This window comes from Thamnophis sirtalis, unplaced genomic scaffold (genome assembly GCF_051295495.1).
Source record: "Thamnophis sirtalis isolate CommonGarterSnake01/CBP01778 unplaced genomic scaffold, rThaSir2_p1.2 scaffold_4, whole genome shotgun sequence".
Taxonomy (NCBI): domain Eukaryota; kingdom Metazoa; phylum Chordata; class Lepidosauria; order Squamata; family Natricidae; genus Thamnophis; species Thamnophis sirtalis.
In genome coordinates, this window is record NW_028261384.1 from 21261028 (window position 1) to 21333116 (window position 72089).

The 72089-nt window shown below is 41.9% G+C and overlaps 1 protein-coding gene and 1 long non-coding RNA gene across 2 annotated transcripts; one reads left to right on the forward strand and one right to left on the reverse strand.

Moving 5' to 3' along the window:
- The first annotated feature begins 5261 nt into the window (after positions 1 to 5261).
- Positions 5262 to 6681, forward strand: LOC148045781 (uncharacterized). The gene is made up of 4 exons (XR_015696230.1): positions 5262 to 5308; positions 5975 to 6109; positions 6399 to 6491; positions 6612 to 6681. It is a non-coding gene; the product is annotated as an uncharacterized LOC148045781 (long non-coding RNA).
- A 14193-nt stretch (positions 6682 to 20874) lies between these two features.
- Positions 20875 to 57672, reverse strand: JCAD (junctional cadherin 5 associated). Its single transcript, XM_014051738.2, has 4 exons — positions 57581 to 57672; positions 35317 to 35637; positions 24157 to 27623; positions 20875 to 22738 (listed from the first exon to the last, which is right to left on the reverse strand). Exons 2-4 carry the CDS (start codon positions 35595 to 35597, stop codon positions 22704 to 22706), a joined length of 3783 nt encoding a protein of 1260 aa, XP_013907213.2. The 5' UTR covers positions 35598 to 35637; positions 57581 to 57672; the 3' UTR covers positions 20875 to 22703.
- Positions 57673 to 72089: the final 14417 nt, after the last annotated feature.

Below are 72089 nucleotides of genomic sequence, written 5' to 3' on the forward strand. Positions count from 1 at the left end.
TATTTCTATGCCGCCCTTTTCCCCATCATAAATTTGATAGGCATACTTTTTCTCAACAGTTTCCAAATTTCAAACTATTTTATTTATTTACATTTATATGCTGCCTCATCTAACCATCAAACCACTCTGGGCAGTTTTTAATGCCATAAGTAATATAAAACAATTAAAAGCCTAAGAACGTTAAAATACGATCACTGAGAGTAAAGCATTACAATTAACAACAAAGTGGATTAAAGAACAAATGTGTAGAGACAATGGAGGTGGGGTGTTCATCTAATCTACTAGTCATTTCCAAATTGGGACGCCCATATCGGGATCCCAAGCCAGTTGGCAGAGTCAGGTTTTCAGACCCTTTCAGAAGACCAAGAAGTATGCATGCATAACTTTTAAAAGATGATAAGTTGAAAGGTCACTTGTTTTATATTCTGCAGATCTATCCTCCAACTTAGAAGGCTCACCTAGAACAATTTAACACTAATGCCCAAGCATGCTCCTGACTGTTTCCTACTAACTAGGAAGAATATCAAAGGAAATTCAGCTGGGCAAGATCAATATCCAACTTCGTGTGGAAACTACAGCTCAGATAAATTATTTGCAGTACAGAGTTTCATGGATAAACTATTAGTGAGAGATATACTTTAATGCAGAACTCTACTTTTTATGTCTGAGGATGTAGATTAGGGGTCACCAACCTTTTGGACTTCAGGGACCACTAAATTCATAATTTTAAATCCTGCGGATCACTAATATGATCTGCCTAATGACTAGCTGAGTGGGTGTGGCTAGGTGGTCATGTGACTGGGTAAGTGTGGGCAACTCAATGTCCCTCACGTCAAGGGGGAGACCTCGTCAGCCTCTACATGCCCCTCCCCTCCCAGCCACTAGGCTTCTTAGGGCCCAAGCAGGAAACAGTTGTTGGAGCTAAGCAGCCACCTTGAGAAAGAGTTGGCAAAACAGCTTAGTTCAAATTGGAATCGACTGAGAAAGAGCCTCACTGAGGACTATGAGCATAGGTTTTCCAAGCAGATGGAAGACCTGTGGGAGTGCAAGACAAGGCACTGGCACCTGGAGGCTCAGTGGGCTGAGATGAGCAGCCAGTTCCAGGCCATGATGCAGTCCCACTGGAACAAGGTCCTCCGGCTCTTTGCTACCAGCGATACTTCCCTCCAGCTTTCGCCCAAAGCCCCACAGCAAGGGGCCAAAGCAGACCCCAAGTCAGAATTTCTTTCCCCTACAATCCACACAAGAAGACCCCAAAGGGGAGACTCAGTAGCAACACAAATGTTTATTGCACGTATCCTTCCCAGGGGCCGTAGTTTGACAGCTCTTGATTTAGTGCAACATAAAAAAATGCAAATAATTTTTCTGCAGACCACCAAAATTTTCTTACGGACCACCAGTGGTCCATAGACCACCGGTTGGTGACCGCGGATGTAGATTGTCCAACCCATGTATAGAAAACTGCAGGAAAAAAGGCAGATTAAGATCTCCAAGAAAACACAGCACAGACCTGACCACAATTGGTTTGTGCTTCAACAGTGTTCTTCATTTTCCTGTATCAGATATTTCTTCTCCTCTGTGGTTGAATATACTCATACCATGAATATTTCCTTTGTCAAAGACTGAAACATAGCTATGTAGTGTAAACATGTCCCAGAATCTCCAGCTGATTGTATCTATGGCATACAATAGATCTTACAGTAAATTCTTTACATATTGGCAACCCGTAAATATTAGTGCTATTTATGGCTGGGCCTGGGAGTTCACTTTTTAACAAATGAGTGCATTTTTAAATGAAGTTGGAACATTTGAGGTATATCCAGCTGTTTTTAATTGTTATCCTGGCAGCACGTTAGAGGGCCCAATCATAGGGCAAGGAACAAAGAAGCATTTGTTTGCTCACCACAACATTTGTACAATATGGATTTGTTCCAGCTTGTTAGTCCATTGAGTTTATTGGTACAAGCATTATTTGAGAATAAGTAAAAGTTAACAGATAAATACAGATTGTTGAGAAGCTACATTTTAATTACATCATGTGGGGAAACAATTCACTCATGTCTTTTAGAAGAGACAAGGCTGAAGCTCATATAAAGAAGATAGTCATAGAAGGTAACAGATTTTGAGAAAAAGAATTTGGATTTCCCTTCCTGAATTTGGGATAATATTCTTGAGTATTTCTGTTAACCCCCCAGTAGGTGATGCTATTGGAAAACATTTAGTAAGTTGGAATACGAATTGTAAATAATACTTTCTATATTTGATAGGCAAAATAATAATTCTGCCAGGAACTAGAGAAATTAAGCATGTGTCCTATCTTTTGTCAAATACTGTATTGGTTCATGCATAATGCTAATCATGACGTTGTGTTTCATCATTGATAATGCAGATCCTTTGCTTCCATGGCTGTCCTGGTAAAGCTACAATAAGGTATTAGCAACTTTTATTTTTAATAAACTGCAGTTTTTAATAAACTGCAGTTAGCCTATTGGGTAAAGTGACCAGACGTCCCGATTTCAGCGGGACAATCACGCTTAATTACAATTTGTCCCGTGTCCCAGGCTGTTTTAAAAAACTCCCGATTTTCTGGCATCATGTTGAAAGCCCAGTGGATTTGCTTAAGAAATCCTAACCGGGGCAAGACAAAAGACAAAACATTAAAGCAACAAAATGCTTTAAAATGCCCCCGCCCCTTTTACCTCATTTTATAAGAAAAAATGACCAAGTACTATAGAGCTGCAGGAAACACATGGCTAGAGAGGCTGCAAGTGTTACTTCCTGGATTTTCCAGAGGGGAGGGGCACGAAGGTTGGAGGTCTGCTCGTGTAGAAAAAAATGGTGGCAAAGTTTCTTTGAAAAATATTTCCCTGACTAATTTCACCATTTCAATTTGCTCAGTTCTTTGTATTAACATCTACATCATTCTGGGTACACTTGGAGTGCAAGCCTGCTGGTAAGTGAGCTGGGTTTTTTTCTTTTATTTTTTAAATGTATTTTAAAATAATATTTTATTTATTGTGTATAGGATTTTTTAAAATTCTGTGTGGATTCTTTTTTTAAATTGTCTTAGACTATTTTAAAAAAGATTCTATCCAAAATAAATTGAAGTGAAACCATGTTTAAAAATTCTATGCACAATACTTTGAAATATATTGTGCATAGAAAGAATAGTTTGAAATGTTTTACTTCAATTTATTCTGTGTGGATTCTTTTTTTAAATTGTCTTAGGCTATTTAAAAAAAGATTCTATCCAAAATACAAAATGCCAGCTGCAGTTATTCACTTAAGAACTGTAGCAAAAAAGGTGGTATAATGGGCTTAGTGACCAAAGTTACAATGGCATTGAAAAAAGTGACTGATGACCATTTTTCACACTTAGCGACCATTTTCACACTTAGCGACCATTGCAGCATCCTCATGGTCACGTGATCAAAATTTTGATGTTTGGCAACAGTTACAATTTATATTTGTAAATTGTAGTTATGTTGAAATAAAAAAAAATATTACAATACTATTTTTGCGTTGTATGAAAATTTTTGTTGCTCCGTATAAAATTTTTAATCAACCCCCCCCTCCCCCGGTCAAAGGTGTCCCTCTTATACCAATCTGAAAATCTGGTCACCTTTGTATAGATATGGCCATTGTTTACTTGGTTGCTGGGGGAACTAGATTGTCAGTTTCCCTGAAAAGCCACTAGCCAATGCCCAGCTGCCCATTCTCCCTTCGTGCAGTGGACGGACGTGCAACTAGTTGGTCATGGCTCTCAGAAGGCTCTTCAGAGTAAGTGTGGCCATCTCAGCTGTCAAGAAACTGGCAGCAGGGGAGAAAGTCATGCTTCTCAACTCTTCTGACTGATTCACAGCTATTTCTCTTCTCTTCACAGAACATCCGGAAAAGGTGTTCGCACCTTTTCTGTTGTCTGAAGAGCAACATTGAAGACCTTCCTGTGCCTCCTGACAGGTACCACCCCCTTTTCCTTAAACTCTGGGCATGGTGGGGCACCATTGATGGACTGCAGAGTCTGTAAGAGCCTCTCCACAAATGACTTTCTGTCCAGAAGGGGCTTCAGGGCAAAAAGATGGGCTGGATGACTGGTTGGGCTGAGAAAGGAGATGTTAGATGGATGTTTTTTGACATGTTAACTTTTTCTTTTGGCCAGGACGGCACAGGAACTGAAAGACCAGCGGGGAGAATGGGAGACACATCATGTGTCTGATGGCGGCACATCTTCCTCTCCTGGGGTAAGGACGCTTCTGCAAGAACGCCAGTTCATGCTTCAAAACCGGGTGGGGGAAGGGAGGAATTCCTACTTGGGGGGAACCTGGCCAGCCCACATTATCAGCCACATTTCCCATGGTCTGCTGTCTTTTTGCCCTCTATAATGCAGCCCTTCTTCCCGGGGAAGATAAACATGCAGAGGAGTTTTAATTTATGCCTTTAATAATTGTTTCTTGCAGGTTGTGATGGGTGGTCCTGCCACCACCCGGAGTCCCAGGAAGGAAGATGTCAGGCCAGCTCTCATTTCACTGAGGTAAGTTCTCAGCTGAGGAATTCTGAAGCCCGCAAGAGAAGGGCTAGAAGAAAGGTTGGCAGAGGGCAGGCATCTCTACCCTCTGCCGCTACCTCTGCTAACAAAAGAATGACTTTGGTCTCTCCCCAGAAATGAGAGCTGTTTGAAGTGGACGCCGCGGCTACCTACAATTTGGGAGACCTGCACTGAGTCGGTAAGGCCAGACCAGCTCCTCCCCATGGTAGTGGCAGAAGCCCTGACTCTGTGGATTGGTTAAAATGCCAAGAGACAGAATATTTGCATTCTTATTGCAGGACCCATCGGAAGAATTCCATCCGATGGGGACGGCTCGCAGCCCAGTGCAGGAGGGAAGCGGTGACTGCCTTTCAGGGTAGGTATCACTTTGGAGGGTGAAACACTTGCAGAGGGGAGGCATCTCAGGGGAATCCCACTGGAAGGCCAAGTCCTTTGGCAGGCCAGCTGGAAGGGTTCCTAGAGCTTCCACATGACCACTCTTACAAAAGGTCCCAGGGCTTCTTTTGATCTTTGGCCCTTTTGTTTTCTCCCCCCAGAGAGGAAAGGCAGGAGCACCGCAGGCCGTGGCTGTCCACCGTTTTGGAGACCTCCGCTGAGTTGGTAAGAACTGGACAATTCCTCCCCATGTAAAAGGAAGAAGCCCTGCCTCTGTGGATTTCTTAATATGCTAACAGACAAAATCTTGATATTTTGATCCAGGAACCACAGGACCAACCAGTGGAGGAGGAGCTCTCTCCTGGGCAGGACACCTCTTCTCCAGAGGTAAGAAAGTTTTGGCAATGGGGCCGATGGTTAGGGTTAGGGTTATGCCACGACTCCTGATGGGAGTGAGAGAAATTTCTAAGCTTAAAACTTGCAAAGGCTCTCTTGCTGTTGGCCCCTAGGGCCTGAATGCACCCTATCTTCAAGGTGCTACTTACCACCCATAAAGCCCTCCATGGTAGTGGATCTGAGTACTTGAGAGACCGCCTCCTGCCAATTACCTCCCTACGACCTATTAGATCACACAGATTAGGCCTCCTCCGAGTTCCATCTGCCAGTCAGTGTCGACTGGCAACTACGCGGAGGAGAGCCTTTTCAGTAGTAGCTCCGACCCTTTGGAACGATCTCCCCGTGGAGATTCGTACCCTCACCACCGTCCAGACCTTCCGCACAGCCCTCAAGGCCTGGCTATCCCGTCAGGCCTGGGGATGAAGATTCTAATCCGTCCCCACCTGAATGATGAATGAATGTTGTGTTTTTATTTTTACTTATGTACTGTCTCATGTCTTGTCTTGTATCCCCCTCCCATAAATTGTAAGTCACCCTGAGTCCCCCAGGGAAAAGGGCGGCCTATAAATAATAATAAACATAAACATAAAACATCTTCTAGCAATATTATTAGGATGCAGAAAGCTTAGGATTTAGCCTCCATATTGTTATTTGCAGGATTCGCTGACCGTCCTGTTGGGCTCCAGGACCAGCAGCCTCTGTGAGGTGGACTCCCTTGCTGACCTCCTGGAGGAGGAATCTGAGGATAGCTGGGACCAGGATGCAGAGGCCAGCTCCTCTTCCAGTCCATGGGTAAGAAAGACAACGTGTTTTCAGTTGGGCAGGGATAGAGTCCTCTAGTCAGTTCTCTTAACCTGAGGGAACTGTGCTGGAGCAAGGGGATACCCGGCCCTTGGGACAAGGTACTTAGTCTAACTACAGTATATGCACCCAAGCTCTGGTATGACTGGTTCCTTTGCTGCAAAGCATCAGGGACCGGTGTTCTAAATGGGAAATGTGATCCCCATTCAATAGTCCCTTTTTTAAGGAATTCTGAGTTTCGTTTCTCTGATTGCTTAAGAGGAATCGTTGTTGTTCACAGGATTCTCCAGAGGAAGAAGACACTCTGGAGGATCTCAGCAGCCTGGAAGAGGACATCCTGGACTCCCTGGACCGCCTTCTTAAATAAGAAGAGGTATGAGCCCCACAGATAGGAAGGTGTCCAATATGCTACCTGGGAAGAGCGGAGGGCAAGTACAAGTAGCTCTACAAATAGCAACATGGTTCTAATAATAGTCTTTGATTTCTCCCCCAGATGCTTCCTCAGATTCCCCTCCAGAGGTCAGCTTGGAGGAGGAGGAACCAGCCCCAGGCACCTCGGGAGGTGAGTTGGTCAATGGTCCCAAGCAGCCTGTCAAGAGTGATTTGGCCGAAACAACAGCTGCGACATGGCAGCCCTGAGGCTTCAGGTGGGGAAAGCAGGCAGCTGCCAGCTTGCTAGTGAGGAGGAGGAGGAATTGCCTTCTAGTTCCCTTCTAATTCTGTTATTCTCTGCCTACAGGACGCCTTCAGTAATGGAGGTTATGCAGCTGGAGGACAGAATCTCCCGACCTACAAAGCCCTGCATAGCTATTTCCCATCGAATGTTGTTGTTATTGTTATTATTGTTATTGTTGTTCTTAGTTTCTTCAATTTGTTAATTTATTTATATTGTTATATTGTTATTTATATTTATTTTATTTATATTGTTAAATTTTGTTTATATTGTTAAAAATAAAAGCAATGGTTAAAAAAAGTTTAAAGGACTCATGTCTATACACCAGATTTGTATTTATGATGGTTTCAGTGTCCTGGGGTCATGTAATTGCCTTTTGTGACCTTTTGACAAAGTCAAATGGGGAAACCAGATTCACTTATGCTACTAACTTGTCAGCTGCAGTTATTCACTTAAGAACTGTGGCAAGAAAGGTGGTATAATGGGCCTAGTAACCAAAGTTACAATGGCATTGAAAAAAGTGACTGATGACCATTTTTCACACTTAGCGACCATTTTCACACTTAGCGACCATTTTCACACTTAGTGACCATTTTCACACTTAGCTACCATTGCAGCATCCTCATGGTCACGTGATCAAAATTTTGATGTTTGGCCACAGTTACAATTTATATTTGTAAATTGTAGTTATGTTGAAATAAAAAAAAATATTACAATACTATTTTTGCGTTGTATGAAAATTTTTGTTGCTCTGTATAAAATTTTTATCAAGACCCCCCACCCACCCACCCACCCGGTCAAAGGTGTCCCTCTTTACCAATCTGAAAATCTGGTCACCTTACTATTGGGTTAACTATGGATTGAACCAAGAACAGTTATTAACTATGGATTAAAAAACAAATAAAGGCTATTGGCTATGATTTCAATATGGCTTACTAATTATAGTAAATACTTAGCACCATTTTACGGTTCAGATACAAGAAGTCAAGCAGTTGGCTGAACACAGGGGGAAAAAATCAACATTGTGCAGCAAATATAATCAATATATATGTAGAAATATTTGAATTGCAAAACAGGCATATGAAGGAATGAGTTATTCTTGTCTGGATGGAGTTGATGAGACCCTTAAAAGGAGGAGTGGGGGGGAAAGCAGTGAAGGCAAATATGGTATGGAGAGATATAGCAAATAATACAGTTGTGAATAAACTTTCCTATTTGCTCTGCATTTCTCTGCATGATCAAAGATGCTAACACGTTTCTTTCATAGCAGTCACACATTTTTGCATCCAACCTCTATTTTCATTCAGTTTTTAACCTTATTGCTGTTTTTGTTATTAAACATATTTCTTAAATCTGTGATTAGCTTTATCTTTGTTTCATTTCTTATTCCTTTTCTGCCTAACGCAACTTAGTCCCAAAGGAAATAGCATAAGTATGCATTTGTGCATAAAAACAGGGAGTTGCATTATATGGTAACTGTGGGTTTTCTTTTCTAATTAACCTGGATTAATCAAGGAATTATTTTAAAGGCTTACATTGGTATAAATGGTTAAAGGATAATTGGTATAAGTGATCATATAACAGAAATGAAGTTAATATAGCCAAGAAGCAATAGAGAAATGTATAGAACTGTAAATGAATGTATATAAATATAGAAGTGATATAAGATCGATATATACATGTATGAAGACACAACAATGTTAATATGATAATTGTAAGTTGTTATAGATGGAAAAAACAATAAAAATCTAATAACTAAAGTGTTATCAGTCATACCAGGATATGTGGGGTGAAATTACTACTGCTCTATTTACAAATAGTCCTGGGGAACTGGTCTCCCTTATGCAAATCTGTTGTTAGCTAACAAATATTAGTTATCAGGCAGCTAGGATTTGTTCCTGTAAGATTAGACTAATAGACTAACTTTACTTAATTAATTAAAATTGCATTTATTTTTATGCTACACTTGGTTGTGGAAGTAATCCAGTTAAACTTCCACCATTTTAACGACTTATGTCCTCTACTCTTTTAACTTTTAAAAATCTTTTATTGGATATGCTAATTCATGTTATGGACTGCGATTGTAATAAACTAAATTTAATAATAAAACGGCTACATTAAATGAACCCAAATCCAGTTCTGCTGTGTTGGAGTATAATTAAAGAGGAAAAATCCAATAAAGCCATCATATATAGAAGCTGTAGGCCGGGCCTTTACCGTGTGCTAAGCTAACATGTGGTTTATTTGCCTTTGGCTGAACATGCTGCAGAGTGAATTTGAACTGGGGTTTGTGGAATTAAAAAGAATGAAATGAAAGCCAAACCAAAATGACTTGCATTATCTCTCTTCTACCTACCGTGTGTTGTTACCAATAACAACTATTTTATTTCTGGTTTTAAAAAGTTACCGCTGAAATGTCAACCCAGTTGTTTGTTCGCTTGTCTTATCTGTGACAGAGCCATGTGTTTTTTAAAACTCACTGTGAACAACCTTCTTGCTACAATCGATCTTATCTGGTCAGTGAGCGAAACCTGGCACCAGGTTGCAGTGTTTATATTCACTTTAATCTTCTTTAGGCAGAGTTTATCCACATAGGACTTAAATCAAATTATCTGTGTTGAAGAGCCACACCTGTTTAGGATGAATTCTTCCAAAAACATGACTGTGTTTGATCTGGGCAAATATGAAAGTTCACAGTTGCACAGGAAAGAAAATAAAGATTGCTTTGCGTAAGAAACATTTTGTCTGATTATGGTAGGGCTGACTACCTGTGGGACAGGCTTTGAAGAGGATTCCCTTTTTGAGTGTTTCTCAACCTTAGCAGTTTTCCAATGGGTAGACTCCAGGGGTGGGTTACTACCGGTTTTACTACCAGTTCACAACCCACTGTTCAATGTAAATTGTTCTTCGTGCGTGCACAGAACAATTTACAGTGTACTGCACACATGCAGTCACTAAAAACCAAAATGGTGGCAGCACAGCATGGCGAGGGAACCGGTTCGGGGGCATGTCAGGCCTGGATCATTGTCAGGATTGCAACCCAGGTCTGAATTCCACTACTGGTTTGGCCAAACCAGGAGCAACCCACCTCTAGTAGACTCTAGTAGAATTTCCCAGCCTGATGGATCTTCAATCTCAGTTACATTTGCTACATTGTGGCTGCTATGGCATTTCTGTGGTTAGCTGTGGCAACATGACATATCCAATGTTTCCAATGTGCAGTTTCCCATAAGTGAAGTTAAAGGGGAAGCCGTCGGGAAGTTGAAAGTCATTCCCACACTGACTGTTTTTTGTTTGTTTCACCCCTGGGTATTCTGTTTCTCTGTTTAGGTAAAGAAAACTCTATAAAATGATAACCTAATTCAAGTTATTATGACTCCTTGTGCAGTTGGCCAGATATTCAAAATAGATTCGGCATTTTTATCTATCTATCAAGTCTTTCTAAAGGACCCAGGATAAGCAGATGTTGATGTTTGATGGTATTAAAGATACCATCTTTACCAACAGGATGGAAACTGTTCCAAGGAAAGCTGAGTCTTCCAATTAACTGATGGTGATTTTGTCAATGCCCTGGTTCTCCATTTGTTTTGGGATTGAACCCAAGGCATCTATTGCTATTGGTACTAGCTTTACTTTGTTTTGCCACAGTCTTCTATTTTTATTTCAGGTTTTTGTATTTAGTTATCTTCTCCAGTTTTCTCTTTTATTCTTCCGTCTTTAAGTAATACCACATACACTATCCACTTTTTATTGTCTTTTTTATCAACAATTGTTAAGTTTGAGGTGTCTGTTTGAATTATAAAATTCAGAGCCCTTAAAGTTCTTCATTTTCTATGACTGTCTCTATTTTAAGCTCCCACTAGTGTTATTATTCTTTTTGTGCTTTCAAATCAGTCTCGATTGAAGCAGTTTTCTCGGCAAGATTTTTAGAAGTGGTTTTCCTTTGTTGTCTTCTTAGGATTGCGAAAGAATGATTGGCTCAGAGTCACCCAGATGTCTTAAGGTGGAAGTAGAATTCATGGTCTTCTAAATCTTTATAAAACTTTTTTTTAAGTTTTAAAAGATACCCAGCTTCCTGAATCACAATAGAATGCAAGGAAGGCATTTGCTTGTTATTTAGAACAACAAGATCTATCTAGCTGCTCTCAACTTTTATAAAAAGTTAACTAGGATCAGAATTGGGATGGGAGGCCACCAGGGTTGAATGAAGTTGAAAACGTATGCAGAAAGATGATAGCATCATTTGGAAATAGCATCCCCTTTAGACTACAACTGAGATAAAGCCTTGAGTTCTAGAAAAGATCATTTGTTGTATTTTAGAAGAAAGTGATCGATACAATGAGTCAATGGGAAATATTAACTACCGTTTTCCCCAAAATAAGACCTCCCCGGATAATAATTGGGCTTTTGAGCGTATGTGCTAAAATAATCCCTCCCCTGAAAATATTGCAACACAGCAGCAGCCATGAGGTGACTACACTCACCACCTCATACACCTCAAAAATAATAAGACCTCCCCAAAAATAAGACCAAGCGCTTATTTCAGGAATCAAAAGAAACACGGTACCAGGAAGGAATGAGAATGTAGATCCTGGTCTCAGTATAGTTTTAAAAATCTTAATCTGTGTAGCTTTAATGTTTAATATTTCAATTATTTTTCAAGGCCTTTTAAAACTAATTTTTAACAGGGTATAATCACCTTTGCTTCCTTTTTAAATTTTCTATTTTTTTCATGTTTCAAAAGTTTTATTTTCTTTTAAAACAAACATTTTATCATTCCTCAATCAGTGAGACATCGGAGTACATTTTTTGTGTGCGTCAAAATAGTTCTAGTTTACCACCAAATTCTTATCTAGCCCAATGTATACTCCTCCCTCCCTCCACTCTCCCCCCCAACCCCCCTCCTCCATCCCCCCCCCGACTTCCCAGAACCCGTTCATGGTATGGATTTTTAACAAACACAGTCTAAAATTTATTGAGAAAAAAGAAATAAAGAAATTAATGACATCTCTACATTGATCTTAGCTTCTTCTTGCTGAGCTAACTTTAAACAATTTAAATCATTTCTGATCTTAAGCATAGGCTAACTGGAATTTCTTGGTCCTGTATTTATTTTGTATATAGTCAATCAATTTTTTCCAGTCTCGTTTATATCTCTCATTTGTGTGATCTTTAAGATATGCTGATATTTTAGCCATCTCGGCTAAGTTTGTAACTTTCAATGTCCATTTTTGGATTGTAGGCAAGTCTTCCTTCTTCCAGTATTGCGCCACCAACGGTCTTGCTGCCGTTATTAGGTGCAGAATCAAGTTAGTCTCTACCACTGTAAAGTCAATACTTATACCTAGTAAAAATATGGAACGCTTCACAAATTTGCATGTCATTTTCTATTTAAAAATTTTCTATTTTTATATGCTGCTTTTAGAGATTAACATGGAGGAGCAGCAACAGTAGGAATATTTTCCTTCTGTGGTTTTTATCAATGAATCAGGACTGATAACATTGTTTGGACCTTTTACTATTTCAGTGTAAGTTTTTTTTAAATAGACCCATGATAGTCAGGCAACAAATTGTAACAGGCCTTGGCTTCTAGGATAAAAACATATTGCATGCAATGAGAAATTGCATTGAAATAATTGAAATAATGTTTATTGTAGTTTAACCATTAAACCATTTCCAAATATTCAGCCACATGGATTCTTATCCTGGCTTCTTGGCAATAAATCTGAAGCCTCTTTTTAGCCTTCTTTACTACGGTGTCTAATTTTTAGTCCGCTTGTCTGGGAGTCTTGAACTCTATTCTGAGGGGAGGAGTTGTATACCACCAAAAGACAGAAAGGTGTGTTTTGAAGGCTTTGGCAGACATAAAAGTTGGTCGTTTGGAAGGACGACTTAATTTGGAATACTGCGACTTGCTTGCTGCAACTCTCCTTCCAGACACAGATATTATTCCTGACACAGATAATATATCCTTTATGATCAGTAGGAGGCAGACTGTATCCATGACTGCATTTGGGACTTAAAGGGGGGATTTCCCTGCAATATCTCATCTTACCATTGTAGAGCTTGCAGTAATAATAATTTAAAAAAAAACCATTCTTGACAAACAGCCCATTATCAGTCACTCGGTTGAATTAAAAAAAAAATGGGTCCGATTATTACTTGGATGGGAGGTACCATGACATCTCAGAGCTAGAAATCTCCATAACCTCCAGAAGCATTGGTGAAATATTTTGCATATTGTTCCAAGAAACCACCATGGAGGGTTCCGTGAATCTTGGCTTAAAGGGGACATTGTCTTTTCTGGCTACAACTTTCCACTTTCATGCAATTTTGATTTCCAAGGTTTGAGGGGGAGATTTTGGCCTCACTCTTACACCCAAAATACCATCAACAGCAGCCTTTCTATGAGGGTTTTCCAAATAAATTTCTGTGCTTTTCTACTTGTTCTTATAAGCCTGTGGGTCATAATGCATCTGAACCAGTGGTGGGAATCAGATTTTTTTTACTACCAGTTCTGTGGGCACGGCTTGGTGGGCGTGATGTGGCGTGACGTGGCTTCGTGGGTGTGATGTGGTGTGACGTGGCTTGGTGGGCGTGGCAGGGGAAGAATATTGTAAAATCTCCATTCCCTGCCCACTCCAGGGGAAGGTTATCGCAAAATTCCCCATTTCCTCCCGATCAGCTGGGACTCGGGAGGCAGAGAATAGATTGTGCGGGGGGCCAGTCACAGGTGGTATTTATCGGTTCTCCAAACTACTCAAAATTTATGCTACCGGTTCTCCAGAACTGGTCTGAACCTGCTGAATACCACCTCTGATCTGAACATGGACTCTCAGGCCGAAAAATGCCTTCCTGTAGTTTGATATATTTTTCATAGCCTGATCTGTTAAGAGTAACAGGGAGACACCAGGCCAGGAAACTAGATAGAAAGGCTGACACTCCTCTTTTTTGAAACTGGCTGTTTGCAAGTTTGATTATACTATGTCTCTAATGGAAGAGAATACTGTACTGTTAACTGAATGTTAAGCTGTGGAGTTGAATGGGAGTCACAGTTTCTAAACAACCAGAGTCAAAAATTATATACCGTAGTGCAAATATTGTGGTGTAGATTTATTGAACTTGGTGGAGGGTTGAACTGGGTGCTTTCTGAGCTTGAGTGTTCGCTTGAAGATATTTCATTATCTGGCTAGGTAATGAATCAATGATGTTTTCTTTTATTGGTTAACACTATCAATGCCCTGAGCAGTGCACTGATCATATTACCTAGTCAGGTAATGAAACATCTGCGAGCAAACAACCAGGCTCAGAGAGCAATAAATACTCCATTGCACCTATTCCCACTTCTTATATTATATTGAATTAGGAAGGCATCCTCTGCTTGATATCTTGATCTGTCTTTAAACAAGACTTAAAGCCCTTTTGCAAAGGCAACAGAGGCTGCGCATTTCATTTTCCTTACTCTCTACACAAGCTGAAGAAGGTTGAAATGTGGAGGAGAGGATAGTAAGAAAATGCACCTGTGTAACGACATGCACACATATTTTCTGCTTGCCCATGTAGACTTATTTATTTATTTAAAATACTCACAATAATCTAAAATAAAGAGACATCTGATATTTTGGAAACCAAAGGCACATCTTCCAGAATTATCTTGATTTCCAGAATGCAACTAGATGTTTCCTTAATTCTATAGCCATTTTTAAAACTTAAATGGGGTATTTTCGGGGGGGGGGAAGGAAAATGAAAGATCAATTCAGTGGTTGGCTGCTGCCGGTTCGACCGATTCGGGTGAACTGGTAGTTGCAACCTGCAGGTGGGTCCAGTGCTATGCTGTCCTATTTAGCCTTGTTTTTGATGCTGCATACATGTGCGAAGGCACACGTGTGAGCAAAGCGCATGTATGGAAGGCCGGGCGCAAATGGGGACACGCACTTGCATTTTCAATGCCGGATGAACCGGTTGTTAATTCATGTGCCTCCCACATCTGGATCAATGGCAATAATGGCAGAGCTTTCAGGGAGGGTGGGAAAGCAAGAGTGATACAGCCATAGTGGAAGACTGCAAGAGCATTCATGAAATTACAAACAAGTTCCTTGCTTCTCTCGGTTTACAATTCCTGAGTTTTGTATGAGCATTGGAAGGAGGCTAGGTCCAACACAAGGACTCTGGAAAGAGGTAAGAATAGCAATAGTCATAGCATATATACTTATATACCACTCCCTAGTGCTTTACAGGCCTCTCTAAGAAGTTTACAGAGTCAGCCCCAACAATCTGGGTCCTCATTTTACCCATTTCAGAAGGAAGTCTGAATCTACCTTGAGCCCCTTCAGGATAGCAATAGCAGTAGACTTATATACCGCTTCATAGGGCTTTCAGCCCTCTCTAAGCGGTTTACAGAGAGTCAGCATATTGCCCCCAACAATCTGAGTCCTCATTTTACCCACCTCGGAAGGATGGAAGGCTGAGTCAACCCTGAGCCGGTGAGATTTGAACCGCTGAACTGCTGATCTAGCAGTAGCCTGCAGTGCTGCATTTAACCACTGCGCCACCTCGGCCCATAGCCAGGAGTTTCGGATGAAACTCCTGGCTATGGGCAGAGTTAGCATGCAACACTGCATTCTAACAACTGCACCACCAGGGCTCTTTGATGTGTCTTTCCATGTTTCTGAGATTGCTTGAAGATAAAGGAATTTATTTCCACCTGGGAAAAGGAAGTCTCTCTCTCACTGTGCATGGAAGGAAGTGTGTATGAGGGCAAGCAGAGCTGGTACCACTGAGCTTCATCCTGTCATAAAGTGGCCCTTTCGTTGTTCTGTTTCCCCTTGGCCACTTGGGGCAAAGATATGGTATAGATATTACAGAAAGAAGAGAGATCTTCTGGTTACTGGAAGAAGAGAGAGAAGGAATGACAAACACATGTGTGTCTTCTCTCCTATTCAACACCCCTTGGCCTGCCTCTTCACTAGTTTCTGCTCCCGAATGCCTCTATTGGGGTGAAATGCTACTGGTTCAGACCTGTTTCCCCCAAACTGGTAGTAAAAAAAGCTACCGGTTCACCTGAACAGTAGTAAAAAAAAATGCTACAGGTTCAGGCGAACCTGACTATCAGTTGTGACTCGCAATTTATATTACTGCTTTTCTAGCTATTCTAAATTGTGTACCGCAGCGGATTCTCCCTCCCTCCCACTGTTCTATCTACCTTCGCAGGTATGCTTGGTAGCAGGCTGCACCTACCCACCTGGATGTCATCACGTCCGATTTTGACGCTTTGCGCCTGTGCGGAAGTCCCTGCGCATGCACGGAGGTGATTTGTGAACCGGTAGCGAAGGTAAGTAGATTTCACCCCAGGCTTCTATGCTTTCCTCTTCATTGTGTTTGAAAGTACAAGTCCCCAACTTACCACCAATTTCATAATTGGAAAGTGCTGCCGCCTGAAAAGGTCAAACTTACAACCTGATTCTAAAGTTTTGACAGTCACCCCTGCCCCCCAATCACATGTCCATATTTTAAGCACTTGGCAACATGGCCACATTCATGGCCCTTTGTAGTATCCCATGGTTATGACACCACATTTTACAATGTCTTTTCCCATACCCTGGACATCAAATTGTTGGCAAAACCATGCCATAGCAATGGGTGTGTTAACGACTGTCACGTTAATGATCACATTCATTTTATGACTACCACACTTAATGACTATTGCAAAAAGGGTAGTAAAATCTAGTCAGTCACGTGACCAACCTGATTTGCCACATGTGCAAGTTTTATTATGGCCGTATGTCAAGGAATACCTGTATCTCTCATACCTGGCAGTTGTGCTTCATAATTCATAGCAGACCTTTTCTTCCCTCAGATCCCTCTTCAAAACATATTATTTCCCTCAGAAACATTATTTCTCATACACCATTATTTCCCAGATCAGTGATGGTGAACCTATGACATGTGTCAAAGGAGACGCACCACGGCATTTTGGATGATGTGCCAGCATTTTAACCAACACCCAACAACTATTCTCAAAAGCTTGTCTCGTTCTTTTTGACTGAGCTTCTAAAAATTGTGAGAGAATTGGGCTTGCTGTTGCGTGGCTTTTGGAGGCCACGAAGGTCATAGAGAGCGTTCTCCAAAGCTGGAAAGATCTTTCTGCTTGGTCTCCTTTGATGAGGGGGTTGGACTAGATGACCTACAAGGTCCTTTCCAACTCTGTTAGTCTGTATATCTTGTGGGACCTACAACAGCCTTGGCTAGGCTATGGGGACCTATGAAACAGAAAGAAAAGGCCTCCCAAAGGGTGTGATCTTGGGAGCTCTGGCCTGAGAGAAAATTATGTCATTCCCCAAGGCTCACATGGTGGCACTAGGATCAAAGTGCAGGGCTGGATTTATGCTTAGTCCCAGTCAGATGCTGCAAATGATCACTTCTGCTCACTATGGCCTAGATGTGAGGAGATAAGAGAATGGTTTCTCTTTTGCCAGTAGAGACAATTGAGGTAGTTTCTGGATTTTTTAACACATCGAGCTCAAAAGTTTTGCCATCATTGCCTTAGACCAGTGATGGCGGTCATGCGGAAACATCACACATGTGCGTGCACGTTCGCTGGGACCGCGCTCCGGAAAAGCTGAACTTCCGGGTTCTAGCGCGCATGTGCACCTGATGATCAGCTGGCCGGCAGGCATGCGCATGCCAGTTTTCGGCACTGCCACACACATGTACAGCTGATCATCGCACAGGCATGCACTCCAGAAACCCAGAAGACAAACAGGCAAGGCCATGTGTGCCAGGTGACATGGCTTCGCGTGCCACGTTGGGCACACGTGCCTTTGGTTCGCCATCACGGCCTTAGATCTTTCTGCAGGGGACAGAGGCGGGCATCCATGGCTCCTGCATTTCCTTCACCTCAATCTTTAAAACTTTGGTACCCAGTGTTCTCCCTTCCCTTCTTTTTTGCATTTTTAGAAAAAGATAGGAAACAGGCACACTGAAAAGCAATGGCCGAATCATATTTATTTGTAATTGCGCGCGCACACTCACACACCCACAGACACACCTCCTGTTTAGTTGCCTTCTTCCCTTTTCTTGCTGCACTCATTTGTCAAATGCCAGGCTAGAAAACTCTCAGGGCAGATCACTTTTTATAGGTGTTAACAACATATTCTGGTAATTATAAGTTTGTTTTTGCTGTCTCGTCACTCATGATCTAGACTGGGGACAAGAGTCTCTCTCTCTTGACTTTTGCTTGTACTAGGAGCTTCTTTGACAACTGCCTGTAAACAGGTGAGCAAAAAATGCCCTTCATCTTTTCATGGGTAATCCTAGTTGGCTGTGTTTAGATTTCAGAAGAAAACAGAGGGGCGTGTAATAATTATTTTTACATTGTTATTCCAATGTTTGTGTAATTGTGTGGCTTCTTTTTTCCTCCCCTCTAACCTTACAAAACCCTCCAGCCCTGGCACTGGTAACTCCAGCCATTGTTTTTGACAACTAAAAACAGTGCCACCTATGTAAAAATTCTCCCTTGTGGCCGAAAAATAACTTGTTTTGCTTCAAGATACAAGTACAGAGGCTGCCATCCATATTTCTTAAATCTAGTTATTGTCACCAATTTGTCTTGGGGCTTGTTGTTTCTTGTTTGGGTTTCTTTGCTGCCCAGGATGGAAAATTCCTAACTGGTTTCATAAGTATAATCTTATTCTGATTTTCTTGGCTGATGGATGCCATGTTTATTCCTAATGTCTGTCATATAATTTCCCTTTTAAAATATGGTGTTTGCTTAATTGTCCCCCAGCCCTTTTTACTCTGACTGTTCTAACAATGTTGCCAACAAGTTGCACACAATGGGTGGGAGGCTGTTTCACAGAACAGGACTTTCCTTATGATCTGAAAAACCAAAGATAATGGGATTTAGCATTTGTTCCACTCCCTTATAGAGAGGACTAACAGATAATTGAACACGTAATGGCAATTAGCAATAAGCTGCATCTGGTTTTCTTTAGTGGCTGTAGACATTTAACCAGTATTTATGGATACGTCCACTTAGATACCAGAAGTTTGAGTTCAGTTCCTTTATCTTTGAAGACTAAGCATAACTGCCAATCTTTCTATTCCCAATATGTAATTGCTTTGCTAAATATGAACCAGAATATTTTCTTTGCAAGAACACAAGAGGGAAGAATTATTCTCAATAGGATTATTGTGTCACCCTTCCCCCTTTCTCTGAGTAGTAGAAATTAAGGGGGAGATGCTGAAAGGCTGGGTTTTTTTCCCTAGAAAAATGGATGTTAAAATATTTTATCTTGTGTTAGGAATACTACCTGCTCTATGTGCATAAAGTCTTGATGAATTAACAGTCATGACTTTGTCTCTCAACAAAAAATGTAAAATTCTTTCAAGAAAACATTAAACTTTATGGCGTGATTTTCAGCACATTTTGCAAATTCTAAGAGCTGAAATTATGAGATTAAGCAGCGAGTTGTATGGATCAAGAAATGTGATCTTATGCCAATATCTGGGCAAAATCCTGAGATCTAATTAAACATCTCAAATCCTTTCCAGAATTTGCTTTTATTTCCTTGTGCAAGCACTAAGGAAAATTCAAGCTGGCCTGTTGACATGATGGGACTACTTTATCAGTTCTAGTGACATAATACCAAGCCTATTAGATGCAAGAAAGCTGCTTTTCATGGGGGATAAATACCAGAAAAAGGAAGTGTATGTTTTTTCTTTCACCTACATGGTATGGATTGCAAATTATCCTCCCTTTCTGGGAGCCAATAGGGAGTTAATATGAACATAAATAAATCCTATGATGATGTTTTAAATGCATAAACAGTATCAATTGAAGTGAAGGGCAAAGAGTATTTTCTTCCTCAAATTATGTCTGATGGATGCGTCCTTTAATTAATCTGCACCACAGTAGGTCATAAAAGCAAGTATTTTTAGTGGTTTTAGGAAGTGGGCCTTAACATTAAAATGCAGTTAAGAATTGTTGCTCCGTGATTACAATTGGTTGCTTCTCTGATCAACTGATTGTTCAAAAAGTTCATTTTGTAACTTATTTTCAGTAACTTGATTTACTTGGTTTTGGGCTACTTAAAACGAACAAGGAAACGTGCCTACTATTGTCCTTGTATAAATAATTCTCAACTTATGATTTTAATTGAGCCCAGAAGTAATCATAATTTGTTGCAGTCATAAATCAAAATACACTTTTGATGGGAAGTAATTTTTCAGATTTTTCACAGTGATGATTAAGTAAATGCGAGTCACTAAGTGAACCCATTTGTTTGAGGGAGTATCTTTTTGCAGGAAACTAGTCAATGACTTAAGTCGCAATCACGCGATTGCAGAATGCCACAACCAGTTGCTACCCCAGCTGACATGCATTCTTATGACTGGAGGTGCGGAACAACTCTTTTCAATAGCCAGAGGTGTCATTATGTGAGGACTACCAATAATAACTCCCTTGTGAATGCCCTGTCCCCAGTAAATCATTAGATCAGTGTTTCCCAACATCAAACACTTTAAGTGTGTGGGCTTCTGCTCCCAGAACTCTCTAGCCAGCATGCTGAAAAACAATGCATTGGATCCAAGCTGAATGATGTTTGTGAATATACCTTATGTACACACCTAATACTTAGCACCTGAATGACAATGAATACTGTATCCATGTCAATTGTTTCCAAAGGATCAAAAACCAAAAATATCTAGGATCCTTTACTGAACTATCTTTTTTTTTTAACCAGATAAAATCTGGTTAGAAGCAAACAACTGGCATTTTTTACTGTTGAAAGTACAAAATAGAATTGGGAAGAAACCTAAGTAAGAAACTATACATTATTTTGCTTAATGTATAATAAATTTTAAATATTAGATAAGTTTCTAAGAGCAGAGGTTTTAAATAAGGGGTTATATAGCTGCTGGAAAAAAAAAGCAAGCTATTTTGCCAAATAACAAAAAGTTCTTTGTGAGTAAATGTGTGTATATGTGCATATCTATCTCTGTGTGTACCTATTAATCTGAAATATTTAATAGGTAACATGGTTTTGATAGAACAACAAAAAGACACAAAACAAGCAGGCATGAATGCTATTTCCAGAAGTATATTAGCAAATAAAAAGAATAACAAACAAATTAGATACATAAACATTGAGTAAATTAAACTGCTATTACTCCTGGAGAAATGAATAAGGTTTGCCCTACATCTAACTTAAAGTATCTTTTTAAGTGACAAAAATAATTCTTTGTGTGCTTACAAGTATCCGTATAAACCTATACGGATTGCCATTAAACAAAATAGATATAAATACAACATTCAAACATAAAGGCAGGGCAATTCTTTGAGTTTCTGTACCAATATGGGTGCTTACAGATCAGGCTCAAGAGTTTCAAATAGAGGCACAAATCATAACATCAAAAAAAGTGGCACTGAGCATCAATGACTGAAATTACATATTCTTTTGTTGCTTATTGCTAGAGTTGCCATAAAGGCAAGTGAAAACAGGCGTTATTCCCTTGTTATTACATCGGAATAGTCTCAGATTTTCTCCAAGAATTAAATAGTGGCAAAGGACTCCTATTTCTATTGATGGGTACATTTGTAGTAGAAGGCTTCAGTATTTGCAAATTTACAAACAAAATTTACATACTTAAGGATGCAAACATATTAAACTGATCTTTTTAATTTTTGGCAATTAACTTGGTGGAAAGTAATCAATTGAACCAACACCAGCAACATCCTCATCTAAAAGGACCAATCCAAGCAATAAGAAAATTAAGCCTGTCTAGGTTTAAGGTACCTTATTCATAAGACTATTTATATACACATAAACAAATATTATAATACACAGCCTCGCAGCTGCAGAGAAGGGCTAATGTGGAATGTGTAGAAGATGAACAAATAAATTCTTCTTAAGTAGTTTCTTTGAGAAACTCACCTAAGAAGAGCGGAGGGGGGGAGGGGGGAGACTTTACCAATGAAAGAATTAGTAAACTGCCTACATTATAGAAAAATTACATCACATTTTGCAAAAAGGTTGCCTGGATTAGAAAAGGATGTGTGGTGTAACAAACAAGCAAGTTGGTTGGTGCATAGACTGTTGAGCCCAAACTACACAGAGGAAAATATTCTACACAGAATGAACTACACACGATTGAGGGGGCAGAACAGCAGCCCAAGTGGAGTTGATCCTGGTTTAAGTTGATCAGAGGGCGGCAAAGTGATCTGCCATATTTTGGGTTCACCTTCTCCAAAGGGTGCATTTGCCTGCATTGTCTTGGCATGCAAGGAGGAAGAAATTCCACTCAAAGCCGCTTCAGACCAAGTCCCAATTGATTTCACAGTTGGTCAGTCGGCATTCAGTCCTGCTGTCAGGCATCTCCTTGAACCGAAAAGGCAACAGTGGTTCTCTTTGCAACCCGTTTTTATGGCCAATGTTCAACAAGGCTAAGAGTGCAGAAGTTTGGATATTTAACTTAGAAATTCACATTCTTTCTTCAAAAATAATTTTCTTAATCTCTCCTGTTTACATTTTTTTTTACAGAGGAATAAGCAACCCTTTCCCTGAGCCCCTCCCAAATTTTATTTACCATTCTGACTGAACACTATTTAACTCAGTTTAAAAATGGCCAATTCATGCCAAGTAGAGGCATTAAATCTTAATGCTTTGAAAAACAGATGGTTCCAGATTAAGAAATCCTTGTGTGTGTGCATGCACACACACACACACACACTCTTTTTTATGCAAGTTCCAGAAAGCATACATTCTCTATAAAGACTTATTTTCCTCCTCTAGCAGATAAAGTGTTTTACCAACACACTCTAAACATTGAGGCTTAAGGATATTTCCACATGGTGCCACTTAGCAAAATGCCTCACAAAGATTTGAAATCTCTTGAAATCCAGCTCTTTTTGTATCACACCCTTTCAACCCGGCTCGGATCATAGACCTCTGTAAAATAGGAAGCGAGCATGATTATTAGTACTAACAATTCATAACAATTATATCTATATACGATCTTTATTATTTCTTATGCGTCTATATAAACATATGTTTTTATTTTACCACTAAGGAATGTCAACAAAGGAATATTAATTAAAGTTTGCCTGCTGATAAGGATAGCAGAATGGAAAACCACTTAAAGGATCCAGAAAATTCTTAAAACACAACAGAGTGTATAAATAGACACAATATCTGCATTGTGACTATTCTGGAAGTCAACTGTCTTCATTCTAAAATTATAGCTACTTTTTATAGTTACCTTAGAAGTCATTCCTTAAAAATATAAATGTCTTTGTAACAGGATCATCATTGGGGGAAGAGAGAAAAACTAACCGCATATTTTAGATCACATATGATTATTCTTTACCTAACAGATTGTAAAAATTAATTAAAGCACATGTCATTAAAGCATTCTATTTGGAGCACATCTTTGAATCTTGCTCTCAATCTCGCCTCCTTCGTGTTACTGGAATCTCTCACCTTTGTTCAAACCCCAAATTCAATATCTAGCTAATACACAACAAAGTTTCTAAGGCATCCTCCCCAATTTGTTGTCTGCCAGGAATGTTAGGATTCCACCTCCCATCTTCTCTGTGATGTTTAGTCATCTTGCTAGGAATGATGGAAGATCAGATTAAAGCAATTCTTATACACTAAATAAATAAAAGAACTAAGCAAAATTAGCTGATTCCCCTGGCTCAAAAGTAATATGGAACCACTGTTGGAATAAATAGTATGAAATAAGCAATAATAATAATAATAATAATAATAATAATAATAATAATAACAAAATTATATGGAACCATTTGGTTTTAAAAGGACCTTCAGCTTTTAGACATTTACAGAGAGTCTGAAGGCAACTAACAACTTTACAAAAAACATGAAAATGGAGAATCTAGTTTTTATGAGATCTCACATTCAGCATGTGGGGCAACTGTTTTTACTTTAAATGAAGCCCCAGATGATCCAAACATTTCCTCCTCTCTATTTATTTCTGGAAAGCATGAACATTGCAGGCAAAACTGGAAGTTACTTGAGTTTAAAAACATAAGACTGAGCATGTGAAAAGGAAGATAGCAAATTCCTTCAGGATTACAGCATCTTCCACTCTAGGGTATTTATAATGGTGTATACCTGTAAAAAATAATAATCCCAAACCCAAAACAGCTGGTTTATCTGGTAGGGTACCTATCTAACTATTGACTATCTTCTATTTGCTTGCCAAAAATGAAATTGCAACTGCAGAATTCAGACCTGAGATTCAAACAGGAAACTACATTTTCTTTTTAAGACCCTTCTGGGAAAACATGTATGTATCTCCCAATAATGTGCTCACCATACAAATCCTGGAGAAACTTGTATCTTACCTGAGCTAGGTAAATCCTTTCCACTTTTCTTTGTATTCCTATTGCCTACACGTTCATTTTCATTCAGCGAGATTATACGCTTGGAAACGCAACTGCCTTGGGACAGTTTGCGGGGGAATTCAGTGCGGGCAGCGGCTGCATCATTTCCTTTCCCTTCTGCTTCTTTGTCTTCGTCTCTATCCTCACCAGAGTCGGCATTCTTTATACTGAGACGTCTCATACGGGAAACTGAATCAACTTCTTTCATCCGCGCTATGCGATCCATGGCCGCTCGGCTTACAGCAGAGGCCACTTTGCCTTGTTTGGTCAGAGTTACCTTTGAAGTACTTTTAGTTTTCTTTTCTACATTCGAAGGAAGCGATTTTCTTTCAGCAAGAAGAGGCACAGCAGATCCAAGAGAGTGAGCACTGCCTTCTTGGTGTTTGCTAAGGTCAGGAGCCTGCTGAGAACACTTGTTTTCATGTGTCAACTTTTCTTCATCACTGCGCTGGTTTTTCATGGATTCCGAGATGTCTTCTCCAATGAAAGTGCTTTTTGGGCAGCCACTCTTTGGCTTTCCTTTGGAAGCAGCCACATTTGTTTTCATTTCAGCCCTCGGTGTCTTTTTGTTTGACAATTTATTGCTCTGTGCCATGTTATCAGAATCAGAGTCTTCATTGGGAAGATTTTTGTTATTGGCCGTTAGGGATTCCACAGGTACCTCTATGCCCAGGATCCTAGATGCTCTTGCGTGAAGAGATTCATTTGATGGAATCTTCTTTGCAGAAGAACCAGAAATGCTCGTTCCTTCATTGACATCCAAGCCAACAGATCTCAAATTCGGCTCAGAGCGCCCTTGGTTCCTTCTTTTAAAAGATAAGGGCGCTATAGTTGCTATTTCTGAAGGAGGGTTATTCCTGCCTGATGCCTTTTTCAGCTTATCGGAATCCTTATTCTTATGGTTTTCGGCACTTGTTCCCCTAGAATTAATGCTGTTGAATGTTTTAGAATTGTCACTGACCGAGTGACCTGAAACGTTTGATTTCATGAGAGGCAGACCAATAGCCTGTTTAATGACCTTTCTTGCGTTATTCTGTCTTTGATTTAGACCAACGTTTCCCTTTTTTTCCTTAACCGATTTATCCATTTCTCTTGCCTCTGATCTAACATTCTTATGGTCACTAAACGCAGCTCTAGCATCTGAAATCTTTGAAGCATTTTCACTTGCAGGGGTGCTTTTATTGGTTCCCTTTTTAAACACAGGAGTGGCTGGTTTTACGTTTCTCGCCTCTGCACTGCATCCATGGTCTTGGCTTATTTCTTCCGCTTTATATGCTTTCTCGTCTGCCTTTTTCATTTTCTTCTCCTCTTCTATCTCTTGCTTTTGCTCATTCTCTTTACTGTTCTCATTCTTTTCTTCTTGCTTTTGTAGTTCTTTGTTAAAACTTTCCAGTTCACTTATTGCATCCCAAGGGCGGCGGCTAACAGGCTTTAAGAGAAACTGCCCAAAGGCTTCTTTGATACTACAAGGCGATTTCGTTTCTTCTTTTTGGGCAAAACTGGGTTCGTTTTTCCGCATAGGAAGCCCTGCGGATATAGTACGCGACTCATTCTGGCCTGTTTTGGGCTTGACTACCATCTTAGGACACTCAGGCTTGCCCGGTTTGTTAAACTGAGTTTTCCTAGGAGGAGGAATTGGTCTATCTTTCCTGTAACTAGTAGGTATTTTACTTGGTGCCAATTCTGTAGTAGGTGAACCGTACTTTAAGAAGTGGCCATTGGTCAACGTATTTGACTTCTTGATTTGAGAAGCATGGGGGGGCTGCTGTGAGCCATGGAGAGGCTGACCTTTGCGGGGTTCTTCTCTGAAACTAGTTTGTGTTTCCTGGTCCTTATACCTATTGCATGGCAATGAACCAGCATACCCAATCTCTTTGTGCTTTGGAGGCTGCTTGCAGCTGAGATCATGCATTTTTTTGCAAATTTGAAAATCTTGTCTCTCTGACAGACTTTTATTGATCATGTTTCCTGTAAGGGCTTGGAGCTCCAAATCAGAAGAAGATGTACTTAGGAAACTCTGTTCTTTTAGATCTCTATAGCTATGAGTTTCATCCTTCTCACTGACACCCTGGGCTGCACTCTTATTCCTATTACAATTTGGCATTTTCTGTTCATGTTGAAGTGGGACAGATACCAAGCAAAACATGGTTTCATTTGTTTTTTTCTTTAAATGGTTTCTGCCTTGAATCTCAGTTCCAGGTTCAAAGGTTTTCACTTTCGTAAAAATCTCAGAGGAGTATTCTGTTGCACCTGGGCTTTGAGCAGATGGCCATGATTTGGGGTATTCAAAGTTGAGATCATTGCCTGCGTCATAAGAGCCTCTTTGGGTGGACAAGGCACAACTATCCTGATCGATATTGTATTCCCCCAACCATCTGCTGCTACCAGGGACCTGGCTGCCTTTTACAATAATGTTTTTCGGGTATGGTACATCGGCATCTGAATTATTGAACTCCTGATCCACAGCATTTCTATAGAAGACAAGAGTTTTATTTGCATCTTCCGTTTGATCCTCCAACTGATAGTCAGCTGGATGTATTACCTTAATGTGCCGTATTCGAGGGTCATCAAAAGGAATATATTGAATAGAAGACTTGTATTTGTCCTGACAACTCAGCTGTTTTTTACCATACAAAATAGGCTCTTCACCTTCCATTTGTAGCTGATTAAATGAAGACTCGGAACGAATGCAAATATTTTGCCCCACAACTTGCATTTCCTTAATAAAGCACTCATCATAGTCAGCCACTTCTTTGGGTACATGTTGATTGTTATTTTGCTGACCAGGAGATTTGTAAGATGGAGGAGGTATATACAGCGGGGGTTCCAAGGTAGCATCTTGATTCGTTTCGTCAACTTTGGTCACATAGAAAATGGTTTTACGTTGTTGCTGTTCATCTTGTGGCAGATTGGTTTCCACAACTCCCCTACTCTGTTGATGAAATTCATATGAAGGAGGCTTCAGAGGTCTGCCATATTTGGGCCTAGTTGCTGGGTCAGAGTGTTTCAAAGATTCCAACTCAGGCTTTACTTTATGCTGTTTACCGCTGGCTACAGCAGGAATTTCAGCATAGTTAGAATAATCTGGTGAAAGAAATCTTGGTAAAGACTGGGATTTATGGGAAGCTGCAATGTTTTGTCTTCCTGAATACACATCTTGAAGCGGCCTTTCTTTATTATCTGTATCAGGCTCACGTTGCCTTCTGTTGTCACCAGCAGGTTTCACGGTTTCCCGTTTGTTACTTGTCATAGTCTCTAATCTTTCTTCAGCCTCCCACTGACTTTGATTTTCGGCTGCAGCCGTTCCTCTTGTTTCATAGTCTGCTCTGTCAGGATAATCAAGAGCACCGAAATCTTGGCACTGTCTTCTCCGGTAGTCAATATTCTTGGAGTGCGAAGACCTACTTAGCTGTGATTGGTCATAAAGCCTGCAAATGAAAGGAAGTACCAGTGAAGAGATTTTTGTAAATGTTTTCTTTTCTCCGGATCTAAGTTAGTAAAGAATCTGAACCAGCCACAACCATGAGACACAGAACTTATTTTCCTTCATATTTCTTAAAAAACAGGACTTTTCACAACAAACCACGAAAGAGTTCAGAATGTAATTATATTTTGTAATCAACATGCATTAACAGATTAAGAGAGTTGGGATTTTGCAGGTCATCTAGTCCATCCCTCCGCCCAAGCAGAAGGCCCTAAATCTGTCTCTACTTAGGATCAAACCAACAACCTCCTGATTGTGAGGCAAGAGCTCCATCTCTCTTTCTTCATGTATAAATAGCATCATGTATAAATGAAAGGAAACTGCTGTGTTACACTCTACCACCTAGACTGCCTCCCCCCCCCCCAATATAGCTTGTTAAAATTAACAAGAGTTACAGTTGTGAACCTGGAACAGATTTTAAAACATAGATTTTTTAACTATACATATTCTTCTTTTCAGGGCAGCCTACATCCAGTAAAACTTTATGCTATTTTGCAATCCTAAAATATTAATTGGGGACATGCATCCATGCCCAATTTTTAAGTTGCACAATAAAAAAAGAAGTCAGAATACTTTAGCAAAAATGGGGATGCATGAGAAGGTATACATCTGTGGTATGTCAAAATGGGGCTAGAACCTGTGCAGTTATATTCTGTGAATTATGACAGAATTCAGCATTTTCAGTGTATGCAGTTAAATACTTTAGTCTTTGTTCATTAACTTGACCTTCCAATGACCCCTGGAAAAAAAGTTTTTCCTCAAGTTTATTGATATCTGTAACAAGAGTTTAAGGCAATGCAAGAAATCAACAGAACTAAAATCTCAGATACCATGGAATAAATTTTGTATAAACTAGAAGAGAATTTTTCCTCTCACTTTGGAGTATATGCTGGCAGGCATATTTATCTAGAAGGAAGATGTTAATTTAAAATCTTAAATTTAAGACAATTTCACCTCTAAAAACAAAAACAAGCAAAGAAACCAACCAACAAACCCAAACCCACCCCTTCTCTTCCACATGTTATCTTCCTAGCGTTGCCAATAAAATCAGTGTTGAAGATATTGTGTGTGAATGTATACGGCTATCACAAGCCATACTTTGCAAAAATAAAATAAAATGTGAAACAGCCAGGAAACTGTGTGTGTACCTCAGTATATAATACAAATACCAGTCCCCCATTGTCCATGTATCAAGCTCCCTTTTTTACATACAACATAATTATCCTTCAAGCAGAAACAAAGGATTAAATTTACCAACTAAACATCTACATTTTTTAAAATTAGCCAAACATTTCAGCATGGTGTCTGTGGTCATTTATATTTCCATCCATTTTCAAAAACTGCCCTCCCAATCTACTGCTTTTTTCAATCACTCGTGTGATTGAATCACTCATTCAATAATTATCCCTCAGACAAAATATACATTACACATCAAGCAAGTTCTCTGCAAATGTCTTGTAACAATTTAAAATGAGCTTTTTCTTAAAAACTGTGTGTAGCTACCATTTCTAAATTGGGTCAATTTTGCATGAAATATTTTTCACATTTAACTCCTCCTCCCCACCCCACAAAAATTGCAGTGAAAGCAAGCAGAGAAGAGATCAGGGCTAATATTTTTGGCTCTGACTATCTGTATTTTCTGCTTTAGTCTTTTAAAACAAGTTTATAAGTTTAAGTTTAATAACATTTATATGCCTCCCAATCCCGTAAAACAAATATGAGCCACAACTTTGTTATTAGTTAAGTAGCTACAACAGAACAATCACATATTTCTCCAAATGGGCAATCTTTCGTGTGTAGGTTGTTACAATTGAAAAGTGCACTTATATCTAGCTGCAGGCAAGCACGGAGTTACAGCAACACATTGTATAAAGTGATGAAAAGGCCACTGGCTTAAATAGGACCTCCAAAAGTGGCTGATATTTGCATTAGTGAAATTCAGTTTGTGACTTCCTGCTTTTAATAACAACATGTAGATTTCTATATTAATATGTTTGATTTGATTTGATTTGTTTATTTATAGGCCGCCCTTTTCCCTGAGGGGACTCAGGGCGGCTTACAATCAAAAAAGGAAGGGGAGTGTAGGACAATACGAAAAAAGAAATGTGCACAAAGTAAATTAGACAATAAAACTCAACATTCACTCAGCATTCGGGAGGGGTGAAGTAAGATTATCCCCAGGCCTGACGGGTTAGCCAGTTCTTGAGGGCTGTGCGGAAGGCCTGGACGGTGGTGAGGGTACGAATCTCCACGGGGAGATTGTTCCATAGTGTCGGAGCCGCAACAGAGAAGGCTCTCCTCCGAGTAGTCGCCAGTCGGCACTGACTGGCGGATGGAATACGGAGGAGGCCAACTCTATGCGATCTGATGGGACGCAGGGAGGTAATTGGCAGAAGGCGGTCTCTCAAATAGCCAGATCCACTACCATGGAGCGCTTTATAGGTGGTGAGTAGGACCTTGAAGTGCACCCGGAGACCAACAGGTAGCCAGTGCAGCTCACGGAGGATCGGTGTTATGTGGGCGAACCGTGGTGCGCCCACGATCACTCGCGCGGCCGCATTCTGGACTAGCTGTAGTCTTCGGATGCTCTTCAAGGGCAGCCCCATGTAGAGCACATTACAGTATTCCAGCCTAGAGATCACAAGGGCTCGAGTGACTGTTGTGAGGGCCTCCCGATTCAGGTAGGGCCGCAACTGGCGCACCAGGCGAACCTGGGCAAATGCCCCCCTGGTCACAGCTGAGAGATGGTGGTCAAAAGTTAGCTGTGAATCCAGGAGGACTCCCAAGTTGCGGGCCCTTTCTGAGGGGTTTAAATTTTGTCTCCCCAGCCTGAGTGATGGTATGGTGGTCAAATTTTTGGGAGGGAAACACAACAGCCACTCGGTCTTGTCTGGGTTGAGTATCAGCTTGTTTGCTCTCATCCAGTCTTTAACGGCTTCCAGTCCCTGGTTCATCACGTCCACCACTTCATTGAGTTGGCACGGGGCGGACAGATACAACTGTGTATCGTCCGCATATTGGTGATATTTTATCCCGTGCCTTCGGATGATCTCGCCCAGCGGTTTCATGTAAATGTTAAATAGTAGGGGGGATAGGACCGACCCCTGCGGCACCCCATAAGTTAGGGGCCTCAGGGACGATCTCTGCCCCCCCACTAACACCGACTGCGACCTGTCCGAGAGATAGGAGGAGAACCACTGCAAGACAGTGCCGCCCACCCCTATCTCCCGCAGTCGTCGCAGAAGGATACCATGGTCGATGGTATCGAAAGCCGCTGAGAGGTCCAGGAGAACTAGGATGGAATCATGGCCTCCATCCCTAGCTCTCCAGAGATCATCAGTCAATGCGACCAAAGCGGTTTCTGTGCTGTAACCGGGTCTGAAGCCAGACTGGAAGGGGTCAAGATAGTTAGCTTCCTCCAAGGTACGCTGAAGCTGGAGAGCCACCACCTTCTCAACAACCTTCCCTACAAAGGGGAGGTTGGAGACTGGACGATAGTTATTAAGAACAGCTGGATCCAGAGATGGCTTCTTCAGGAGGGGTCTTACCACCGCTGTCTTAAGCGCGGTGGGAAAGTACCCCTCCCGAAGAGATGCGGTAACAACTGCCTGGATCCAGCCTCGTGTCACCTCACTGCTGTTGGCAACCAGCCAGGAGGGACACGGGTCCAGTATGCAGGTGGAGGCACTCACAGCTCGCATAGCCTTGTCCACATCCCCAGAGGCAACTTCCTGAAACTCAACCCAGAGATGGTTTGCCAAGTTTTCTCCTTGTGTCTCGGCTGGATCTACTGGGGTGGAGTCCAGGTCCGCTCGAAACCGGGCAACTTTGTCCGCCAAGAACTGGACATACTCCTCAGCCTTACCCTGTAAGGAGTCCCCCGTCTCCCTCCTATTTAGGAGGGAGCGGGTTATCCTAAACAGGGCGGCTGGGCGGGACTCGGCGGACGCTACCAAGGAGGCAATGTATGTTCTTTTTGTTGTTCTTAAGGTCCGAATATACTCCTTGGTGCATGCTGTCAAAAGTGCCCGTTTCGACTCGGACCTATCGGACCTCCACGAGTGCTCTAGGCGTCTCCTCCGTCGCTTTACCTCCCGGAGCTCCTCAGTAAACCAAGGAGGCCTCCGGGGGCCGCTGACCCGGAGGGGCCGTAGCGGCGCAATCCGGTCTAGAGACTCCGAAGCTGCCGAGTGCCAGGCAGCGACGAGGGTCTCCGCCGAACTGTGGGCGAGGGTATCAGGAATAACCCCAAGCTCCGTCTGGAACCTAACAGGATCCATCAGTCACTTGGGGCGGAACCAGCTGGTCGGTTCCTCCTCCCTACGGTGGGGGTTTGGCCTCCGGAAGTCTAGCCTCAGTAGGTAGTGGTCTGACCACGACAGGGATATGATCTCATTACCCCTCAGACCAAGATCGTAACTCCACTGCTCCGAGAGGAATACGAGGTCAAGCGTGTGACCCCCTGAGTGAGTTGGGCCTCGAATTACTTGAGTCAAGCCCATGGCTGTCATGGAAGCCATGAACTCCTGCGCTCCATCAGAGTGTTCACCGAGCGAAGGCAAGTTAAAGTCCCCCAGAACTATAAGTCTAGGGAACTCAACCGCTAGCTCGGCTACTGACTCGAGGAGCGAGGGGAGGGCTGCTGCAACGTAGTTGGGAGGCAGGTACGTAAGCAGCAAACCCACTTGACCCTTGAGGTCCAGCTTCACTAGCAGGGACTCACACCCGACAAGCTCCGGAGCAGGGATCCTACGAGGTACTAAAGACTCCCGGACTACAATAGCCACACCGCCACCCCTTCCCTGGGCTCTCGGCTGGTGTAGCACCTGAAATCCGGCTGGGCACATCTCGACGAGGGGGACTCCTCCCTCAGGGCCCAGCCATGTTTCAGTAATACATGCCAGGTCTGCGCCCTCATCAGTTATCAAGTCCCGGATGAGGGGGGCCTTATGAACAACAGACCTGGCATTTAGCGACAGCAGCCTGAGACCAGGGTCCTGAACACCCGCGCCATCTGACCTTGGAGTGGGACTCCTAGGGCCAGAAGGAGGGATCTCTATGACACAGCGAGCCCTCCTTCCCCGATGATGGCCTGCCCTAAAGTCCCCGCCATATCTGCCTCTCCCTGTCATGACCGCAATGCTCCGACCCTCACCCGTGGTTGTGGTCCCCCCAACCACCCCAATGACCCCCGCATACCCCGGCAGGTCCTCCGAATCAGTCATACCCAAACTCTCACTCAAACAATCCTCACGAAATAATTAAAACACAAAGTTACAACAGTAATAGTAATAAAAGTGAGATCATTCATATCATCCCAAGCAGTCCCATGCACTCAACATACCGTATTAAAATAAAATTTAAAATTTAAAAATTTAAAAATTGCACGGGCTCATAGACACAATGGAGCATTTTTCTCCTAAGTCAACTTTACTTTTTACATTTCCAAAACACCCCCCTCCCCACAATAAACCTACTAAATTTAACTGATAGGTCACACACAGATTGCAAATATTATAAATTGACAAATTAAATGATTTGGAAATTAGCTGCAATGTTGGCTCCCAATTCTTGTTTATTTCATTACTAATTATCTTGCTTTCTGGTAATACAAATCTCCCAGTCATTTGATCCATCTAGGAAAAGATTTGGCCAGAGTTGTCAAGATATAATAAAACTGCTGAGGTTTAACTGGTGTATGTTTTTTTAATATAATTATATTTAACCTCTCTTTCTGAAGTTACAATTCTCTGTTTTCTATAATGTATCCTGTCTAATCATCAAAAGCATAAATTATGAATCCATTACACCATTTTTTACATAAAAGTCATGACAGGTTTTTAGTTACAATAAAAAAAGATCAGAGTTCAGTTTCTGATATCATAGGAAGCCTTTTTTTTTCTATAAAAGGATTTTGGCATCAAATATGGTATATTTATCCTGGTATCTTTTATTGATTCATGCTCAAGATAGATGATTAAAAAATAGAAATAGTCTAAAATTTAGATGTAAAAGCATATAACAAGATTAGGAGTCAGTTACAACTTGGTTTTGTATTATTTATTTTACATGTTAACAAACATTTTTTGCTTCTTCTTGGAAATTTAAGACCATCCTAATTCACAAGAAAAAAAAAACCTAATTCACAAAGAAAGGATTTGTTCCTTGACTTCATGGAGGACTTATGGGCCTGTAAATTCTGAAGCTAAAATAAAATGGTACTGAGATAATTATATGGAAGCCTTTATAATTGAGGTAGTCCTTGTTTAGCAATCACAATTGAGACCAGTCGCTAAGTTAGGAATGACCATGAATTTCCTTTCCTATATCCTTTGAAATGCTCATTCCAGTTCTGCAATAACTAACAAGGAATTAATGTTTCACAGTACTACACAAACAGCCTGGCATATTCCTCATTGTGTGCCTGCTTACTCTCTCGTAATCCCTTTCTCTTTAACTGCTCCATTCTGGAGTGAGGCAGAGAAAACAGTCAGGCATAGGAGAAATTGTTTAAAGAGATCACCTGTTTCGATAATCTCTAAATAGGGAAGAAAAATATGAGTTAGGCATAGGACTATAATGGCAAATGTGTGACTCAGAGACAGATGCAGTGAAAGTCTATAACTGCATGCCTTGGGTTGCAAAGTTATTTTTTCAGCACCATCATAACTTTGAATGCACATGGCAGTTTGTGATTCCGTAATCAGAAGAAACCTCACTTACTAATTGCTTTCTGCAGAGACCATTCAAAAAATTTCACAGTCCTGAAAAAAAAAATTGCAACTGAGGCAAGAACACTCACCAATTCCGAGAAGCTATTTAGGAAATTCTTGAGGCTTTTTTAATATTTGTTTTTCTTTTTCATATTTTAATTAAATATTTTGGCTACACACAGAGCAAAACGGAGAGAACATGCTGCATTTTTGTAAAGGCTGCAAGGTAAAGATTCCCCTTGCACGTATGTACTACTCATTCCCGACTCTAGGGGGCGGGGCTCATCTCCATTTCAAAGCCGAAGACAGCCAGCGCTGTCTGAAGACATCTCCGTAGTCATGTGGCTAAACACCGAAGGTGCACGGAACACTGTTACCTTCCCACCAAAGATGGTCCCTATTTTTCTACTTGCATTTTTACATGCTTTCGAACTGCTAGGTTGGCAGAAGTTGGGACAAGTAACGGGAGCTCATTCCGCTATCCAGCGCTGGGGATTCGAACCGCCGAACTGCCGACTTTTCTGATCGACAAGTTTAGTGTCTTAGCCACTGAGCTACCACATCCCGCCAAAGGCTGCAAACTGTGGCCCAAATAGAATTACAAACATAACAAATTAAAATACTGCAAAGCTGGTTGTGTTTTTCTTCGGAGTTTCTTGAAGATATCTGGAGAACCGTCCAAGTCCAAATACATGCAAAAACATAACAGTACTTTATTAACTGTTCCTAAATTATTAATATTAAAGAGGTAGGGACCCAGATCACCTGGCCACACTTTTTCTCACTGTAATAAATGTGGTGCGTTCAACTGCTGAAGTACACGTGATTTCCTCTTAGGATGCCTTCAACACAACTGGGTCTCCTGGTGTCTGCTCTTTAACAATGTTTGACAAACAGCTGAGCAAATTAAAAAAAAATACTCACCCTCCTTGCGCATTGCCTGGACCTGGGAAATTTTCGTAGATCGTATTCCCTGTCCGTCCTCGGACGACGAGATTACTCTTGTCGTCATTTTGGTATCCTCTTGCTTTATTGGTCTTGGGTATGGCTCCAGGATGGCTTGGTAAACCATTCCGGGGTGCCTGACCAGACTGCCTACCGGTATCTTCATGCTGATCTCCATTACCTGGATTATCAGATGAATTGGTAGGACTTTTAGATTGCTTGTATCCATGAGAAATCAGGAGATCTTTTACGCTGAACATACTGCCGTAGTTTTATTCACCACAATATCTCAGTTCGTCACTGAAAAAGAAGGCAAAGAATTTTTTCATGAGTAAGTAGTAGAGTATCCTTGAGATACGACCTGTCACTTAACAACTGTTTGAAGCTATGACCTCCCCACCCCCCCAAAAAACCTTCATACAACCCTGTTTCAAGTTTATGGCAGCTGCAGTGCCCTTGCAATCATTTGCCCTTACAGCCATAGGGCCATTGCAGCATCCTCCCCCATCCGAGCTGTGCAGTGGTTAGAGTGCAGTATTGCCGGCTACTTCTGCTGATCACTGGTTGCTAGCAGTCTGGCAGATCGAATCCCACCAGGCTCAGCCTTGCATCCTTCTGAGGTGCTTAAAATGAGGACCCAGGTTGTTGGGGGAAAATATTCTGACTCTGTAAACCACTTAAAGAGGACTGTAAAGCACTGTGAAGTGATATATAAATCTAAGTGCTATTGCTATCTTTCTATTTCCCCCCTCTCCATCCTGCCCTTATGAGACCCCCCCCCCCAGGGCTCCCCATTGCCTCCAGGATGCAGCCACCATTTCTAGGGCACTGATGGTTTCTTGCAGAAATGGCTGGTGTTTTCAGAGTTTTCTGCCCCGATCACATGGCTATTGAGGGATTCCAAACCTTTCCAAGATTTTTTCTGCTTGCCTACTGCCTTTAGGCCTTCCTTCCTTCCTTCCTTCCTTCCTTCCTTCCTTCCTTCCTTCCTTCCTTCCTTCCTTCCTTCCTTCCATCCATCCATCCATCCATCCATCCATCCATCCATCCATCCATCCATCCATGGCAGAGGTGGGTTTCTGCTGGCATTACTGCCGGTTTGGTGCATGCACAAATTTGCCTATGAGCGCGCCCGCGCACACACTCATATAGAGAGATATAATTCTCTTCTACATGGTCACTTGGAGCATGTTTGCAATGCTTTTCTTCTTTAGAGCTGAGTTTTTTAATCAGCTGCTCAAGGCAAGCAACCTACAGAAAGGTTTTCTTCGCTTCCTTCCTTCCTTCCTTTGCTCTGTCTTCAGCTTAGCAGTCACTCATCAAGGTAAGCAACTTACAGATTTTGTCACCTCTTTCTGGGCATGCAGTAAATGTCCGGTTGAGAAAGAATCAGGACTGGAAGCAGAGATGGAGAGTTTAGGGGTTTTTTTGGAGGGGGCAGGGGGAGTCCTTTTGTTGTTATTGCTATTTAATTGAAGAAATTGAGGTTTCTGGGGAGGGGTGGGTTTCTGCTGGCATTACTGCCGGCTTGGTGCGTGCACGATTTTGCATGTGCACATGTTTGCATCGCTTGCACCTGCACCATTCCCTATAAATAGGTGGGCACATGCACAGAGCATTTTAAATGGTCAAAAAAAGAGACAGGGCAACTAGTTTGGGGGTGTGGTGAGCATGCCATCCCTACCAGTTCAGAGACCCAGTCACCATTTCCACTACTGCTTCCACCGAACTAGTGCGAACCGGTAGGAACCCACCTCTGTTTCTGGGGGAAGGGGAAGGTCAAGCAAGGGACAAGTTTTGGAAAGCTGCTGCCTTTACAAGCAGCTGGCTGACTTTCCCAAAGCCTAGCAAGAGCCAGACGTTTGCAGTCTACTGACAGCCAGATGTGGGTCGCCAATTTTTCTACTACCGTTCACTTGTGGACATGTGTAGAAGCATCTGGGCGGGTGGGTGGAGCCTCCCACCACAGCAATTACTGGTTCGCCCGATCCGGGCTGAAGCGGGAGCAACCCACCTCTGCATCCAGGTGATTGGGGCAGAGGCCCAGCCTAAAAGCATGGCTTCATCATCGGCTAAGCACAGAAATTGTTTGGAAGTCTCTCTGGCATGAGAACATAGCTCTAGGCCAGTGATGGCAAACCTTTTAGACACCAAGTGCCCAAACTGTGTGCGTGCGCATGCCCAAACTAAAAGGTGCATGCACACATGCATGGACATGCATGCATGGACATGTGTGCAGATGTGTAGCAGAGATTCGAAGACCAGCTGGCTGGCAGGAGGCTGGGCATCCCTTGCAGTGCAGCAAGAGGCAAAATATTTTTCTTTCATGAGCTTCTGTTTTGTCGTTTGCAGGGAAACGGAAGCTCACGAAAGAAACGGCATGGAGATCTGATCTGTGGCAACGGCCAGCAGAGGGCTCTGTGTGCCATGTCTGGTACATGTGCCATAGGTTCACCATCACGTATGTAGGCCCTGAGCTAGCAGGGCTCTTCCTCCCTGCTGGGCTGCTTTTGGCTTTGCAAAGCTTTTTGCTGCTTGTCTGCCTCCTTTAAGGTCCCAGCTGGGTGACAGGCATCCCAGGAACTCCCCCACCTGATACTCCTCTTACACTATATGCTCATTTTAATAGGCGCACCTGGGAGAACAGAGGGGGGAGGGGTACGTACAAGCATGTGGTCTTCAGGAAGACACAGTTTTCCATTCTTTGAAAATAATTTGCATCCACTTAGGAATCCCAATACTCAAACTCTGCTTTTCTAGTGAAGGTGTTTTGAAAATTGTGCAGTGTCTGCTCTGTCTTTTATCCACACAGGGAAGAGATTTGGAAGCATGCACGTGCACGGGGGGGGGGATGTTCTGGAAACAGGAAAAGTAGCTCCCTGGTCCGCATGGGCACCCCGGGAAGTGGAGCTTCTGGTTTTTGGCAGGCAGGCATGCACGAAGACAACCCGAATGGTGCACATGCATGCACAGAAATTGGAAGCTCAGCTTCCCGGTGCGTGCATGCATGCTGGGAGCTGCTCTTCCGGTTTCCAGCACTCCTGCAGGGACGTGCAGTCAGAGGAGGCATGTAATTTGTAAGTAATTGTATTATTGTAAGTAATAAGTTTGTTTGTTTGTGTGTGTGTGTGTGTGTGTTTTACCTGCCTCTGCTGGCTCGTGGGCTGGCATTTTTTTTAATGTTTCGGCAACCCAAAACTGTTAAAGCGAGGAGGCTGACCATTCAGCAGGCATGTTTATAATCATTTTCCATTTCCTGTCTAAGGAGAACCACTTTAAGTGTGGGGTGTCTTCATTAATATAATGTGCCCCTTTCTCCTTCTGATGCTGTTTTGTAGGAGAGGGGAGAAAGATGGGTTCTCCCTTGGTGTGGTAGAGCCCTTCCAAAAGTCCTGCCGCTGTGTCGCGGGATGCCTCTATGTCGGATACAGCGGCGGGGCTTTGGCGGGGCTTTCGGAAAGGGATGCCTCTATGTCAGACACAGCGGCGGGGCTTTCCGAAAGCCCCGCCAAAGCCCCGCCGCCATGTCCGACATAGGGCGACTTTTGCCTGCTTGCCTCACCAGCCATAAACCTCACCGCACGTCACTGCACTTCTGCATGTGCGACCAGCTTGGCCAGCACACGCAGGAATCCGGAAGAACAATGGGCAATGGCTGGCGTGCCCGGAAAGATCCCTCTGTGTGCCATAGGTTTGCCATTACAGAGCTAGGCTTAAGTTCCCAAACAGAGCCAGAACTAGCACAGGACACAGTCAATTTCAAATAATGGTATTGGGGGAGCGGGGTGGTCACATTTTAAACTACCTTAAAACAGATGTGAAAATCCAGGATGGAGATTATTTTTCCATCCTGTATTATTTTTCAACCATGAACACCTGGAACTGGGCAAGGACTCTGCACAAACGGAATGTGGGGCAGCTGGTTACTAGAACAATTCAAATCACAAAATAGAGGATCCATATGGCAACCCGTAAAACAGCCACATGGCTGATGGGTCACAGGTGCAAGGAAGAACTGCGCTTTTCCTGGTGCTACATAAACTCCAGGTACGAGTGGAGCGTACAGCATCCATTTCCTGGCTAACAACACACACTCATTTCTGAGCAAAAAATAGTACACAGCACTGTCTTGGCCGTTTCCTTTTTTAAAGTGAATTTGTCTGTGGAAGTGAATAGACAAAAGTGCAATGCAAGCAAATCAGTGCCCAAGCTTTTCCTTCAAGAAACATAGCCTTCTATTTCCCCAGCCAAGAAATGTGTAAAGCATCCTTAGTTGACTTGGGTACCACAAAATCAAATGGATTTGCTGGCTGGAGATGATGGATACGTGTTAATTCAACCCAGAAGACATGAAGATGGGAAAGGCTGATAAATGCAATTTTTTCTTTTTTGGAGGCACAAAAGTTCCAAGGAAAATTTTATACTATAAGGACAGAGAGAGGGTGGGGAGAGACACCTTCATTTCAAAGTTATCATATACTTCTTATAAAATAAGACTTGAGGGGGGAAAAATGGTTACAACATCTGAAAGGACCAAACGCATGCTAATATTGCAGTGAAACCAAAACTAATTAAAGGGCTAGCATAGTGTAGCTGCCCACTTGTTTACTCTCTGCATTTCTATACTGCTCTATTGCCCAAATTCTTTCTCCACTGCATAAAAACCAAAGTTAGAAAAAACACAAGTATAATAAAACAATGCAAAACAGGTTATTTTTCTAGATTCCCTATTCAGTCTGTACATTTAAAAACTGCTTTTGTAAATGATTATTTCTACTTCTCAGTAGAAAGAACATTTTTCTAAAATTCTGTACAACCTGGGAAAAAAATGGGGAATAACAATTGGTTATAGATAGTTGTAAACAGTTGGCAAACCTATGGCACATGTGCTGGAAGTGGTACACCAAGGCATCTCTCTGGGCATGGCAGCGGTTGCCTGTTGCTCTTCCGGATTCCAGCGTGTGCATGCTCACCAAACAGCTAGTCTCCTTGCGCGTGGGAATCCTGGAAACTGTAAAATCAGCTCCCCGGCATGCTTTTGGTTTCAGCATGCACATGTGTGCCAGCCATCTGGTCTTCAGGAAGACACACATTTTTCATTCTTTAAAAAAAACCCACTTGCATCCCAATACTCAAACTCTGTTCTTCTAGTCAAGGTGTTTTGTGCAGTGTCTGGTCTTTTATCCACAGAGGGAAAGGTCTATACCAGTGTTGGCAAACCTCTTCAGCACTGAGTGCTGAAATGGGAGTGTGCCGGGGGTTGGTTCCTACCAGTTCTAACCTCTTCTATAGAAGAGGTTCCACAAATCTACGGTGCCGCTTAGAATCAGTTCCAGCTCCCTCCCCCCCACCCGTCCGCACATCATCAAGATGAAGAGCGAGAGGAGGAATTCTGGGAGTTGAAATCCACAAATCTTAAAGCTGTCAAGTTTGAACACCCCTGGGGTTTGTTCTAAAGGGTTAGGGGTACAAAAGGTCTTGTAACATGACAGCTTTAAGACTTGCATGCTTCAAATGCCAGAGTTCCTGAGCCAACATTTTGGTTGCTAAGCAAGAGCGTTGTTAAGTGAGTTTCACCACATTTCACAAGTTGGCCACGCCCACCCAGTCACATGGCTGCCAAGCCACTCCCACTCAGTCATATGGCTGGTAAGCCACTCCTACTCAGTCACATGGCCGGCAAGTCACTCCCACAAAGCAGGCCACACCTACAGAAGAGGTTCTAAAATTTTTTGAAACCCACCACTGGAGTATGCGTGTGTGTACAGGGAAATGGTGGAAACCTGAAAAGCAACTTCCCATCCCGCATGCACACACTGGGAAGCAAAGCTTCTGGTGTCTTGTGTCTTCCAATTTCTAGCATGCATGTGTGCACGAAGACCATGTGGCCAGCGTGTGTACATGCACCAGAAACCAGAAGCTCGGGGAGAGCTGCTCTTCCGGTTTCCAGCACTCCTGCATGCACGGAGACTAGCTGGCTGCTGCGCATGCACATGCTGGAATCCAGAAAAACGGGTGATGGCTGGCGTGCCCTCTGTGTGCCACTTCCGGTACATGAGCCATAGGTTCACCATCACAGGTCTAAACCAACTGTTTACAAGTATCTATAACCAATGGTTATTCTCAATTTTTTCCAGTGCGCACATGCAGCTGATTTTTGCGCACACATGCATGCCAGAAACTGGAAAACAAGGTGGCTAGTGCCCATGTACATGCTGGAAACATGCACGTGTACATGTACACCGGGGAGCTGCTTTTCCAATTTCCATCACTCCCCCATGTGCACGCACGTGGTCCCATTTCGGCACTCGGTACTGAAAAGGTTCACCAACACTGGTATAGACCTTTCCCTCTGTGGATAAAAGACAGAGTAGACACTTCACAATTTTTAAAACACCTTCACTAGAAAAGCAGAGTCTGAGTTTGGGACTCCTAATTTGATGCAAGTTTTTTTTTTTTTTTTTTTTTTTTTTTTTGAAGCATGGAAAACTGTGTGTCTTCCTGGAGTAGCTTTGTTTTGTTTGCCAATGAGGTCACAGATTTCAGAGATTTCACTTCCTCAGGATGCTGGCTATCTTCCCAGAGTTTCTGATTTGTGAGGGTTCAGCAAGAGGAGTTATGAAAAACTAAGCTGGACTCTTTTGGGCTACCTGTATCTGCACTGGTCATAATCTCCTAAGGATGCTTGACCCTTGCAGTACAGAGAAAAAGTAGCAAGATCACTCCTCTCTTAACAGATCTTGTCTTCCGTCTTTCTCAGGGCATAGCAACAGCTGTTCACCAAACTGAGACAGAATGACACCGACAAAAACTTTTGAGATTTCTTCAGAGGAGCCAAACATAGAACCCTCTTAAGCCAGGGGTGTCCAAACTTGGGAACTTTAAGACTCCAACTCCAGTTGGGGAATTCTGGGAGTTGGGAGTCCACAAGTCTTAAAGTTCCCAAGTTTGGACACCCCTGGCTTAAGCAGTAAGCAACTCTGATTTTTCAGCTCATATTTCCCTCCCTTATCCCTCCCATATGTGAATATCTTCACAACTCTTTCAGTTCAAGGATGATCCTACTCAGAATAATTTACAAGCTCCAGGCCACCTCTCTGTGTCCTCTAAATCCTCTCCCATGCTTCCACTTCTTCCCTCCCGTTAGGGTTGTAATGGGCTTGAAAGCACATCCTCCTTGACCCTTCCTGCTTATCTCCACAAAAATCTCAGCATCCTGTTTTTTTTTTAAAGGCTGACAAGTACAGACACTTTCCATCTCCTTTCCAGATGCAATTAAAGATTTTTTTTTAAAAAGAAAATTATCTAGTCCAAATATACCAGACTTAAAAGTTCAAAAAATAACATGTTATCAGTGTCTATATAGATATTTTCATTTTTAATGATGTTGACTGTTGGAGGACTGCATTCAAACAAGGCAACAAGCCAAGTTTGTTTTCATACAAAATGAGGGAAGGGGGAAAGGAAGGAATCCTAATGTAGTGTTCGCTGGCATCCCCTACGGGAGTTGTTGCAGACTTCTTGAGTAGTTGGCATGGCAGGGTGTGAGTTTCCTCAAAGCACATTCCTCTTTTCATAGGTTTTCCACAGCACATAAAAACAAATGTTAATCAGAACCCCTCAACATGAATGTACCAAAGTGGCTGCACTGTTTTTTCATATCAATCTATTGCCTATTTTCTCTAAACATTAACAGGATTGGGAGACACATCAGAGGGACTGAAGTGAAAAGCATAATGAATTTCGTGAAGAAAGCAATTAAAATAAAACCTCAAAAGCAACCAATGATGGTATCTATCTTGAGCCATGGTGTAAAGGAGAATTTAATCACTTCTGCTGTTATTTACCCTTAACCTACTAATAGCATATGGAGCGGGAAACTCTTAGCAGAATTTACTAAACAAGAATGGTGCCAAATGAACTTCTTAGGATATAATATTAAACACAGTTCAAATTCAGTGCTTGAGAAAGCCTGTTTTAAAAAGCACTGCAAATTAGCACCAAATTTGCCAGGAAGATATTTGATGTGAGACATAATTAGTTTAATTAATTTGGGACTCACATTTTAGATTCAGACCCTCAAAATAACTTCAATAGAGCTATCTGGAGGGATGCGGTGGCTCAGTGGCTAAGACGCCGAGCTTGTCGATCAGAAAGCTTGGCAATTTGGCGATTCAAATCCCTAGTGCAGCATAACGGAGTGAGCTTCTGTTTCTTGTCCCAGGTTCTGCCAAACTAGCTGTGCAAAAGCATGTAAAAAAGCAAGTAGAAAAATAGGGACCACCTTTGGTGGGAAGGTAACAGCGTTCCGTGCACCTTCGATGTTGAGTCAAGCCAGCCACATGATCACGGAGACGTCTTCGGACAGCGCTGGCTCTTTGGCTTTGAGACGGAGATGAGCACCACCCCCTAGAGTTGGGAAGACTAGCACATATGTGCGAGGGGAACCTTTACCTTATAAAGCTACTTTCTAAAAACTTCCTAGTTGTGTCTATAGGTAAATTCCTATAGCTGCTCATCAGTTGCTGACTAAACTGTGTTAAACTTATATCTGACTTGTATCTGAAAACTAGTAAATGGGAATTCAAACTGCAAAGTTATCTCTAGTTAATACCAGTCGCAAACTAGATTATTGGGGAATTGCAAGATAAGCTTCAAGAATAAAAGGACACATGGCTTTGGCAAAATAGAATGACTGACCAATCTACTTACTATTTCATTGATCAACTGTTTGGTTTGGGTTTAAGCGAATAGGGCACAGGTCCCCAAACTTGGCAACATTAAGACTTGTGGGCTTCAACTTCCAGAAGACTATGCTGGCTGGAGAATTCTGGAAGTTGAAGTCCACAAGTCTTAAGTTGCCAAGTTTGAAGACCTCTGGAATAGGGATACAAGCCTGGTGTCTTTCAAAATCTTGGCATTTGGCCATTGACTGGGTTGAAATGTTCTTCCTGCTGGGCAGAGATTAGACAATGGACACTGGTGGGACAGTATTCCCAGTACAACCTCTGCCCACGTGCTCATTTGCCCACTTCATTACAGCCAAGTCCCAAAATGTTTTCACGGATATTATTTTCAAGCTGGGAGGGGACAGCATCATTTTGCCACTTGTGGTACTCCAGCTCTCAAATGCTTGCTCTGCATCGCAATCAGCTGCCCAAATTCAAGGTGAGAAAGGAGGAAATTACAGTATGAGTTTTGTTACTCTCATCTCAAGGCTACACAATTATCTTTATTGCCTACAGCAGTAGAAGTAACGCCCTTCTCATTTAAGGGACAAGGATACTGGGATTCAAATAATTTAATTATTACTCTGCCCTAATGATTTCTTCCAACAACCTGTTTACCAAATTGCTCAGAAACTTAACAACTGGTTCTCACGAAGTAAAGCATCAAGTTTTGCAAGATTATATGGCAATTACAACAATTTATTCCAAACTACCTTCACCTGTGTGTTAAGACTCACTAAGATCACTTCTGGTTTACATACTGAGTAGTATGTAAACTAAAGAGCAAAGAATCTCTTTTCTGCTAACACTGATGATGCCACCTAGGAATCCACAATAAGCAATATCCCAATCAAAAAACTACCAATGCAGACAAACAAGCTAACAAACCTCAAAGCCATATCAAGGTACCACTAAGCCCACTGCTATCAACATGAATACAGCAAGACATTAGAAAATGAGAGCAAACTCCTTTCCCTTATGGCATTGATGGTGTTATCTAATTGGGTAATGAAACATCTGCAAGAAAGCAACCAAAACTTCAGAATATACCAAGGAATCCACAATAAACAATATCCCAATCAAAGAATTACCAAAGCAGACAAACATGCTAACAAACCACATATCGTAATCAAGGTACCACTAAGCCCACTGCTATCAACACTAAAAGAGCAAGCCACTGAAGCCTACGAGCAAACCCCAATCCCTGCTAGCATTGATGTTATTACTGATGCTGTTACCTAGTTGGGTAATAAAACATCAGCAAGAAACCAGGCAAGCTCAGAGAGCACCAAGGACTGCCAACTGAGGCAAACAAGCTAACAATAAACCACAGCCTCATCAAGGAAGCATCAGAGCCCCTCCCACCAAACCCCCAGCAGGCCAAGCCACAAGTAAATGAGATAACAAACCCCAATCCCTACTAGCAGTGGTGATGTCACCTATTTGGGTAATGAAATGTCTGCAAGAAAGCAACCAAGTTTATGTGCACCTAGAAATGGACAGTAAACAATATCTGAACCAAGGAACTACTAACACAGATAAACAATCTACAAATAAACCAGTCTAATTAAGCAACTATAAGACCACTGCTAGCAACACTGATAGAGCAAGCCTTAAAGGATAAGAGCAAACCCCAATCCTTAACAGACCTAATGATGTTAGCTATGGAATGTCAGCAACCAAACACAAAGGGCATTTGCAAAAAAGCAAGCAAGTTCAGATTGCACCTAGGAATCCACAATAAGCAATATTCCAATCAAGGAAATCAATCAATCAAAGCCTAATCAAGCTATCACTAAGCCCACTGCTATCAACATGGATGCAGCAAGACATTAGAAAATGAGAGCAAACTCCTTTCCCTACTGGCATTGATGATGTTATCTAGTTGGGTAATGAAACATCTGCAAGAAAGCAACCAAATCTTCAGAATATACCAAGGAATCCACAATAAACAATATCCCAATCAAAGAATTACTTGATAGAGCAAGCCCTAAAGGATAAGAGCAAACCCCAATCCTTAACAGACCTAAGGATGTGAGCTACTTTGGGTATGGAATGTCAGCAACCAAACACAAAGGGCATCAATATCACAGCCAACAATATCCCAATCAGAGAACTACCAGTGCAGACAAACAGGCTAACAAACCTCATAGCGTAATCAAGGGACCACTAAGATCATGGCTATCAACACTGATAAAGCAAGCCACTAGAAAACGAGAGCAAACCCAATCCCTGCCAGCACTGATATTATTAGTTTTGCTATGAAATGCCTGCAAGAAAGCAACCAAGTTCAGAGAACACCGAGAACTGCCAATGGAGAAAAATAAGCTAACAATAAACCACAGCCTAATTAAGGAACCATCAGGACCATTTCCACCAAAACACTGGCATGCCAATCCACAAGCATATAAATATAAGATCAAAGACCACTATCACTGATGATGTCACCTAGTTTGGTAGGGAAACATCTGCAAGAAAGCACCCAAGTTCAGAGCGCACCGAGAAATCCACAGGAAACTGTATCCCAATCAAAGAACTACTAAGGCAGACAAACAACCTAACAATAATCCAGTCTAATAATAAAGGAACCATAAGATCAATGCTACCCACACTGATAGAGCAAGCCACTAAAGAATAAGAGCAAATCCTAATCCCCAATAGCTTTGATGATGTTAGCTACTTTGATTATGAAATGTCTACAAGAAAGCAATGAAGCTCAGAGGGCACCAAGGACTCCACAGAGAACTATATCCCAATCAAGGAACTACCAATGCAAAGAAACAAGCTAACTGTAAACCCACAGTAAACCACAGCCTAATCAATGTACCACTAGGACCACTCCTCACCAAAACCTTGGCAGCACAAGCCACAAGGGTAATAGCAAACCCCAATCCCTACTAGCAAGTGATGTCAGCTAAACAATATACCAATCAAAGAACTATTAATGCAGATAAACAAGCTAACAGTAAACCACAACTTAAGCAAGGAATCATCAGAACCATTGTAAGCAACAGAGCAAGGCAGCAGAATTTAAAAGCAAGCCCCAATAATTATTAATCCAGATGATGTTGGCTAGTTTAGTTAGGAAATATCTGCAAAATAGCAACCAAATTAAGAGAACACAAAAGGCCTCTGAACTGCCAAAGAAGCTAACAGTAAATCACAGCCCAATCAAGGAGGCACCAAGATCACTTCTGCCAACACTGAGAGGGCAAACCAGTAGTATGTAAACTAAAGAGCAAAGAACCTCATTTCTGCTAGCACTGATGATGTCACCTAGTTTGGTAGTGAAACGTCTTCCAACAAGTTCAGATTGTACCTAGGAATCCACAATAAGCAATATCCCAATCAAGGAACTACCAATGCAGACAAAGAAGCTAACAAACCTCAAAGCCTAATCAAGGGACCACCAAGATCACGGCTATCAACACAGATACAGCAAGCCACTAGAAAATGAGAGCAAACCCCTTCCCCTACTGGCACTGATGATGTTATCTAGTTGGGTAATGAAATGTCTGCAAGAAAGCAACCAAGCTCAGAGAGCACCAAGAACTGCCAACAGAGACAAACAAGCTAGCAATAGTGCCATGATGGAAAATCTATGGCACACATGCTAGAAGTGGGCACATGCACTGTTGCCAGCTGCTCTTCCGGTTTCTGGTGCATGCATGCATACTGGCCAGCTGGTCTTCGCACGGACCAGAAACCCAAAGACCAGCTGACCGCTGCACATGTGCACGCTGGAAATCCGAAGACCAGCTAGCCGGCACGCATATATATCCCAGCCAGCTTGTCCTCAGGTTTCCGGTGCTCCAATATGCACTCATGCATTCCAGTTTGGGCCCTTGGTGCTGAAAAGGTTCGGTCATCACTGCCACAGCCTAATCAAGGAACCATCAGGACTACTCTCACCAAAACACTTGCAAGCCACTGGTATATAAATGTAAGATCAAAGACCAAACCCTACTGTCACCCAGCTTGTTAATGCAAGCAAGTTCAGAATGCATCCACAGCAAACTATATCCCAATCAAAGAATTACTAATGCATCAATGGTGGGTTGCAGGTTGTACGCCCCGGTACAGGCGTACCGGAGCCTGCCCAGAGCACCGGATACCGTTCCGGTACAATGCTCCGGATGGCCCACCCACCCCCAAGCTCCTTATATGTCTTTTAAGGCCTCCACACTTCTGCGCATGTGCAATGCTCCGCTGAGCAGCTGAAGCATCGCGGAAGTGGTAAGACACATGTGCACACTGCACGCGTCCATGTGGATGCTGCTGGGCCCGTTCCAACCGTACAGGTTGGAACAGGATCCAGAACCCACCACTGTAATGCATTCAATAACAATAAACCAGTCTAATTAAGGAACCATAAGACCACTGCTATGAAAACCAATAGAGCAAGCCACTAAAGAATAAGAGCAAACCTTAATCCCTAATAGTTGTGATGAAGTTAGCTAGTTTGGTTATGAAATGCCTGCAAGAAAGCCACGAGGCTCAGAAAGCAAAAAAAACCTCACAAGGTCTTTTTGCAAGCAAAATGCAGACAAACAAGCTAACATTAAACCACAGCCTAAGCACAGAGCCAGCAAGACCACTTATACCGACACTAAGAGGGCACTGATACCAACACTGAATTAGCAAGCTACTAGATATAGTGCCACTCTACTGGCACTGATGATGTCATCTAGTTGGGTAATGAAACGTCTGCAAGAAAGCAACCAAGCTCAGAGTGCACCAAGGACTGCCAACGCACACAAACAAGCTAATAGTAAACCATAGCCTGATGATGGCAAACCTATGCAGGCATGCCAGATATAGCACGCAAAGCTTTCTTTGTGGTCACAAGGGGGGGGCTGTTGCAAGCTGCTCTTCTGGTTTCCAGTGCATGCAAATGCACTGGGCAGCTGGTCTTTGCACATGCTGGGGTGCCGTAAACCTGAAGACCAGCTTCTCGGTGTGTATATGTGTGCCAAAAACCTGAACACCAGCTAGCCGGCACGTGCATGCGACCTGGCGAGCTGGTCTTCAGGTTTCTGGAATTCCGGTGCCAACACATGCGTTCCAGTTTGAGCGCTTGGTGCCAAAACATTTCACCATTAGTAGATAAAGAATAAAGTCCTCTCCCTGCTAGCGCTGATGATGTGACCTAATTTGGGGATGAAACCTCTGAAAGCAACCAAGCTCGGAGCAAAAATAGTCACTGAGCAGCCAAACAAACGAACAATAAGCCACAACTCAAAAAAAAGGAGCGCCAAGTCCCGTGCTTTCCAACAGCGTGAGAGCGCAATCTATTAGTAGATAAAAATAAGAGCAAGGTCTACTCCCTACTAGCAGTGAAGATAATTCCTAGTTTGAATGATGAAACACCTGCAAGAAAACTACCAAGGTCAGAGAGCGCTAAGGACCGCAGGGGGAAAAAAACCACAGTATGATAAGGAACTACCAGTACAGACATAGCTAACAATAAACCACAGTTTGCATGGACATTGCACGTCCACCAGGAGCTATACATGGACATTGCCACGTGGGGGGGATACAGAAATCCCACTGGCTACGTTAGTGATAAAACTGAATCCATCTATTTTCTTTTAACAGCAAAGCATGTCTAGGGACTGACTTCAGATTACAATTTGTCGATGCACTACTTCTAAGTCAAGATAAACCAGAAGAACCAAAGCAGATATTCCACGATATCATCTTGAACATTTAACAACCATTTCCAACAAAAAAATATATTAGGAACTGTGGAACAACTTGCCTCTCCAGAATGTTCCAACACTGGAAGTTTTAAAGAACATGTTGGATATCCATTTGTCTGAAGTGGTGTAGGGTTTCCTGCCTAAGCAGTGGGTTGGACTAGAAGACCTCCAAGGTCCCTTCCAACTCCGTTATTCTATTCTATCCTGTTTTGAGCTAATAGAGAACCATAGGAACCATGAAACCAATTGAAGGCATTAAGGATGAGTGTGAAAAGAGACTGGCCAAGAAACAAACATAAGCTAACCAGACACCCCAAGAAATATTGGAAATTGCCAAGAAAAGGAAAAAAGCCAAAACTAAGAAAGAAAGATTTCAAGTAGGAACTTAAGAATTTCAGAAAGCTGTAGAAGAGGTAAAAAGCAAGGATACAGCAGCATCTGTAAAGGCACGGAAGGTGGAAAAAGATGCAGGAAAACCAGAATAGCTGTAACAAAAATGCCAAGTTCCATATTTGAATCCACATGCTTAAAGACACCCGTGGACTGAGAGCAACTAATTCAAACATCAAAGATGAAAGACGTATTTTAATTCTGCCTGAATAACAGAGCTCTCAAAATACCGTAGAAGATACTTCCTACTTACAAGAGCCTCTAATACTAGAAGGGGAGGTTAGAACTACACTCCATTAACCAAATTTAAATTGGAGTTATTGTATCTAAAACAATTAGTCCCTTTTAATAATTTAAACAACACAGCCAAAAGGCAAACAGAAATATTGTCACAAATGAAGCAGTTACCTCCAGAAAAAATTAAACATTGTAACCAAACAATTCCCGCAAATTTAGAGACTGATGTAATGATCACTAGATTGAAAGAAGTTAGTATACATATCAATACTAAAGATTTAAAAAGTGTACAAATTATATCACACAATATCTTTAAATTGCTTTTAATAATTTAAACAATACAGCCAAAAGGCAAACAGAATTATTGTCACAAATGAAGCAGTTAGCTGCAGAAAAAATTAAAAATTGTAACCAAACAATTCCAGCAAATTTAGAGACTGATGAAATGATCACTAGATTGAAAGAAGTTAGTATATCAATACTAAAGATTTAAAAAGTGTACAAATTATATCACACAATATCTTTAAATTGCTAGCAATTTAATGTTTAGGATTATACAATGCAAATTAGAGCTATACATAGAAAGGGAGATGCTGGATGTTAAAATAGTTTTGCAAAAAGCTGAGGAACAAAAGAAAACCGAGATAGCCAAAGAATTCAAGCAAAGAAGCCCAAAGCAGCTAGAAAGAGGTAATTTTCTATCCCAAGGGTTCTTTTTTCAAACAGTAACTTCATTTTCCTGGGGCTTTTTTCCCTTGAAAAACTTGAAAAAAAACCAAGAAAGTCCAAGTTGCCTTTTGAAAAGCACCTTTCAGATTGATATGACTGAGAATTTCTTGGCATTTTTTTTTTAGCAACAGCCACGAGGAGTAGGACTCACAAGGAGTAGTAACTGGAATAGCAGTAGTAGAAAAACGTTTGTTTGAATCAACCATGTCAAGTTGTGGAATGTTTTTAGAAAAATGGGAAACCCATAAAATCTCATTTTTCTTACATAAAGTCTTTACACAGGGCAGAAATCTCAGTCCAGACAGAATGGGATAAAACATATCGGCTCCATAATGGCAAAACAGCACTACAAGGCTGTTGTCACATGTTCTTTCAATTAAACCCAATTTAATGGGCTCCCAACCCAAAAGAGCCGACAAACCACAGGTCCATATGCGACACAAGCAAGGATTCATAGTTATTACTCATTACCCATCACTACACTACACTTCCCCACTGCTGCTCCAACTACTACTCCTTGTAAGTCCTACTGCTCTTAGAATTACTGGAGAAAACTATGTCTATGGGGACAAAATTGGTGCTTTTCAAAAGAAATTGGACTTCCTTGGTTTTCAAGTTAAAAAAAATAAAACACCAAGAAAGTTTCAGTTAAGTTTTGAAAAGCATCTTTGGGATAGAGAAAAGTACACTGTATTGCCAAAAGTATTAGCTCACAACTGAATATGATTATTTGGATGGGTGAGCAAATACTTCTGGCAATATAGTGTATCTCTGAAATAACAGAAAATATCTGTAGTTCAGGTTGGAGAGCAAACCCCTCCAAAGTTATATTTCTAGCCGCGCCACTTCCACGTGGAAACATACCTCCTTCTCTTCTCCCTCCTTCTCTTCTCCGTATCACTCCTTCTCGCCCTCAAAGATGACCACACCCAGCATAGCTTTTATAGGTTCCTGCACCGGCTGGAGAGAAGGCTTAAAGAGGCAGGACAGCAATAACCACAGGTGTTGGCTATTTACTAGGCTGCCTGCTCTATAGAGCTGTATAGACTCTCCTTACTTGTTCAGCCACTGTGCCGAATATTTTTTAAGGAAATCTGGATTGTAAGAATAGGAATGCGGCTTTAAAACTGTAGGAGGAAACATCCACAGTCTGTGTTATGATGATGACTCTACTCTGATAACTGAAAATGCGAATGACTGGAAACTCTAGTGAGGAACGTCAAGGATCACAATAAAAAGAGAGATAGAGAGAACCACTAAACTAATGACAAAAGATGCCACAGCCACCCTTGGAATTGACATGAAGATACTGAAGTTATGCATAGCTTCTGCCTTTTAGGGTAAATTATCAATCCTGATAAATCAATCTTGAACTGAGAGAGAAGAAATACAGCCCATGCTTATACTTGGTAGGAGCCAGGAAGATCTTGGAAAAGATATTCAGATGCCACACCATGTCTATATCTCTAAAGATCAGAATTTTTAAAGACAATATTTTTTTTCTTTTGCTATAAAAAAATAAAGTACTTTCAAGAAACATGTTAAGAGTAAGAGTCCTGAGAATATTAAGGTAAAGGTTCCCCTCACACATATGTGCTAGTCATTCCCGACTCTAGAGAGCGGTGCTCATCTCCATTTCAAAGGTGAAGAGCCAGCATTGTCCGAAGACGTCTCAGTGGTGAATTGGCCACCATGACTAAATGCCAAGGCACATGGAACACTGTTACCTTCCCACCAAAGGCAGTCCCTATTTTTCTACTTTAATTTTTACATGCTTTTGAACTGCTAGGTTGGCAGAAGCTGGGACAAGTAATAAGAGCTCACTCCGTTAGGCGGTGCTAGGGATTCGAACCGCTGAACTGCCAATCTTTCTGATCGACAAGCTCAGCGTCTTAGCCACTGAGCCACCAAGAATATTATGGACAGCCAAAACAAACTCGCCCCCAACTGAATTGCTGAACAAATCAATCCATATGCTCACTTGAGGCACAAATGACCATAGCCAAATCTTATTTGTATACATTATGCAAAGACTTAGCTGTTTTGAGAAGTGCTGAGAAAGGTAGCAACGAAGAGGAAACCAGGTTGAACCCCATTACATAAAGATGCACTAGCACTGATGAGGTTACCTAGTATGGATCAATGAAACATCTGCAAGAAAACAAGCAAGCTTAGGGAGCACCAATCAACCCTCATTTCATTCCTGAGCTACAAATATTCTCCTTTATCAATGAATACATTATTGGCAGACCTGAAGCTGCAGGTTGGGGACAGAGATGTACACGATCTCTAAAAGGCAACACTTACTTGCAGACATATAATAAATCAACCAACTTTAAAAACTTATGCTTTTCTTCCAACTTACCTACTTCCTTTTTTAAAATATGTCATGCTGGCTAGGGAATTCTGGAAGCTGAAGTCCACAAAACCTAAAGTTTCCAAGATTGGACACACAACCTTTTAGATTATAAACAAGAGAGTAGCTGTCATAGATTGATGGTTGCAAACTGATTTATGATATATATTTTTAGTGAGGAACCTTTACACAACTCAATCTAGATAAAATATTAGATTTCAATGGGATATTCAAAATCTTCTAAATCAATTCCTGTTTGGTGCAGACTGTTTCCCTCTTTGTAATGTGATCCCAGTTAAGACTGCAAGAACTGATGAACCACTGCTTGAGAGGGAATTGATAAAGTTTTGTAAAGGTAAAGGTTCCCCTCGCACATATGTGCTAGTCGTTCTCGACTCTAGGGGGCGATGCTCATCTCTGTTTCAAAGGCAAAGAGCCAGCGCTGACTGAAGACGTCTCCGTGGTCATGTGGCCAGCATGATGAAACGTCGAAGGTGCACGGAACGCTGTTACCTTCCCACCAAAGGTGGTTCCTACTTTTTCTACTTGCACTTTTACCTGCTTTCGAACTGCTAGGTTGGCAGAAACTGGGACAAGTAATGGGAGCTGTGCTGGGGATTCAAACTGTCAGACTGCTGACCTTTCTGATCGATGAACTCAGTGTCTTAGCCACTGAGCCACCGAGTCCTGACACCGTGTCCTATTTCATAACCTGACACAAATATTTTAGCTAGACGGCTTCTGAAAAAAAAAAAAATCAAAATGCGCAATTATGCCAAGACTCACTGAAGATGATCCAGAGGTTCTCGTACAGAATAATGAGGCAGGGAAGAAGGGTTTGTACATCTCAGCCAGCACTGCATGCTGTGTCACAATATTCCCCTCCATCAAACAGATAGAGGCAGACATTCTGGATAGGGTGTCAGTACTGTTAACCCTTGGGCAACATTTCATACTGAGCTGCTCAACTTCAGAAATAGTCAACCTGGGGAAAAAATAATACTCTGAGCGATTTATATGCAGGTGGCTATTTTAACCATCCAGGAACATGGTTTCTACTGTGAACTCATCTTAACTAAGCTCTTTGCAGAGATTAGATGTTTTTTTCCCCGTTAGAGAACAAAAAAGCTCTTGTTTGTTTCCCCTCCCTCTGCAATCAGAAGAGCAGGGCCTGATTATTAATCTACAGAACAATACATCATTGTAGTTCATCAGAAGGAGGAAAAAAAATACAGTTCTTCTAGGAATACCGTATTATTGCTTCCTCGTCCCACGTACACTTCTGGCAATGGCTGCATGCCACAGGACAACGGTATGCAAATCAAGGGGTTAAGAGGCTAACACATGCAATTTCCATCCACTCTAGGCAACACAGAACAGACCACCCCATAAGCAAAACACGGATGATCTCATCAGAAAATAAAAGAGCTTTGAACCTCGTTGCTTTGTGGTTGACAAATGCTTTGCAGATTACAGGTTCAGTCTCAAGATTTACAGTCAAACATTTGGGAGGTGCTTTGGGGCAAGTGGGAGTAGTAGCACAGAGCTGGGAAGGGGAGACAATGTTGGTTTAGAATTGCAACCCAACTAAGTATAATGGTAGCTTACCATGCAAAACTATCTTAGCACAGTTCCAATCCATAATACTAGCAGATTGTGGGTAAAAAAAAACAATACCAAACATATGGATTAATAATTATAATAATATATCATCATGCAAATGAAGTTTACATTTCCCCACTAGCATCGTCCACTGTCATCCAACTATCCTCATGCCCCTCATGGTTGTCCAAATCAGAAAACAGCCTCCACAATAAGACTAGAATCAACTTTATTGAATTACTATACCTCTGATGGCAAACCTATGACAAGCGTGCCACAGATGACATGCGAGGTCCTCTCTGCGGGTACACAAGCCATCACCCAGCTGAGATCCAAGGCGCATGCGTGTGTGCCTCCCGCTGGCCAGCGACTTTTAGGTCTCTGCTGTGCCTGCGGGAGACACATGCATATGTGCGGGTGTGTTTGTGTGCAGGGAGCACGGGGGGGGGGGTCAGGCACACATGCGCATGAGTGCAGGGATCAGGCATGCATGTGCATATGCACAGGGGTCAGGCCTATGGGGAGTCATTGTATTATGGGTGTTGGCCTGCACCTGCGCACCTTCGGCATCCAAGGGGGAAAAGGTTAGCCATCGTTGTATTAGCCTATGGTAAACAATCTTGCAAGCCTCGATTTTTCTTCCCCTCTTATAACCCAGAGAGACAGGGAGGAGCTGGTCTGAGTCTCATCCTCAAACCTTCACTTTTCCCAGGCTAAACCTTCACTTTTCCCAGGCTTTTCTTTTTAAGATTTGTTTTTATTCCACCTTTATTATTTTTATAAATACCTCGGGGCTGTGAGCATATCTTATACTCCTGTCTGTTCCTCATTTACCCACAGGAACCTGGTGAGATGAGTTGGGCTGAGAGGAGGTGATTGGCTCAGGTTCACCTGTCCAACTTTAATGCCTAAAGCGGCACTAGAACTCACAAGATCCTGGTTTCTAGCTTCATGCCTTACACCACCAGATTCTTTTGTAAACCATTTCGAAAGAGTTTCATCAAGATTCTCCCAATGACTTTCCATACCAAGAGCAATGAAGACAGATTTATACCTCTACAATAATGGCTGAGTGGTCTCAGAAATTGGTATAAAATATATGGGGAGACAATATCTTTTTTTCTTGCCATAACTCAAGAGAGTTGGCTGTGATGATACCTGTTTTCCAATTTTCTGACAGATTTATTCTCATGCCAAAAACAAAAAAAGGGACTTTGGCTTTACTACCAGATTTTCAGGATGTTTTAGGACATCCTGACCTAAACCTTTCCGGCTTTGTGGACCAGCGGAGGGGGGGGGAGGGAGTAAAGAGCGGATGGTTCCATGCGACCGGCTGGCATGCGTCTCCAAATGGAATGCATGTGCGCACATTCGCCCGCTGCTTGTGCAAATGGGGAGGTGCACACATATGCACACACTCACCCACTGTTCCCGCAGTCCAGTTGCAAATAGCTCATGGCACTAATGGACCATGGTCCAGAGTCTTTGCACTCCTGCTTTAGGATTTTCTGGGGTGTTATTTTTGAATGTAATTTTGTGAAGTGATGGACGATACTAGAAATGTCTTTTCCACCACAGATAGTTCTTGACTTACAACCATTTAGAATAGAATAACAGAGTTGGAAGGGACCTTGGAGGTCTTCTAGTCCAACCCCCTGCTTAGGCAGGAAACCCTATACTGTTTCAGACAAGTGGCTATCCAACATCTTCTTAAAGACTTCCAGTGTTGGGGCATTCACAACTTCTGGAGACAAGCTGTTCCACTGATTAATTGTTCTAACTGTCAGGAAATTTCTCCTCAGTTCTAAGTTGTTTCTCTCCTTGATTAGTTTCCACCCATTGCTTCTTGTCCTGCCCTGAGGTGCCCTGGAGAATAGTTTGACTCCCTCTTCTTTGTGGCAACCCCCGAGATATTGGAACACTGCTATCACGTCTCCCCTAGTCCTTCTTTGCATTAAACTAGACATACCCAGTTCCTGCAACTGTTCTTCATATGTTTTAGTCTCCAGTCCCCTAATCACTTTTGTTGCTCTTCTCTGCACTATTTCTAGAATCTCCACATCTTTTTTACATCGTGGCGACCAAAACTGAATGCAGTATTCCAAGTGTGGCCTTATCAAGGCTTTATAAAGTGATATTATAAACCATCTGTTTTGTGACTGATTGAAATTACAACGGCATTGGAAAAAGTGACCTATTACTATTGCAGTGGTGCTGCAATTACTATTGATGTGATCAAAATGCAGGTGTTTGGTACTTATGACGATGACCCAGTGGCAGGGATTATGTGATCACCATTTGCAACCTTTCCAACCAGCTTCTCATAAGAAAACTCAATGGAGGCAGCTTCATGATCACATGATTCACTTAACAACTGCAGTGATTCGCTTAAGAACCATGGCAAAAAAGGTTGTAAAATGAAACATGACTCACTTAGCAACTGCCTTGTTTAGCAACGGAAATGTTCGGCTCAATTGTGATCCAAGGTTGAGGACTACCTGTACAGATCTCTTGATCGTTTTGCATCCTTCTCCACGGCAGATTATGCTTCCTGATCTGGAAAAGGTCCATGATCTTATCTTTCCTTGGGATTTAACTGAAAGGGCAGAGGCAAGTTAGAAAGGCTGCAGACAGTAACAACTGTACAATAAAAGCTATAATAACATAGACATTTACCCCACAACCTAACGTATTTCAGGATTAAGACTGACTATTTTAATTATTGTAATGTGAAATACACAATACACAATGGCTAACCTTTTCCTAAAGGTGCACCAAAATTGTGTGCGCGCACATTATTGTGTGCGCATACACTCCCACCCACTTGCACACGACCCCGCACCTGTGCATGCGTGAGTGACACCACCCTCCCAGGCTCCGGAGGCTTTCCTAGAGTCTGGGGAGGCTGAAATACAGTCCAACCGGAAGTTTGGAAATGAACTTCCGGTTGGACTGTTGGGCCTATTTTTCATCCTCTCTAGGCTCAGGAGGCTTTTCTGAAGCCTGGGGAGGGTGAAAAACAGGCCAACTGGAAGTTCGGAAATGAACTTCCGGTTGGACTGTTGGGCCTGTTTTTCGTCCTCTCTAGGCTCAGGAGGCTTTTCTGAAGCCTGGGGAGGGTGAAAAACAGCCCAACCGGAGGTTTGGAAATGAACTTCCGGTTGGACTGTTGGGCCTCTTTTCCATCCTCTCTAGGCTCCAGAGGCTTTCCTGAAACCTGGGGAGGTGAAAACGGCCTCTCCCGCGTGCACCAGAGCTGAGGGCTCCTGTGCCCGCACACGTGCCATAGGTTTGCCATCACAGCCATATCAGAATTATGATAGTGTTATTTACTTAAGGTTTTCAGGCACTGCATGATAATTTCATCAGAATTATTTCCTTTAAAAAAAACCAGACACCACTTGGTTCCTATCAGATTGAATATAAGAATGGCTGAAGAAAGGAGAATGAGATTTCTGCCACTTCAACAAGGCTCATCCTGGCAAGCCTCCATGATTAGATTCCCTTAATTAGTCAGACTAACAGTTTATTGCACAAATGGCATTGTAACATCCACTGTTAAAAGCCTATTACAAATTAATAGAAATATAATAAAAATAGTGATTCACATTGTCATTTCAATGAATATTGTTAACATATTCAATATTGTTGCACGTGAATCCAATGAGATTTCAGACCTTCCATAACATTATTGGACAAAACAAAGAATGTCTTGAGTTGAGTTTGACTATTGATCACAACATACTGGTGTACTTTCTCTGGCTATACAGGTAGTCCTCAACTTATGACCACAGTTGAGTCCAATATTTCCATTGATAAGTAAACAATTGTTTAGTGAGCTTTGATCGATTTTATGATCTTTCTTGCCACAATTGTTAAGTGAGTCAGGGGACTGGAGGCTAAAACATTGGAAGAACGGTTGCAGGAACTGGGTATGTCTAGTTTAATGAAGAAACGGACCAGGGACCATGATAGCTGTGTTCCAATATCTCAGAGGCGGCCACAAAGAAGAGGGAGTCAAACTATTCGCCAAAGCAGCTGAGGGCAGGACAAGAAGCAATGGGTAGAAACTAATCAAGGAGAGAAGCAACTTAGAACTGAGGAGAAATTTCCTGACAGTTAGAACAATAAATCAATGGAACAGCTTGCCTCCAGAAATTGTAAATGCTCGAACAGTGGAAGTCTTTAAGAAGATGTTGGATAGCCATTTGCCTGAAGTGATGTAGGGTTTCCTACCTAAGCAGGGGGTTGGACTAGAAGACCTCCAAGGACCCTTCCAACTCTGTTATTCTCTTCACTTCGCTTCTGTGCTGTGCTGCGCTATGCTTTGCTATTCACTAGTAAGATGGTTGTTGAATCAATCTGGTTTCCCCATGCCAGGGATATGAAAGGAGTCTCCGACTGGGCATATCCCAGGCATCCATGATGTCACAGGCTAATTCTTTCAACCCTGAAGCACCTCGACGCTTCCGACACTATTGCGATGTGAACAGCCTTGTTTATCAGAAGGTTGTAAAAGGTGGACACATGACCCTGGGAGAATGGCAACCATATCATAAATACATGAAAGTTGCCAAGCACATGAATTTTGATCACATGACCGATATGGGGACGCTGCAATGGTCGTAAATGTGAATAATGGCCATAAGTCACTTTTTCCAATGCCACTGTAACTTTGAACAGTTACTAAATGAATGTAAAAGTTGAGGATTACTTGTACAGTAGTACAGAAATAACTTGCATTCTTCAGGGGTATTTTTATGTCTCCCTAGTCCCGTGAGAGCGAACCCATGGCACAGAGAGCCTTCTTTGCAGTCATATCAGCCGTTGCCGCACTGATTTTTGGGTCTCTGCTGCACATGGGGGAGAGGCACACACATACACAGGGTGTGAAGGGAGATGCAGAGCGGGCAGCGCCCACTCCGTGCCCCTCCACACCCTGCTGGACCCTAAACAGGGCACAGGGGGGGTCACACACATGCACAGGGGGTGGGGCACATTGCATTGTGGGTATGGACACACATGTGCTGTCACGTGCACACACACAAACGATTTCAGAACGCTATGACAAAGAGGTTAACCAAGACTGCCCTGGTTTATGCCACAGCCCTTTTCAAGATTAGCTAGGTCAGTCTTAAGATTGATAAATGCAAGGTAATAGTGACCAACCAGCTGTTACCTTCCCAGAAATATACAAATAATATTTAGTAATGTTCTAAAACAAATTCATGGGATGCTAGCGACAGCTGTATTTAATTCTAAAAAAGGCATTTTAATGGCAGTCCCGGAATGAGACTCTGCAAGTTTATCTATGTACTTTATTAAATAAAAGAACGTGGTAGAGTCCTGTGGGGACGATGCCATCCAGAATTCAGAGAAGAGGAAATTACACGTCAGTATTGCTTTCCTTGAGTAATAATCTTACCAGAGTTTAAGGAAAGATAGGGAAATAAAGCCTAAGGAACATAAATCAGATCCTTCCCTGACACTCAACATTTAAAACGATCATTATTCCAAAACATAATAGTCAAAATTGAACTACATCATCTTATCATCTATACCAAGATCCTATTATGCTAATATATATATATATATATCTTTTTTCCCCTGTTCACAAGAAAACAGAGCAGTTTTCTGCCTTTTTTATGAAGCTGCAATCGATGCTTCTGCATGGTAATTAGTGGGAAGTATGTCTTATTTTGACTTTCCTGAGCCAAATTATCTTGGGTTGGCCTTGGCTTGAATGCAACCTTAAGATGGGTTGCTAAAGAGTAGTGAAAAACAAGATTTGTTTCTGCTTTTGACTATCCACCCAGATATACTGACCGCATATGCTGATCAAAGGAATCAAATCTGTCATTAAACTCTTTGATCTTAGGATTATGAACTTTTAAAACTTGGCCAACATTTGCTTGAATTGTAGTTCTATCTGATTTTTTTAATGGAGTGCCTTCACATTTCCTTCATATCCATTATAAAGGTTATCTAAAATAGCAGACCATTTTATGCTCAGAAATCCAGAGAATGAGAGACCAAAAATACAACCATGTAATTCAACACAGTTGCAACTCCTATCTTAGGACAAAGCTTTAACTTAAGACAGCAAATCTATAGTTTGGGGCATTGAATACACTGATTATCTCTTGCAGTTTGAGCTCTAATTTCCTTTTACAAAATACCGTGAGCATTGCCTAGCTGTAATTAACAACATTTTGAAAACACGATGAAATCAAAACTTTTTCAATCATAGATAAGGTGTGGCATGTTCAAGTGGGTGGGTGTGGCCAACTGGGTGGGTGTGGCCAGCTTGGCACCACTGCACAAACTGCTGGCATGTTTCCTCTTTGCATTTGGTAGACCAGGCCGAAGTTACGTTGGCCTGACCTTTCCTCTTCGCATTGGGTAGACCGAGACGGCCCCATGGGCAGGATCCAACCACATTGCGGGCGAAATTTGGCCCGCGGGGTGGGTTCTGGCAGACGCTACTGCTGGTTCGCTTGTGGGCATGCTGTGCGTGCACACTTGATGCATGCTGTGCGTGCATGCGCAGTGCAATAAAAATTGTTCTGCGCAAAGCAAAAAGCAAGAAGGCAAGGCCTATGATGCTGCCTGGACAAATAGTTCAAGAGCATGGCAGGCCTGGGTCACTGCCAGTCACAGCAACCCAGGCCGCCAAAACACTACCTGTTCAGCTGAAGCGGTCCAAACCAGTAGGAACCACCACTGCCCTGTTGTAGCCTAGGTATTAGCATTCAGTGTGGGTTTTAGAACTGTGAGACTGCATGGTTTATTTTAACTCCAAACTTTATATAACTTTATATAACTTTATAAACTATATAAACTTTATATAACCTCCCTGCCCCATAATTACCTAAGTATACTTATTTGGAAACCAAACGTTTCTATTTCTATAAGGAAAAGAGAACCAGTAAAAAAAAAACCACCAGAACTATCCATATCTTTTCTCTGGAATGTGCAGGAGTGTGTACTGAGGTCCCTCTTTCTGAAGGACTAAAGTTATGTCTATTGCCAGACTCACAGATGCTCCAATTAGCCAGAGAAAGATGAGTTACATCTGCCTCCACATGTTCCAAAACTCCACTATTTAAAGTTATATGCTGCTCTATTAAGCATTTGTTTCCCTTTATAGAGGAGCCAAAGCAGGAATCCATATTTACTTTCTCCAGTATGTTGAGCATGAGGGACGTGGTGGCTCAGTGGCTAAGAAGTTGAGCTTGTCGATCAGAAAGGTCGGCAGTTCAGCGGTTCGAATCCCTAGTGCTGCGTAACGGACTGAGCCCCCATTACTCGTCTGCCAACCTATCAGTTTGAAAGCACGTAAAAATGCAAGTAGAAAATAGGAACCACCTTTGGTGGGAAGGTAACAGCGTTCCATGCGCCTTCGGCATTTAGTCATGCCGTTCACATAACCATGGAGACGTCTTTGGACAGTGCTGGCTCTTCAGCTTTGAAGTGGAGATGAGCACTGCCCCCTAGGGTCGGGAATGACTAGCATATATGTACGAGGGGAAACTTTACCTTTTACGTTAAGCATCCTGAAGCCACAGAACTGACAAACCCGGCAGTTCAGGGATGGCAGCATTTGATGTGCTTTCACCACCACTACTATCCAAAGCATCCATAAAATTTCATTTTACCAGGAACATTTTAAGGAGTTGGTCTTGATCTTTAACTCCCCTGTTAGGAATCTATCTAGCCAGGAAGTTCTCCAGGGGAGACTCTTTTGAAGATGCTCCTACCCTTGGAGGCTCATTTTTTTTTTTTTTTTTTTTTTTGGTGGCAAATGGGAAGTTCCTTCTCCTGTGTTACATAGGAAACACATTCCTTAGAAGTTGCAATAATTTCCCAAACTCAGCCTTTGGAAAAATCTAAGAGGAGGCAGTTCATCTGTCATACTTTCAATTAATAAATTAAATGCTTGCTACGATGTTAATTTAAGACTCTTTTTTTAAAAAAAAAAACTTTTTAGATTTTTATAAAATGTTATTTCTGCTGGCTACCTTCAATACCACCAGAGTGGAAAGGTGGGAATATACACAAATACAATGTATTTAGGTCAAATACCTACTTTAAAACAATGTATTTACAATAGAAAAAAAAGCCGTGAGATTAAATGTCTTCTATTAGCCCATCTGCCAGCAAAGGTTTTGGCAGAACTAGAAAGAAAAAAAATCTGTCCTTTGGTGGGCAGTGGTTCTTACTGTCCTTCTTAAGATGGACACAAGCTAATACTGAACATCAACTTTCTAATAGAGAACCTTAGATCAAGTGGTCCCAGGTGAAAAAGCACCCTCAATATTTTTATATTCACATTATAATGATTGTATAGCACATCAGCATTGTCTTCCTGGCCAAACAGTACACAGATGGTATGTTACAATACCGCCTTTTGCACGGATCCCACCCCCTAACTTTTCAGCCTAGCCTTGAACTTTCTGGATTATGAATACTTATCCTTTTCTTGAAATAACTGTAGGCTTCTGATGAGTGTGTGATTTCTTCTATTGTGTACAAAGTCACTTATTGGGTGGGGGGAGACTCAGAATCTATAAAGCCACATTAAAGAAAAGGTAACGGTTCCCCTCACACATATGTACCAGTTGTTCCAGACTCTAGGGGGCGGTGCTCATCTCCATTTCAAAGCCAAAGACCCAGCACTGGCTCTTCGGCATTTCAAAGCCAAAGAGACTTCTCTATGGTCATGTGGCCAGCATGACTAAACGCTGAAGGCACAAGGAACGCTATTACCTTCCCACTAAAGGTGGTCCCTATTTTTCTACTTGCATTTTTACATGCTTTTGAAGTGTTAGGTTGGCAGAAGCTGGGACAAGTAATGGGAGCTCACTCCGTTACGTGGTGCTAGGGATTCGGACCGCTGAACTGCTGATTGACAAACTCAGCATCTTAGCCACTGAGCCATCGCATCCTTAAAATGCCACATTACCTTTGCATTATATATAAGTACCAATAACAAGTACTACTCCAAATTGGCACCCAAAATTGTCCCTGTCCCTAAACCTGGCCTAGATTCCTAGGAATTCCCTGGCAATCCACAGGAACTTACTAGATATTTGAAGTTGATACTATCCATTTTTATAGACTAACAACGGGTAGCATCAGGTTCAAATTTTTACCAGCTACTGTTATTATTTATTACTGTTGTTTGTGAAAGTTTCCAGAATTAAAAGCATAGTTCAGCATCTCTCAAAAGGTCCAAGTTTCTTTTTAAAAAAAATCACAGAAAACAGATTTACCAAATAATGGAATTTCAAAAACAACCCAAGAAACATAATAAGCAGTCAATATTAACTTCTCTTTAAGAGAAGAAAATTATAGCTCCCCCTTAAAAAAGATTGTTGGAAGTTTTCCTGCATTAGCTCTACCTACCTAGCAGGACTGTTTTGAGTATAAAACTAAGAAGAACAATTAGGATGCAGCATCCAGTTCAAACATGGAGGAGATAAAGGGGAAAAAAACCCAAGATTTACACTTATGTCTTCTGCTCAGAGGCACGTGACCGAGCACTCCACAGCTGTGTTCACATTACACAGGTAGGCATGCTTAACTTCGCTCATCAAAATGACCTTTCCTAGTATGATCCTGCGTAAGCTACCTACCGTAACTCCAGGGATTAATTTTAGCGTCAGCATCCCGTTGACCCAAACTGTGGTTGATTAGTTAATGGCCAGGCCAAGCCTGTAATATAGCTAGTTACGAATACTTCAGAAAGTTTCAGTCCCATCCAACAGACATACCCAACGCCAGACAGATGGAAAAGGCGCTGCTACGAGCGGAGGAAACACCCTCTCCAAATCAGGCTCCTCTTCCCAAACCTGCGAGGACTAGGAAACCCAGTGCCGTAAACCCAGCAACTGCGATTTCCACCTACGAGCAAGACGGCTCCCGAAAAGGAGGACTGGCTCAAAAGTTACATCTACCACCACCACAACCCCCCTTTCACGAAAACAACTTCCCTTCAGAAGGTCAACTGTCTCATCTAGGGCGTTTTGAGACGGGCAATCTGGCGCCCAAATTTGTAAATTTAGGAACGGGGAGGCGGGGGGGGGGGTAAGAAGAAGACATCACCATTACCACCCCCTGTAACAACAAGCCCAAATCTGGACGCACGTGCGATTAGTAACCGCACCCTCTCCTGGATCTCAGAAAGAGAGAAGGAAGGAACAGAAAAGGAAGAGGCAACCCATTTCGCTCCAGAACTGCGGCCAAAAACTTAGCAAAAGAGGCCAGGATCGAATCGTTGCCAGTTGCGCAACAGCGAGGCTAGTTTGCAAACCGGGCGGTAGTGGGAGAAAGAAATGTGTCCCCCGGGGAGTCTCCACAACCCCCGGGAGTTTACAGCCCAGCAGATCGCAAGAAGCGTCAAGAGTCCCCCCCCCCGCCCCGCCGCGCGCCTGGCCACTTACGTGCTGGACTGGTGCTGCGGCGGCGGCGGCGGCGTTCGCGGCCGCCCGCCATCGTCATCCCGAACTCGGGAATCTGGCGAGGAAGCATCGCCACCTAGCACGCCCGGTGGAGGGCGAGAGTCCGAGATGCCTGCGCGTCGCTCTTCTCTCCAGCGCTGCGCCGACTTTGAAGTGAGAAAGCGACTCGCGCGCCGGGCAAGGTTTCAAAGGCTACGCGTCCCTCCCCTCCCACCGTCCCTCCCTGAGCACCTTGTGGGGCTCCTTCGCCTGCTTCTTATGGAAGGGACAAGAGCAGGAGGCTGGTGCGGCCTAAATAAACTTTGGGACAGGAGCCAAAAATTGGATACCTCAGGTTAACGCTGGGCAAGCGTCTTGTGAAACTCTCCAGTGCAATGCCCCAAGCTAATTATTTCCTCCTCAAAGTATTTCTTTTAAGGCTTTGTCCTAAGGTGTGAGGGAAGCTACCTAATGTTAGACCACCTGCTCAAAGAGCCTGCTTTGGTGGGAGACAACTTTTGGGGGATATGATGGCTTCATTTCTTATGAAAGCAGTCCCAAATCTCCATCTCAAATCTAGATTTGTATTAGACCAATCCTTGGGACATGGTGGCTAAGATGCTGAGCTTGCCAATCAGAAAGTCGGCAGTTCAGAGGTTCAAATCCCTACCACCACATAATGAAGTGAGCTCTTATTACTTGTCCCAGCTTCTGCCAATCTAGCAGTTTGAAAGCATGTAAAAATGCGAGTAGAAAAATAGGGACCACTTTGAGTGGGAAGGTAACAGTGTTCCATGTGCCTTCGGCGTTTAGTCATGCTGGCCACATGACCATGGAGACATCTTTGGACAGCGCTGGCTCTCCAGCTTTGGAACGGAGATGAACACTGCCCCCTAGAGTCAGGAACGACTAGTACATACGTGCAAATGGAACCTTTACCTTGGGACGCAGCTCTGGTTAAGATCCAGTGAAGAAATACTTGACAGAAAGTTTAAATTGTATTAAGGGGCAGATAACAATTCTCCATGCCATGGCTCTAAGCAACTTATATAAACCCGTGGACTGTTTAATTTCAGCACTGGTATCTGGAAACAGACAGATGAAAGGGGGCAGTGGGGAATCACCAGCAATCAAGACAGGCCTACTTAAAGAAGTGTCGTTTATCTATCATCAAGAAGGAAAAGAAGACAGATCAAGCCTCTCAATTACCACCAATTACCACCACCAAAAGTCTGTAGGCTGCTTAAGTCTTCCAAATGTCTGGAAGATGTTTCAGAGAAGATACAAAATCCTTAAACGTCCTGGAGCAAATCAAAACTGTGTAACTCAAGTCGTGTAGAGACAGCATATCAGGCGAGAATAATGATTAAGAATGTACAACATTAAAACCTAATATAACTTATTGGGGATAACAAGACAGAGTAAAAGACTTCTGTTTTCCAAGCCATGATGCAAAGAGAGTCTGTAAGAGATGTTGTCTTCGCACATCAACTTAGTGTCAGTGACAATGTCATTTGCTTATGCTGTAGAGGTATATCTCCCTCTTTGCCATCAAGCCCTTGGATGTACGATTTGCTACCCTACATATAAGCTCTTCTCATCTGCCTTTAACAAAAAATAAAATAAAAGTTGCCCAGCAGACCTGACAAATTTTCATTTTGTGTCCGTCCCCCCCAATTACTACTAAGAGGCTGTGTCCAGGCAACACATTATGACACTACATTATGACACCAGACACATTTTAACCAAATTCTGCACACCCAGGCTTGACATATGGTTTGTTGTGTCCTGCAAATCCAGAAAATTGGGTTGAATGGATTGTTTAAAAATGAGGAGCATGTCACATGAAAACACCCAGAGTAAAAGGAGTCAATTAAGATAAGACAAAATGGAAGGGAAAGAAATAGCCAGCATTCAAAGCAAGCCAGTTAAAGAAGTGGCTTTTGTTTACATTGTATTGATGAGTGGTTGTTGAAACTCTACAAAGCTACCTTGTAAATGAATGCTTTAGAATTAGCATCAATGTGCTATGAAACATTGCTTGGCATATGAAAGAGCTGCTGCAGGGTTTCCAATCTCCGTATTGAGTGAAATAGCTCTTATTAAACATGATCTTTTATGAGATACCTTTTTCTGCCAAATGAAACATTGGGTCTGTTATTACTTTCTCGTATTAGCCATACTAGTTGTCTTCAAGAGAGTCAAGGCTTGTAACTGTTCTCTACGGGCATCTAAATTTGCAAATGTTTCTCCACCTTCAATTATTTCCTTCCTCCTGAAGCATGTTGGGCTTTAAAATTCTCTTATTTCCTTTTTTCTGAGAGCTGTCACTTAGAAATCTTCTCCAGAGATGGGAACCTCAAATCCCAACATTCTCCAGCCTGAATCTACACGTCTGGAGAAGGATCTATGACAATTCTCTGTGGCCAACTTGCCACAGCCAACTTGCCACAGCCAATTAGCCACAGCCAACTAGCCATGGTGCAACTCACCGCGGGAACAAGAGTTGAACTAATATCCAAGAAACAGTAGAATGGTATCATTAAACAAAGGATGAAAAAAGTAAGACAGAATGAAATGTGAATATGTTATTTATTTTAAATAATTAAATTGAATTGTTAAATTGTCCTGCAGGGAGTTGTCCCATGGCCAATTGGCTGTGGCAAGTTGTCCTGTGGCGAGTTGGCTGTGGTGAGTTGTGCCATTCCAACTGGAGAATATCCAACTTAGGAAAGGACTTTAGAAGCAGAGGTGGGTTGCTGCCGGTTCCGCCAAACCGGTAGTGGCAGCAGCAGGAGGCTCCGCCCACCCACCCAGATGCTTCTGCACATGCACAGAAGTGTTGCGCGTGCACGTGCATGAGTGAACCAGTAGTAAACTGGTTAGCAACCTACCACTGTTTAGAAGCTGTCAAACTTTGCGTGGATTCACTTTCCAATGTATAATGTCCAATAATATGATATTAATAGCTTATTATCTAATACTGAAGGTTGTAGCTAAACTCACAATTAACTTGCATTTCTTTTCAAGAAATGATCTTGCATTTCAGTTACTGTCTGGAAATATTGGAAGGGGGCCATGATTAGAAGCACAGCCTTCTCATGCCATAGACTTGTACTTTTAAGTGTACTAATTTGTCATCGAGATATTTTCCAGTCTTCTCTACAACTCTTGAAGCCTGTTTTTGCATTTCGCATATATATTATAACTAACAACACCTCAAGGCCACCATAGCTAACTCTTCACTTATGTAGCTTAATTAATGCAGCTATTTCCACATCCATCCGTACTTTGTTTAATCTTTATTTTTACAGTGCAGATATTCTGGAGCTGTTGTTAGTATATTCTTGTAGGGGTGGGGGGAACCCCTTTAAAAACATTACAATAGCACTGAAAAAAGACACATCCAGTTTTCACACATATGACTGCTGTAGCATCCACAGGTCACGTGATAAAAATTCAGACGATTGGCAATTCATATGCAGTTACTTTGAATGTATTTTGCTTCCACAAGCAAAGTAAATGGAAGAAGTCAAATTTGCTTAACAACTGCATGATTCACTTAGGAACTGTAATGATTCACTTAACAATTGTGGCAAAAAAGATAAAATGGAACGTAATTCACTTTACATTGTCTTGTTTAGCAGTGGGAATTTTGGGGTCAATTGTGGTTGTAAGTCATTAAAAAGACTCATATTTCTTGGTAATTCTTTTATTTCTTTAAAGAAACATTTCTTTTTTAACATTTTCTATAGTTAGGGTAATGGTCATGGCTTAAAATGTCTCTAAATATTTTTTCACATATATAACTTTTAAGTTTGTAGATGCTAGAAAACCAAACAAATTATTTTTAAAGTGTCCTGTTTTTCATACTACATAGGCTTATTCTCTATTCATCACTAGTTGAAACTTTGCAAAACTTATATAATTTACTCAAAAACAGCTTCATTTAAGTATAAATATTATTATGAACTACTGGTTAAAATATAATCTACAGATTTTTATGTTATTTATAAAAGACATATACAACCTTTCTTTTACAAGTTTAAGCAGCTAACAAAGCAGCAAAGATATAGGGAGGAAAAGCTATAATAACAATATATAAAATACAAAATATATATTTTAAGTTGATCAATGAAATACTTAGAAAATATCCTTAGGTTGTTCATACTGCTAGATTTTTTCTCTCACTTATGATTTTCATGTAATAATTCTTTTATAATTATAAGTTCAGTTATGGTATTACATTTTGACTTTTATTTCTTTGAGGAATTTAAGTTATTTATTTCAAAACAACATAGGCATAACAAGACAATTATCATTTTATCCCATTGATTTTCTGGCAGAGATTTAGTTCTTTATTTAGTTATTAATTGTTGTTACATCAACAACTTATAGATCATGGAAGGAGGATAATTTAAATTTGTTCCTAAATTTTATGAGAAATTGCTATGGAGATAATGGTTTATAAGCTACTTTTGAAGCATAAAAATGATACTGCACTTTGGATTAATTTATTGTTAATATTTTGGACATTTGATATGCTTAAAAAGGAATGCCCGGATATAATAACTTAAAATATATTCTGATTTATAGTTTGAGTCCAATGCATTAAAAATATCTGAAATTCCTAAATAATTAATAATGTAATAATAATTTGGAGGTTCCCAAATCTACAGTTAATTTTTATATATGGTTGAAAAATATTACTTAAATAGAAATAGGAAACCTCATCATATGTAGAATAAGCGTCTGGAACTTTATTTATTTCTAAGGAATAAATCAGCTAGTTTTGTTAATGTTTATAGGGTACAAATAATAGGTAACAGGAACTGATTTATACCTTATAGTCTTGCACAGATGTATTGTTTTGGTTACATAGATGAGATTTTCAACAAGATGTTATTGTGTTGCCAAACTATACTGTATAATAAAAATTTGGAATGCTTTGACCGCGGACTACTAACAATTCTGATTTACTCTAGTGCAGTGATGGTGAACATTTCAGACACCGAGTGCCCAAACTGCGCTCGCGCATGCCCAAACTGAAAGGTGTGTGCAGACCAGGGCTGGGTTTCAACCGGTTCGCACCGGTCCCTGCGATCCGGTTGGTCGCCGAACCCGGAAGTAAGTAACTTCCCGGGAACGGTGAAGCCCCCCCCCCCCGCACCCGCGCGCGCCCGCACACCCGCGCCCGCTCCTTACCCGTTTTTTTTGAATTTCGCGCTTTCCACGCATGCGCAGAACGCCTGCGCGATCCTCCAGGAGCAGCTGGAGCATCACGCAGATGCTAATACGCATGCGCGCGCCGCGTGCGTGAGGATGCCGCCGGCCTTGTTCCAACCGATCCGGTTGGAACGGGGCGAGAAACCCACCCCTGGTGCAGACATACGCAGCAGTGACTCGTAGACCAGATGGCCGGCAGGAAGCGGGTCATCCCAACACCGACAGCGTGGCAAGAGGTAAGTTCTTTTTCTTTCATGAGCTTCTGTTTCGCCGTTTACAGGGAAACAGAAGGTCATGAAAGAAACGTCACGGAGATCTGACCTGGGGCGATGGCATGCGTGCTAGCAGAGAGGGCTCTGCGTGCCACCTCTGGCACATGTGTCATAGGTTCACCATCAGAGCTCTAGTGGAAAGTTCCTGTTACATCAGATTTTAAACCCTTGATTGAATTATGCTTTTAAATTAAATTAAAAATTATGCTTTGTAAATTATGCTTTAAGAGGGCCTGACCTGGGGCACTCATATTGCAGCACTGATCAAAAGGGCCCAGCAGAGATTATACTACCTGAGACTTCTCAGGAAGCAACAACTGAAGGAAAAATTTCTGGTGACCTTCTACCTCTGCACCATAGAGAGTATTCTACTTACTGCACCTATGTAGGTTTTGCCAATTGCACAGTGACAGATAGGACAGCGCTCCAGGGGGCTAATGTTATTGTCCAGAGGATCATTGTTTTCCTTCTCTCTTTGGAAGAGCTTTATAGCTCCCGCTGCCTTAAGAAAGTTCAAAACATTCTTAAACATCCATCTCATTCTGAGCATCCTTTTTTGAACGATTACCATCTGGCAGAGGGTACAGGATAATAAAAACAAAGACAAATAGGCTGAAAAACATCTTCTATCCCAGGGCAGTAACTCAACTGAATTCCACAGTATAGTGCAATAGTAATGCAATATCGGTTTTTCAATTTCAATTATGTAGCATGTGAAGAATATATGTTTGTGTTTTTTAATTTTTATAGTTATAATGTCCACTGAAGATGGCATTTAATTTTGTTGTACAATGTGCAATGACAATAAAGTAAACTAACTAATTCACTTTTGCTACGTAGGAACTAGCTTCCTGATAATGTTTTGGAAAATTTGATCAATATTATTCTATGGTCTCATTTCAATATGCTATATAAGAAGGGGGTGTTTGTTTTTTTATTGTCTTTTCTGTTTCTTCTATTTGCCATCTGTTCTCTTAGATATCTCCATATACCAACAAGGACAGTTCAAGAAAACTTCTGATATTCCTGAATGTCTTTCAGGAGAGACCAGAGTTTCCTTCTAAATA

What these genes read in the sequence shown, in the direction of transcription:
- JCAD (XM_014051738.2), bottom strand. Translation starts at nt 35,597, where the DNA reads ATGTTCAGCGTAAAAGATCTCCTGATTTCTCATGGATACAAGCAATCT. An exon ending in CCAGGCAATGCGCAAGGAGG is followed by an intron (nt 27,624 to 35,316) that starts GTGAGTATTTTT and finishes TTTCATTTGCAG; the next exon opens with GCTTTATGACCAATCACAGC. An exon ending in AAAGGATTTACCTAGCTCAG is followed by an intron (nt 22,739 to 24,156) that starts GTAAGATACAAG and finishes CCTATTTTACAG; the next exon opens with AGGTCTATGATCCGAGCCGG.